General features: G+C 42.8%; 4 protein-coding genes across 4 annotated transcripts; 1 reads left to right on the top strand and 3 right to left on the bottom strand.

The window, feature by feature from the left end:
• Nucleotides 1–214: 214 nt before the first annotated feature.
• On the top strand, nucleotides 215–6,378 carry plk1 (polo-like kinase 1; the record flags this gene model as incomplete). Its single annotated transcript, XM_080721394.1, has 11 exons — nucleotides 215–571; nucleotides 1,188–1,356; nucleotides 1,797–1,941; nucleotides 2,118–2,211; nucleotides 2,453–2,672; nucleotides 2,791–2,833; nucleotides 3,551–3,666; nucleotides 4,223–4,300; nucleotides 4,588–4,742; nucleotides 5,425–5,607; nucleotides 6,184–6,378. The coding sequence occupies 11 exons, from the start codon at nucleotides 215–217 to the stop codon at nucleotides 6,376–6,378; spliced, it is 1,755 nt and encodes a 584-aa protein (XP_080577520.1).
• Nucleotides 6,379–17,105: 10,727 nt separating this feature from the next.
• palb2 (partner and localizer of BRCA2) lies at nucleotides 17,106–37,889 on the bottom strand. Its single transcript, XM_080722451.1, has 20 exons — nucleotides 37,638–37,889; nucleotides 36,949–37,008; nucleotides 36,463–36,598; nucleotides 35,002–35,345; nucleotides 34,337–34,646; nucleotides 33,483–33,908; nucleotides 32,428–32,717; nucleotides 30,716–30,856; nucleotides 29,486–29,618; nucleotides 28,363–28,788; nucleotides 27,605–27,882; nucleotides 26,575–27,195; nucleotides 25,604–25,819; nucleotides 24,017–24,172; nucleotides 23,313–23,395; nucleotides 22,847–22,999; nucleotides 22,638–22,754; nucleotides 20,425–20,512; nucleotides 19,524–19,705; nucleotides 17,106–18,820 (listed from the first exon to the last, which is right to left on the bottom strand). Exons 1-20 carry the CDS (start codon nucleotides 37,740–37,742, stop codon nucleotides 18,559–18,561), a joined length of 4,527 nt encoding a protein of 1,508 aa, XP_080578577.1. The 5' UTR covers nucleotides 37,743–37,889; the 3' UTR covers nucleotides 17,106–18,558.
• Nucleotides 37,890–40,248: 2,359 nt separating this feature from the next.
• On the bottom strand, nucleotides 40,249–42,222 carry LOC308282108 (ATP-binding cassette sub-family F member 1-like; the record flags this gene model as incomplete). The annotated part of the gene is made up of 1 exon (XM_080722452.1): nucleotides 40,249–42,222. One exon carries the CDS (start codon nucleotides 42,220–42,222, stop codon nucleotides 40,249–40,251), a length of 1,974 nt encoding a protein of 657 aa, XP_080578578.1.
• Nucleotides 42,223–44,703: 2,481 nt separating this feature from the next.
• Nucleotides 44,704–59,886, bottom strand: LOC308282109 (retinol dehydrogenase 8-like; the record flags this gene model as incomplete). The annotated part of the gene is made up of 6 exons (XM_080722453.1): nucleotides 44,704–44,931; nucleotides 46,030–46,213; nucleotides 46,520–46,613; nucleotides 48,003–48,182; nucleotides 50,527–50,688; nucleotides 59,781–59,886. The coding sequence occupies 6 exons, from the start codon at nucleotides 59,884–59,886 to the stop codon at nucleotides 44,704–44,706; spliced, it is 954 nt and encodes a 317-aa protein (XP_080578579.1).
• Between the last annotated feature and the right edge of the window lie 9,160 nt (nucleotides 59,887–69,046).

Below are 69,046 nucleotides of genomic sequence, written 5' to 3' on the forward strand. Positions count from 1 at the left end.
TTAGTTCGTACATTTGTATTTGAATCAGGACGACTGCTGCACACAGTGAGAGAGGGGGGAGCAGCACGTTAGCTAGCGTCCACTAGCATTTAAACGTTCGTCGAGGAACCACGGTTGTCGTTATTTACGGTGTTTTTTCGAATTAAAAACGCAATTTAACTACGTTTTCGTGGTTCTACTTGTAACGTGAACTGAACTTCTCAAAACCACAACAATGAGCGCGGCCGTTGCCAAGCCGGCGGCCTACGGCGTCGACCCAAAGTCCGCACCTCTGAAAGAGATCCCCGACATACTGGTCGACCCGCGGACCAAGAAGAGGTACACCCGGGGCCGCTTCCTGGGCAAGGGGGGCTTCGCCAAGTGCTTCGAGATCACGGACATGGAGACCAACCAGGTGTTCGCCGGCAAGATCGTGGCCAAGTCCATGATCCTGAAGCAGCACCAGAGGGAGAAGATGAGCTCCGAGATCGCCATTCACAAGTCTCTCGACAACCCGCACATCGTGGGCTTCCACGGCTTCTTCGAGGACGACGACTTCGTGTATGTCATCCTGGAGATCTGCAGACGGAGAGTATGTGTGCTTTTGTTTACATCTAATAATCACACTGGGAGATTTCCCCCCTATGGGGTTTTAAGGCTATTGCGTTGTCATTTTGTCCCTGCCTTTGTCACCGACCGTTTGCCTGCTTGGCTGACGTTATTGCTCCAATAACACGTTTGCATTATAGTTAGTAAGTTAATCGATGTAAGCCCGGTGACTCTGAATCTGAGAACTTATGCCTAGCTGGGACCCCAGACATCGAAAATGTTAAATATTCAAACATTTTCAAAAATACTCAAGATTTATTTTACAGTGTATGTAATACAGGGGTCCTGTATTGGTCCCTGTGTTGGTCCCACTTTGAGAACCCCAACATTGGGCCGTGGACCACCATAACTTAAGAGTACAGATGGAACCAAATCAAATAGACAGGTAAAGGGTCCATTTGGTTCCATGTGTACAGTACACTTGCAGCCACACGAGGGCCCATTAGCAAATGTCTGGGGGTCCCCGGGCCCAGACCCCACTTTGAAAACCGCTGAGTAAGCCTAGGGTAATCTAGTTTTATTGATTTAAAGCCTGTCTGTTTTCATTGTGATTTTATTAGTTTATAATGATGCCAACATCATCTTGTGTTCTCTTTCAGTCTCTGCTGGAACTACACAAGCGCCGAAAGGCAGTGACTGAACCAGAGGCCCGGTACTTCATGATGCAGCTGCTGAACGGCTGCCGGTATCTGCACAACAACAGAGTCATCCATAGAGATCTAAAACTGGGAAACATCTTCCTCAGCGATGACATGATGGTCAAAATAGGTAAGTTAATTGCAGTGCTGCCGGTGACACATCCAGGGCCAGATGGATTGCTACTAATGACACAACGTGATGTACTGCGATCCCATATTTCATTTAAATGAGAACAGCATTTCAACTATGCAAGGGCTTCCTCAGCTCCCTTGTGTATGGGCAAAACGGTCTTGTTATTTAAACTAAGTATGGGAAAGCATTATATCAGACATTCCCTGGTCCAGCACAGTGTTCAAAGGAATGTGGGGATGCCGTTTTTCTCCCCCCCTCCTCCCCCTTAATGACACAACCACACACTGCAGCAAAACAAATGACACTTGCACAAACCTGTTTGTCTAACAGTCCATGGCGCACACCTCAACTCTCAAAAGGAATTGTTTCCAATACTACTAACAAAGTTGTAAGTGAGGATAAAAAAGCTAACATGAATCTTGATCTCTTTCCATAAGGGGACTTTGGCCTGGCGACTAAGATCGAGTACGATGGCGAGAGGAAGAAGACCTTGTGTGGAACACCTAACTACATCGCCCCTGAAGTGCTTTGCAAGAAGGGCCACAGCTTCGAGGTCGATGTCTGGTCACTCGGGTGCATCCTGTAAGTTGTCAACTTAGTAGTTGCGTCCCCAATCTGTGTGACCTCTGACCTGCACTGCACACTGCATATTTTCAAGTTCAGAAAATGAAACTGGTTTCCCCTTCATGCTTACAAAGTAATGTTGACGATGTCACAATCAGATTATTGACCCCTCGTTCCTCCTGTCTTCTTCCTAGATACACTCTGTTGGTGGGTAAGCCTCCATTTGAGACGTCCTGTCTGAAGGAGACGTACAACCGAATCAAGAAGAACAACTACACTATCCCCTGGGTAGGTTGGCACACCAGTTAACAATTATTTTCTTTAAAGATCTTTCGTGCTTTTCTGCGGCCTTGATTGATAGTACACAGTAGAGACGAGAAACCAGGAGGGAGTGGCACAGCAAAGTCATGGGGCTCGGAAATTAAACACGACTCGCCAGCTACCTCCCATTTTAACCTTTCCTCACTTTATTTTCTGAGGAAAGGTTTGCTCTGCTCCGTCCTCACCTGTAAACTCATCTATTCTGCAGAACGTCAACCCATTGGCAGCCTCGCTGATCAAGCGGATGCTGCACGCGGATCCCACCCAGAGGCCCACTGTTGCACAGCTGCAGACAGACGAGTTCTTCACGCAGGGCTATATCCCCTCACACCTGCCCACCACCTGCCTCACTTTACCCCCACGTTTCTCCATTGCCCCTTCCACAGCTGTGGAGATGAGACGGCCGCTCACAGCACTCAACAACAAAGGTATTTCTTTCCCCTCAATGGTAGAAACTCAACTCAATATGACACTTGGATAAAGTACTGCCTTTGTGTGCTAGAGAAAGGTTGATCCTTTGTCCTGACCAATGTTTTCTTTTTCCAGGAGGGTCGGAAAAGGTGGAGGTGAAAGATGAGCCTGCACCAAGGTGAGACACTGTTCTTTACAACGGCATACATTTAAGCTATATTAGCCAAGAGAAGAAACAAAACAGAAAAGTGACATAACTTGGAAATTCATGTTTTTGCATCTACCAACATACTTTGCAGACTTGCCACCAGGAAAGTAATAAGCTAATTTACTAACTGGTGTGAAACATGTCAAATAAGGATATTTCTTCTACATGAGGGTGTTAACCATTCTAATTATATTGACTAACTCACACAGCAACAGTTGCTTTCAAGCAAAATGTGCTAAATTAGATTGGGCTGGAACTGTTATACATCAGTGTACCGAGTGGTCTCTCAAGTGTATGCCAATATTTCTTCTTTATAACTTGAGTTGTAAACATGGTCCATTTCAGAATATGGCTTTTGTCAGCATAGATGGAGGGTTTTTGCTTTTAATAATGGTCTGTCGGGTGGAAACAATTTGTCCAACTATTCAAAAGTTGCAGAACGTGCCACGTTTCAAGCTTGAATCTGCTACTTTTTATACTTGGCTTATGTGACACTGTAGTATGATCAATAGGGCATTCATTTACGAGAAGAAGAGAAAAAATACCCCACAATAAATTATCTGGTCATGAGCGTTTTCTGCCTTACGGCAACGATATGTTGAGGGGTTTCTTCACTGGTTCTTGAATCTGTGTCCACTGTCCAGTACAGATGCATTTTACAAGTGAGTTCTGGTCCTGTATTCACAGGGAGGTTCCGGGCAGGGATGCACCAGAGGGACCAGACTGCAACCTGACTGACATGTTGCAGCAAATCAATGCTTTCCTTGCAACAAAGCCGTCAGAGAGGCCTCTTATACGCCAAGGTGAGACATTTTGTCATGTCCTCAAATGTCTGTTCTGTGATCACTGAACTTGTGTTTGTGAATTGTAATGACATTGTGAATGCTGACCAGTGGTGGAAAGTAACAGAAGTATATTTACTTGCAGTCTTGAGGTGGTTTTATGTTACTTAAGTACAGTATGTACATTTTCCAATACTTAATATTTCTGCTCCACTGTGTAACCGCAGAGGGAAATATTGAACTTTTTATTCTGCTTACCACTAACACGACTACTATGATTATTTTTAAACTAGGGTGTGAACTTTCATTTAATGACAGATTCTGCAAAATGCTGAATCAATTTGAAAATCGCTCATCTAAAACAATGTACAATTTAAAGTTCACATCGCAGACGTGTTACGTGTTGTGAGTTTGTAGATCAGAACAATTTCAGGGAAATGTTTTCTTTTATTATTTATCTTATTACTTTATGAATGCAGGTCTTTTCCGTTTAATGGACTCCGAGTATATATACATTGTGGTATTGCTACTTTTACTAAAGCAACCTTAATCATTCTGTTTGTATGTGCACTTCCAGATGACGCAGAAGACCCTGCATGTATCCCCATCTTCTGGATCAGCAAATGGGTGGACTATTCTGATAAATACGGGCTAGGTAAGACTCATCTCTTTGGGGAAACTATTTTCTAAATGTTTTATTCTGCTTTCACATGTACATCAGTTTAAGAACAGAATTTGTATGCAACTGTTTGCAGGCCAGGGATGGAATGGTTAGTCACAGTACAGCAATGTATGCAACTGTTTGCAGGGATGGAATGGTTAGTCACAGAACAGCAATAAAGTGCAGTTCTATTTAGAATTGTCTTCTGCCATTTCTTTCTTCCTTGGCGTATTATAAAGAATGTATTGTGTATTTTAAAAGTGTTTTGCTGTTTGTTCCAGGTTACCAGCTGTGCGACAACAGCGTGGGTGTGCTTTTCAATGACTACACGCGGTTGATGATGTACACTGATGGGGAGAGCCTGCAGTACATTGATAAAACCAATGCAGAGAGTTACATCAGTGTACGCTCATACCCTGCTGCGCTCACAAAGAAGGTCAGTGGTGTCTTCTTTTTTTTTAATTGTTTAAGATGTCTACTGCTATTAGTGGGCATGGACTATGGAGCAAAAAAATTGTTTAAGATGTCTACTGCTATTAGTGGGCATGGACTATGGAGCAAAAACGGGGAGCAAGATTGAATGGGTTGTGAAAAGTAATTTGCTGTTGGATCCACAGGAAGTAAAGACTGGATCCAACCTGAGAGACTTGAGTGAGGGGGGGAGAGAGAGGGACTTTCACATATTAAGGATAAACAAATAGTGATTCTCTGGCAAATACATGCACATTGTATTTGAACACATAAGTTATGGTCAAACGATACCATATTGTGTGGTTTGCATATCGATATAGTTGGCTCGTTGAAATTAAATAGATGCAGTTACTGTATTTTTGCACCTCTTAGTCTAGTATGGTGTTATTTCCCCTTACTCGGGCACAAAATTGAGCCACCAGCTGATAATCACCTGTATGTACTAGTCTTTGAGGTGTCACGTGACTTGAGCAACTTTTCTTTTATACATGTGATGAGATCTCATGTTAACCCGATGTGATCTCCTGACGTAGTCACAGCTTGATCTGTGGAGGTTCTTAAACTTTTGTCTCGCTGCCTCTTAAAAAAAAAAAATGTTAAGCCTTATCGCTTTATCAACCCTGTTTGTTTTATCGCCTCTCTTGCAGATAACGTTGCTCAAGTACTTCCGCAGCTACATGAGCGAGCACCTTCTCAAGGCCGGTGCCAACGTGGCACGTAGAGACGGTGACGAGCTGGCACGCCTGCCCTACCTCTCCCACTGGTTCAGGACCAAGAGTGCCATCGTGCTGCACCTGTCTAACGGCACAGTCCAGATCAACTTCTTCCAGGTTGGTAAACCTCAGTGCATCCATAGTGGAAATGACAGATCTACAGGCTCACATTCGTTGTGAGCTTGTAGATCGGCTATTCTTTGTACACCACCATTGTAAAGCGAAGTAAGAAAGAGAAAAATCCCTGTGCGTTTTGTTGAATGGGTCACACTAGGAATGGAATACATGTTCCCATAAAAACAAACTAAACTACTTTCTCAAATATTTCATAAGGTATATAAATTTCAATCTGCAAATTTTTCACCGGTCTGTCTGGATATAAAACAGTAAGAAAATACTTTAGGTTTAGAACGAGTACAAGAACATGGGTTTGGAACTAACAGATTTGGAACAAGATGACCTAAACCTCATATTTCTACATGGTGCTAGATAGTTTAGGAAACAGTGCTAGTGCCAGGGTTAAAGCCTCAATCGGTATGTAAAACAACATCACTAAAGCACCATTTTACATTGTGCTAATTATTTAGGATTTGATTTTGAAAAGTCTTTCATTCGTGACATTATTCTTTTGCGTTAATCTATGCAGCATGCTCTTGGCACGACAAATGACGTTGTTTTCGTCTCTTCCTCCAGGACCACGCCAAGCTGATCCTCTGCCCCCTGATGGCTGCTGTAACGTACATCGATGAGAAGCGAGTCTTCCGCACCTTCAAGCTGTCCTTGCTGGAGGAGTTTGGCTGCAGCAGGGAGCTTGCCACCAGGATGCGCTATGCCAAACAGATGGTGGAGAAACTGCTGTCCTCCAAGGGCTCTGCATCGCAACAATGAGAAGCCACTTTGGTTGTGTTTTTTGTTCGTTTTTCTTTTTCTATGTTTCTATTTTAAATGTATTTTTACATTTTGTATTCTAAATCTCTCCTGTTGATTAAAGAGAATTTTAACTATGTAAATAACTGGTTTTGTTTAGGCATGTTTACGCTTAAGTTAAAGTTTGGAAGTTCATCTGGCGTGGACACATGATAACTTGTGTTTTGTCCTTTAGACTTGATGGTTCTCAACTTTCTTGTCTCAGGGTGCCCATTATAGATAGAATTATTACATTTTGTCTCTGTCGGGTGGAAACCTAATATGCTCTAAACTTTTACTTTTCAGGATTCAAATTTGAAAATGGTAAAAGTAGCAGATCTACAAGCTCAATGTGTCGCTTCACGCCATGTTCCTAGCTTGTCAATCTCTTTTGATGCTTTGTGATGCTGTATGATCAAGTAGGGCATTTATGAAAACACTTAAAATATGGAGATTCTGCCTGACAGCAACAACCTAGTATTACATTCATTTCAGCATGGGCCCTGATCTAGACAAAAGGCTGAGAACCCCTGCTGTGCTGTGTAAGGGAGAGTGAATGTCCAAATGATTACTGTTTGAGGATAAACTTGCAGGTTGAAATGTTAAGACTGCCTGCTAATATTTGTCCCACAATATTAAGCAAGCAAGGTGGATGATGTCTTAATTCTTTTGTAAATACACATTATGCCAAAAGTGCTGTGACTGCTGGACTGAATTTCTTGATTACAGATAATCATGTCTTGAAATAAGTGACACGATGATTCACTAAATGCAGTGACACCAAGTTGGTGTAAGCCCTTTACATTAGGTATCCATATATTGGGAACGATACTGTACAAAGATAAGTTTTGATTTTATATGCACAAGATTGTGACAATAAAATGGAGCCTTGAACCTGTAGCCTTCTGGAAAAATAATCTTTTAATGTTATACTGCAGCCTTTGGCTCCTCCTAGAGGAGACAGGCAGCCATTACAGGTCCTGTACTTAGTCCACTACCATAATTAGAATATTTTTAACAATACAATAAGTCTCCAATCGTGTTCCAGAAAGTGACAGTCAGTTGCCCGCCACGCATTTTATACAACTAATTATTTCGATTTAGAAAAGAAACTTAGGTTGAATACAATACAACATGTGTTACTTTGACATTTTATACAATGTAATGCATATAAGTGGCATGATTTTCCCCTTAAATGTTCACCTATGTATGTTGGTCCTCAATATGGCTGCTGTAGGACTACACAAGCAATGGACTGGAGGAGGCGTCGCTTCGAATACAATTCCACATTTCAAATACACGTTTAAGATTTCCTGCATAGTAGGATAGTCCTTTAAATTCAGCCACACTTTTAAGTAGAGAAGAGGTAGGCCTAAAGCTCAGTCAAAAGAGTCACAATAACTTATAAAACGCACATTAGGCTGCTAGTTAAAGTTTGCAGCTGAGGTCAGAACTTCATCATTGATTCAAACACCGGAACAGAAGCACGCACTGTGTCCGTTCATCACCACCACACCATGAGCACCTGGTAGGTTACACGTTGTGATGGATAAAACAACTTCTGGATATCCTTGATTACGTAGATTGGTCGATTACACAAAACATTTTAATAGTATATAACGTGTTAAATAATCCATGATTGATGAGGTAACAAGGTTTCCGTGTATCCAAACACGTGTGGGCACCTGCAAACATTTCAATAAATAACGAGGAATAATAATTTTCAACAAAATGTGCCATAATGAATCATGTTTTTTGATCATGGTGCTCAGCAACAGGCCTATAATAGGCTACGTGTGATTGCTGGACTCATATATAGGCTTGTTACCTAGCAGCAAACTCGATTAGGGATACATGAAAATATATATTTAGGTATTTGTTTTGAAATTGCCAATGATTATGTGTCTTTATATTTTGACTATCGGCCTGCTCCCTAGTGTTGTTTGCCCCCAGTGATAAACCACTAAAGTGGTTTGGGATGGTAGGCCTACTGTGCAGTAGCCTATATTTAAAGCCTATGTAACTTTGAATGAATAAAATGTAGTTTTGTCCAGTCTTTATGCAGTGTATGGTAACTCACACAATCCGTATGCTAGGCTATGTTAATGCAATGACTGGGGTGGTTGTATTTGGTCTCATGTGATGTCAAAGGTCATGTCTCATGTAGACACAGGATCTTGACACATGCTTTCACCTGAAGGTCAAGATTAAATGATCCCCTGAGCAAGCAAGCAGGATCTAGTTCAATGGTAAACATTGTCATTAATGCAATTCCGATTTCAAACTTTTTCATGTCTAGGAATTGCAATTGGCTGCGGACCCGGTTATAAATGTCAAACATATATAAACTGTATGTAATAAAAATCACACCCAGTGTGGAGAGAGCGGTGCTATTTATGACCAATGACAGTTTGGACAGACAAAGCCAGATGTAGGAGCGGTTAGCACCACTCAAAAGTACAGTCATTTTGCATATATTACACTGTGGGGGTCTCCGGACCCCACTATGAGAACCTCTACTTTACAGATAATTGTATGAGGGATTTCTGGTGCTGTATATTCACAGGAATCTGACAGCCGTTTTGCAGCAAATCACTGCTCTTCTTGCAACCGAGCCGTCAGAGAGGCCGCAAGTACGCCAAGGTGAGAGCAAACACTTTGCCATTAGGGTTGGAATCCAGACAGAGGAACCGAATCCAACTTTGAGGAACCAGAACCGGCAGGGACGTGCTGGCCATTGGGAAAAGCGAGACAACTCCTGAACGGCCGGTTCATTCCCGGCCGGCCATTAGGAAAAAAATAAAATGTCGGCCTTCGTTCCATTTTATGGGCTGGGCTGCCAACAAAGTAAATCATCACTGTCGGGCAGAAACCTTGTATCTCCAAGTTTCTAATTTGTAATTTCTTTCGCAAAGCAAAGCCCTGCTTCATCATACAGGGCCGTTGCACAAAAGTAGTGAAAACAGCAGATCTACAAGCACACAACGCCTCGCGGTACGAGATCGCTTGTAGATCGGCTGTTTTCAATAGTTTAAATCATTTTTAAAATGATAAATACAAAACAAACGGTTTTGGACATACAAGGTTTCCACCCGACAACGACGAAATATAACTCATGTAATTGGCCCACTGGCTTTGTCACTTGTCATGAATGGCAAATCTTTGAGTAGCAATGAGGGCCTCTCCAACTCTTTTTCCCGGGCTGAATCAGGGGCCCAGCATGTCCCTGAGAACCGGTTCCATCACATTTGGAACAGTTTCTGGAACCAACTTTCACATACCTTTGAAAAATCAATCGCTGCATATTCTGCGTTGCTCAGATCCGTGCACGGGAGCATTCAAAAGACACCCATGGGTCTTGTCGACTCGAATACTTGTGGTATTTGAAAGATACAGGCTTCCGAGTCCAGCATGCGCCCAGCCCCTCTTCCAGTTCCAATACACACACATTATGAGGTCCCCCCCCCCAATCTATCCACAACTTTCCAACATCCCATCGTGCATTGCGCAGAAGGCGAGCGGCATTTCCGGCATCGCAGCCGAGTGTGATCTACAAGCTCACAACGGTTGCATCTGCGACGCGACGTGAGCTTGTATGTCTGCTGTTAACCGGAAGTGTCCCGCAGATAATGCTACAGTAAAGTCGGACACAGGTGGATAGGAATCGGACCGTTAAGAGGGAATCGTTAAAGAACCGGAATCCTAAAGGATGCCAACTCTGTTTCCTCTCAGAATGTTTCAGAACCCCCCCAGCTACAAATAGCATTATGCCTAATTTAATCACTGAACCTATCTTTATGTGTGTGTGAACTTTCAGAAGAGGCAGAGGATCCTGCTTGTATCCCCAAATTCTGGATCAGCAAATGGATGAACTACTCAAATAGATACGGGATAGGTAAGGCACACCCTGTCCCCATGCTTACAGTATGCTGTTCAATGTTGATTCATTGTATGTCGTGATGCAAGCCTCACATAATCTTCATAATCTTTAGGTATCTCAGCTCACTTGAAAAAAAGAAGATACTAGGTACAGTAGGTAATAACTAGAAATACTGTTCCTACGAAACGGTGTGGGCTCGCATGGAACACCATGTATGGGCAAAAAGATCTACCCAACATTACTTCTGAGACTCCTACATATACTTTATATACTTTAAGTATCTAAAGATTTGGGAGAATATACTACAAAAGATTTCATGTGTGTGGTGTTGTTATTTATATCCGGTCGCACTTGTTGGTGGTGATGTCACCAAGAACACTGCTCCTCATTGGCTAAGGGCCCTGCCTTTGTACTGTCGGTAATTCTTTTGACGAGAATAACCTTGGTCTATAAAGCTTTGGTATAACATACTGGACTCGCCTTTCAGCGAGCCCACGTTTTCACCTCAGGTGAAAAACTACACATGGTAAATCCGCAAAGGAAGTATGGAACGTAATCTACTGTACATGAGGGAAGGTAATGGAGCATAGGTAGACTAGACCAATAATGGAAGTATTCCAGGTGGCAGGAGCTGTTCAGGCCTTGTTCAACAGTCTGATTGTAGCCCCTGTAGGAACTGTTCAACCGTTGGCAGGTCTACAATGACTAGTCAATTGGCTACAGCACCTTTTAGCACAAGATCCAAAAGAGACATTTGAAGTCCCGCTGCGCTGGGGGGCCCAAAGTATTGAGAATATTGATGTGAGCTCTTAAAAGTTTCTTAGATTGATATTTATTGTGGTTTGCGTTTTTTGGGTGAAAAGTTTTGAAAATCTTTTGAAATAAATAATAATAATAATAAAAGGAAATAAAGAAGGGATATTTAGTTGTGATCCATAAAAATCTGCCCATGACCCACGGATGGTCCCTCCCCACCCTCTGCTTGGGAAACGGTGGGCTACGGTACTGCAATAGTGCTACCGGTATGTGCCATTTCGTCCTTGCTTTAATGTATAAAAAATAAAGCTGTATGGATTGTGTAATTTTCAAAAGAGTTTTGCTGTCTCTTCCAGGCTACCAGCTGTGCGACAACAGCGTGGGTGTGCTCTTTAACGACCACACCCGTTTGATGATGTACGCTGATGGAGACAGCCTGCAGTATGTTGACAACAAGGGCACCAAGACCTTTGTCACTGTACGCTCATACCCTGAATCGCTGCACAAGAAGGTCGGTGAACACACTCGAGTTATGGGGGCCATTAAAAAAAACGTTAACCACTGATCTAGGAATAAATACAAAATTCCATTAATAATTTAATAAAGTTCAGCTAAAGTAAAACAATAAATATTAATAGTACAGTAAAGGTATGAAAATCAACTGAAGAATTCGAAATGCCAAATAATCGATCATCATGTTATTAACACATGCCTTCAACAGGGGGTCCGGGACCCCTTGGGGGTCCTCAGTGTTACTACAGGGGGGCCGCCAAATCTATGTAGATGGGCTATTTTTGGCAAAGAAGAGCAGACTAAAGTATTTGACCGTTCAAGTGGTTAAATGTCTGAAAATACGCATTATTCCAACATGGTGACAGTGCTGTCTAAGAAATCTATGAAAGATTTTCTTCTGCAACACAATTTTATACAATATGTAGTGGGGGTCCCTGCTTTATCTCTCTCTCAGCTAAGGGGTCCCTGGCCTGAAAACGTTGAAGACCCCTGGCATAGATAGACTGGCACACTGGCCAATACCGATACCAGCATGTTAAGCAGCCGTATCGGCAGCTTTTCCGTTACTGGTAACAGAACAACTACTTTTTTAACATATTACTTCTCTTCCTTGTTTGTCGTCTCTCTCCTCTTGCAGATCATTCTGCTCAGATACTTCCACAACTACATGAGCACGCACCTTCACGAGGCTGGTGCCAACGTGGCACATCCGGACAGGGACCTGCTGGTTCGACTGCCATGGCAGCTGCCCTACCTCGCCCGCTGGCTCCTTACTACCAAGGCCATCGTGCTGCACCTCTCTAATGGTGCAGTCCAGATTAACTTCTTCCAGGTTGGTAAACTTCACCACATATTCCGTAGTAACCTCGCATCACCAAGCCTTTCACGAAAGGAAAGCCTGGTATTCGTTTTAAACGGTCCTTGTGATCCGGTCTAGGCATGGCCTCCCAGCAAGCACGGTCAGGTCCTGGACCAATCAGTGACGTCTCAACTTTCAAAGTTGAAATCAGGTGTTTACATCCAGTCTAGGCAGAAACCACAAGCAGAAGAAGCGGCATCGCTTTGTTTTGGTTCCCCCCGTTTGTTTCCCCAATCCCTATTAAAATGCTCGAGTACCTGTGTGGTCTTGCCAGTCGCTATGAGTTGGACTAAAAGATGCATATACCAAACGAATTCTCCAAAAGCAAAACTACACCTCATCAAGGGGTTTATTAGGTAGGCCCTAAAAGTATGTCCTTGAGCACAGGGGAATTATATTTGGGTTAAAACTGTTTCCGGTTTGATAGTTCTGGCCAAAGTCTAGTCCTTTAAGTACTGCACCATGACGTAGACCGCACTCTGACCGTATCAAAGCCCCAAATGTGAAGACATTTCGATCCCAGGCTGCTGTCGTATTAACACTTAGCCTCCTCCTGGAGCAACATTCTATTTGCTCACGAGTAGCACTAGGTAACACTTGCTATGCATCCTATATCTATAATGCGTTATGAACATACATATAATGTATTATAATCTGCTTATAACACTGTATAATTAGTCATAAGAAGCTCATACTCTACAATCTGGAGACTCACATTCAGTAATTGGTACTTGGGATCAAAATAGGAACATTATAATGGTGTGTAAAAACATGATCTAGAACAGGGGTTCCCAAACTTTTTTGTCTCAGGGCACCCCATAATTATTTTTTTAATCCGAGGCACCCCTACATTATAATTTTCACTCCCAGCACTTTATATTTATAGCATATCGTCGTTGTCGGGTGGAAACCTTGTATGTCCAAAACCGTTCATTTTGTATTCATCAACTATAAAATGATCTAAACTAGTGAAAACAGCAGATCACAAGCACACAACGCCTCGCATCGTGTGCTTGTAGATCGGCTGTTTTCACTAGTTTTGTATGACAGTCTTGTATGATGAAGCAGGGCTTTGTTAATAGCCATTTTGGTTAGAACTGACTGAAAATACTAAATATTTTTTCAAGTGTCCAAATGAATTCCAAATATTATCGAATTATCTCGTGGCACCCCTGGACTGCCATCACGGCACCCCAGGGTGCCCCGTCACCCACTTTGAAAACCCCTGATCTAGAATTTGCCACGGACACATTACGGACATATTGATAATGCGTATCTTCCAGGACCATACCAAGCTGATCTTCTGCCCGACGAGGGGTACCGTGACCTACATCGATAGAAGGCGGGTCTTCCGCACGTTCTGTCTCCGCCGGCTGGAGGAGTGTGGCTGCGGTGAGGGGCTGCTCAGTCGAATACGCTACGCCAAGTACTTGGTCACCAAACTGCTGAGAGGCCGCTGACCTGTGGCTACAAGGCAGTGCTTTTCAACCCTTTTCATGTCAAGGCCCAATATTTGTTCGGCATTTGAGCCATTTGAGATTTAGCCTCTCTCACTCTCAACAATAGTGTAACTCAGGGTTCCCTAATTAGTTTTCCCCAAGGTCCGAATTATGTCTAGGGTACCAAGCCGAGGGCTACAACATTGCGGGGGGCGACGGTGGCGTTCCCACTACTCCAGCGACAGTTTTCGTTGTTGTCGGGTGAAAATCTTGTATGACCAAAACCGTTCGTTTTGAATGTATCATTTTAAAAATGTTTAAACTAGTGAAAACAGCCAATCTACAAGCACACAACGCCTCGCGGTGTGATGGCGTTGTGTGCTTGTAGATCTGCTATTTTCACTACTTTTGTTCGACGGCCTTGTATGATTTGCGAAAGAACTTACAAATTTGGAGATACACGATTTCCACCCGACGACGACAATATACTAGTGTTGTTGCTGCTCTTATACCACCATTATTACTGGGGTTGGTGTGGGCCAGACAGTAGCCCCCCGCGGGCCGCAAATGGCCTGCGGGCCGCCTATTGGGGAACCCTGGTGTAACTCTTGAGAACGTAAAATAAAACCAAATGGATCGGGGTCCATTTGGTTTCGTTTCATTTTACACTCTCAAGATCTACCGTATAAGGGTCCATTAGATTACCAACTCTCCATCTTTTAGCGGGAGACCACCTGAAACCCCCTCAAGGACCACTGGTGGTCCCCGAACCACTTGTTGAAAATCACTGCTACAAGGTTTCCAGTCTGCCTATGAAAACAAGTGCACTTCCAACTGCCAAGGCCTGTTTTGTAAAGATGTTTCAATCACTTTCAAATAAAAGAGTTTGAACAATGTAATTAACTGGTTGTTTGTTTATAGGCACATTTCTCAAGGAAGTGATGTTGAAGTTAAACGGTACGGTAAATGTTTTTCTTTAGTTAAAATGTATAGTAGGCTACTCATTGCTATAGCGTGTTTGTTCTATAGTCTCCAGCTCTTTATCAAACGGAAAATGCTTTTTCAGGTGGGTGTATCAATGTTATCCAAACAGGATAGAGAACTCAGGCAGGATAAAGATTGAACAAGTGAAATTGGAAGTGACGACACAAATACATAAATGATCTGGTCCGGTTACTGAACAAACACTATAGCAATGATTACTATCAGAATAGAGTTTTCGCCTTTTAACAAAACAAAACAATATAATTTATTTACCCTACCTAATATACATCTGTAATGCATTTGCTGGGTAGATCACAGTGTACATTAAAATATGCATTTATTGGTATACTACTATCCATACTCAAGTTGACCGAAGAAATCTCAGAAAATGAGCATTCGGCTCCTACAGGACAGTACCCTGTAGTTCACTACTATAGTGGTTTTCAAACTTTCCTGATTGTGGAATCCAAGTACCCCCTTTAATCAACATTGTGATAAAAAAAAATACTGACAAAAAGTCCAGTTTAGATGTCAATATGTTGAAAATAAAAGCAGCCTATTTTCTATTCAGTAACAATTATGCTAGTCAAAATTCTTACTTCATTATTATGGAGCAGCATTTTCACATAGGTCTACATCAGGGCTGCCAACATTGGACTGTCAGAAGAATCCAGGAGATTACAATTTTAACTTTACTAACTGACATAACTTTCAGTGAACATGCATGCTTGAGACTTTTACTTTGAAATGATGTGTAGTTTCTGAAATATTGAGCTTTATGCGCCCAATGCATTGCCAATGGAAAAGTACAAACTTTGGCAGGCTACTAGAGCTACAAACTTACACATAGAAACACCGTTCAAACTTTATCATGTTCAGCTTACTGTGGAAATGTTTGCCTGAAAATGAATATTTGAAATGTTTCATGGTTTTAGAGATATAGTCTTTACAAAATTCAGAAAATTAACATGGGGCTCAATGGCAGATTTGTGCACCTCAAAAAAACATGTTCACCTAGAAACTCCATTCATACTTTTTATAATACACCTAACTGTGGACACACATGCTTGAACGTTTTACTTTGAAATGTTTTGTTGTTTTGGAGATATTTAACTTTTAAAACTTAAATCTGAAAACTTTGGCACCTAGCTGTTCCTACATACTTTAACCGAGCAACTTGATTCACAAATCAAAAATTCCACCTTACCTTGGACATGCCTGCTTGAGATTTTCACTTTGAAACAATTGGTAGTTTTTTAAATATTTAACTTTAAGCGCCCAATGCATTGTCAATGGACATTTAAAAGGAGAGAAAAATCAAACCATCAGTGTCTATTGCTCAAATGCAGAGGTGCTGACGCTGTGATTTGATCCCATGGCCTTTTGTTGATGAGGCAAGAGATTTTCCAACTAAGCCACCTAAACACACGTGCCCAGTGCATTTTCAAAGACATTTTGAGTTACTCATGCATATGTTTACAAAGAACATTCCAAAGTACTCCATCATCAAACTACAGGTAGACTGGGGTTTGAATATGGAACCTCTCTGCTGAAAGTCACATCATTAGACCACTCAGGGACGGATTAACCCCCGCGAGGGCCCCTGGTCGATAATTTAATTGTTTAGAGTTAGATAGGCTATTTTCTGCCAAAGTTCTCAGAATTTGGATGCTAGGGTTCTAATTGTTAATATAAAAACAAAGATTTGGAGGACCCCCTGTTGAAGACCTTTGCTTTAACATTAAGTTAAAGTGTTCTGACCAGGATTTGAACATAGCTTACTGTAGACTTCATTGCTGGTAGTCCATATAGACCACTATACTCTATAATGTCTCTGTCTCAGTCACAGACATGTGTCAATGTTTTATCATTTTCTTTTTCTCTCAAGTTCCCCCTGTAGTATCTCTGCGTAACCTAAGGTCAGGAGCTCGCCAAGCATTTTATATACATTAATTTAGCAAACCATCTTGGGCAGTTACACACGGTTAATTTAATGTGCACGTTGCATCTAAAATATAAATACCGGTAACCGTTTTTGGCTTGTTGTATAATACCCATTGTTAACCTAAGGAGCCAATGCAATAGAAAAACACAACTTCACAGAATGTACAAACATTTAATATTGAGTTCTTTTTTAAAAGATGCAAGATTCCCTGAACAGTAACAAGTAACAGTAGTCAACAAATACAAGTTGTCAAGTAAGTAAACGGTCTATTGCAGTCAAAAGAGCAGCATGTAAAACCCCTCAACCCTCTCCTTCCAAAATAAAAATTGGTATTCAGTCACAAATGCATTGCTGCAAAGAAAGGTTCAGTACATGTATGGTTCACAAGTTCACAACATGTGGGCAGAGTGTCCATATGCAGAGGTCATCAATCGTCGGGCAGAGTTATCCATATTTCTAACCTGTTGACATAAACAGTAGTTTAAACGAGTAGCAGATCTACAGTGACAGTTTTGGTTTCTACCCGACAGAGACGATAAAGTGGGACATGGTCATGGACAAGCACTGCTACTTAAAGCTAACATAAGTGATGTTTCTTTCGAGTTAAAACGTTTTCTTGTTTTGTTAAAAAGGTTAAAAGCTCTATATTCTGTGACACTAATCATTGCTATAGTGTGTTGTTAGTGTGTCTCCAGCTCGTTAATAAACAGAAAAATACATTTTCAGGTGGGCTGACAATTTACCAGCTTAAATTTAAAATGTCCAGTTTCAATTTCGTCTGCCCATTTCTTTGTCTCAATTCATTGTTTTTAATAATCCTGTATGAGTTCACTATCCTGAACGAACACTCTATAGCAATGATTACTATGAGAATATAGAGCTATTTAACACTTATTTTGACAACATAAAAAGTCATGCTCCGTACTCGGAAAAATACATTAACCAAATCTTGTCACTAGTTTCTGCAAATGTTTCCCCCAAGAATAGGGATGTTAGGGTTCAAGTGGTTAGTAGTCCTGCTAATGCAGAACAACGGTTACCAAACCTTTCAGGCTGCGACCCTCCAATATAATCATATAGTTGTCGTGTGGAAACCTTTTGTGTCCAAAACTGTTTGTTTAGTATTTATCATTTTAAAAATGATTTAAAATAGTGAAAATAGCCTTTCACAAGGCCTTGTGGTGCAAGGCGTTGTGTGCTTGTAGATCGTCTATTTTCACTAGTTTTGTACAACAGTCATGTATGATGATAAATTAAGCAAGGCTTTACTTTACGAAAAAACAAACAAATTTGAAACTTTGGAGATATGAGGTTTCCCCCTGACAATGACGATATTTGAACACACCCCCACCCCCACACAAGCATGAATGGTAGGCATTACATCTAGTTGGACTCGGTTCCACAGATAAATAGGGTAAAGGAACCACCGGTGTGGAACTCCGAGGTGTCAACCTCACAGCGCGGCACTGCGAGCTTGTAGATCTGCTATTTTTTGAAAAATCATGACAATTTGTGCAAGTCTTTGAATACATTGACCAGATTTTATGAATGTCTTCTAAGTAAAAAACAAACAAACTCATGTTTCTATCTTCGGTGGTTCTCAAACCTTTTCATGTCAAGGACCCCTAGAATTATATGTATTTGGCCGTGGACCTCCATCTCAAAATATTATGTATCAGGGACCCCCCAGAAGCTAATATTTAAGTTACAAATGTTTGCTTTTAAAAAGATATATTCAAAGAATTCACAATTTTTCAAAAATAGCAGATCTACAAACTCTGAGGTGTCAACAACATGGAGATGCATGGTGGTCTGTAGCGGCGGGGTTGGCGTAGAGATAGCGGTACAGGGTGAGGTCTCCATTGTGGTGTCCGGCGAGCAGCGTGTCCGGCCGCCCCCAGCGAGCCAGCTGCCAGCCCTCCCCCTCAGGAGCCCAGAGAGGGAGACCCCCACCACCACCGCGGCCCCCCGGCAGCTCCCACACACACACAGAGCCGTTCTGGCTCAGGCCCACCACGCCGGAGCCCATGACGTCTGCCTCGCACAGCCTGCACGGGACAGAAGAGGAGACAGTGGTTATTAGTTATGGGTCAATCTGGGAACCCATCGTCATAGAAAAGGGAAAAACCGCGCTCTCTCTGTTTTGTTCCTTTTCATTTGAGAGGCATTTCATCTGTTACCGAGAGATTAGTTATGGGTATCATTAGCTCCTTTCGGAACATCTCCCTCCGCTATATAGCTCTGAGATGAGGCTCCTTGGCGATAGCTGTCCAATTCAGAAATCTCCGGCGAATGTTTGCCACAATACAACCTTACCTTGCCACCTTACCTTTTCTGCACATCATTTCCAAAAAGTAAAGGTCGGCCTCTCTGCTCTGCTCTCAGATGTAAAAATGTTTAGCGCCCAAGAAAATCTAACCGACGGGTTGAAACAAGCGTTTAAATCGCTGTTTTAGTCAGCCTGTGGCCATGTTTTCCCAATGCAATTTTACGGAAGCAGTAATGTGCATGCGGACAGGGCTTGACTGTCTACAGACTGACAAAATAAGCAATTTAACCCATCGGTTAGATTTTCTTGGGCGCTAAAAAATGTAACATCTGAGAGTAGCGGGCCGACCTTTACTTTTTGGATACGATGTGCAGAAAAGGTAAGACTCATGCATCGCCAAGTAACCTCATCTCGAAACTATATCGGATACAGCTATGAACACGCACACGTGTGCACACACGCATGCTTAAACCCAGCCTCACCTCCCAGACCATGCCTCAGGTTGGTACAGCTGCGTGGCCAGCAGTGACTTTCCGCTGAGGGGGTTCACAGCAACGAGAGAGAACAGCACCGTCTTCTTCTCCTCCTCCTCTGCACAGACCACCCCCCCTCTCTCGCTGTCTGACGCCTCCATCGAGTGCTGCAACAAGACAAATAACACTCCCTACACACACACACACACTCCCCTGTAAATAACTTCTTTATTTCTTTCCATCTTTTTATTTTTTCATAAACTGATACATGACTCACATACATCAATCAACAACTTTCACAAATGGACTCAAATATAACTCAAACATACATACATACATCATCTTCTTTTTACACTCATTGCCTTCCAAAAAAATAAAATCTTCGGGAAAGGGGATAGTGTATTCTTCTCCCCTTTCTTGGTTCTCTAATTTGCAAAACCCCTCCATATTATCTCAGAATATTCTTCCCCCAAATATTCCACAACTGGGCCCCATACAATGAAGAACCCACTCAAGTCTCCCTGGAGAACATGTGTGAGTCGTTCTAGTGGCAGCAGTTGCAGAACATTATGGAGCCAATTTGAAACAGAAGGTACATCGTCATCAAGCCACCGTTATAGTATTGTCAACCTTGCACAGTACCATAGAATATTAAAAAGTCTCTTAAACCCCAGCATCCCTATTCTGTTTGGAACATTGACAAAAAATAGCCGATCTACAAGCTGCAACTCAGTTTTGTTTTACTATAAGTGGAAACCCAGCCAGAATCCACATACTGTATGAACAGGACAGTGTAACCATAAAAGGTTCAGGTGTTGCACGATGGTGTCGTGCACCTAATAGAACTGCTCAACACAACTCAAAATCACAGGAGTGGGCAAAACACTAACTAGTGGGAGCACACACTTACGGAGTCGGAGTAGCCATTAAGACAGACTGTGTGTGACAGAGTCTCTTCCAGGGAAATCCGCCGTAATAGCTGACCGCTATGTAGGTTCCTGTGACACACACACACACACACACACACACACACACACACACACACACACACACACACACACACACACACACACACACACACACACACACACACACACACACACACACACACACACACACACACACACACACACACACACAGGAGAGATCTGTTCAACCACACACAGTTCTGATGGGTTGGATTTCATTGCAACTGAAGGGACGACTAGGGTTGGGGACGGTAACCGCCGTACCGCGGTATACCGCGGCCTACCGCGGTGTCAGGGTCCTTACCGCAGTCAAAAAAGACAATAAAGAGGCAATTTTTTATTGAGAACGAGCGAGTTTTAAAACTGGGGAGAAGCAAGGACCGCATGCGCTCCATGGCGCTCTGCTCTGGGCCACGTACCACATGTTTGGAAGCTTAATGGGCCATCAGTTTCCTTTTCATCGAAAATGAAACTAACGCTAGACCCTGCCTATAGGTTTTGCCGTCACACGTCGGAGACAGAGAAATCCCCACTGGACACTGACTGGAGCAGCTGTCTCGTAGCAGGCAGCAGCGTTAAACTTTCTCCATTATCCACACGACACAAGTATGTTTATACATACCTTGTGACAGATTCTTTTTTTATTCATACGGACAGAGCGCGAACCGCGAGGACTAAAACCGAAAATGAAACCAGCTTCTACTTTTTCCAACACGTCGCTGACTCCGTCGGTGATTTTACAACCTTTTGTGTCAAGTCTTTTAACTAAAACCTGTCACTCAATGACAGGAGCAGATCTACAAGCTCACAACGCGTCGCAGATGCGACGTGTTGTGAGCTTGTAGATCTGCTCCTTTCAAAGCCAGACCCGCTGTGCTATACGGGGATGTATACTCGGGCTGTGGAATCCTCGACGCGTTGTGAGCTTGTAGATCTGCTCCTTTCAAAGCCAGACCCGCCGTGCTGTGCGGGGATGTATAACTCGGGCTGTGGAGCGGCAAATTCTGGGCAGATGATTGGAATATTTTGGCTTATCGTCGAACCTTAATTGATAGATACGGGGGTGCGGTAATTACCGCAATACCGGCGGTAAATGGGAAGACGGTGACCGCGATAACAAAATGTCGATACCGCCCCACCCCTAGGGACGACAGCATCAGAGAAAGAACGAGAGAACTTGGGGTTTTCTCTGGAAGGTTCCGGGTTAAATCCCCAGCTCCTCCTGGCTCATTGTCCAGGTGTCCTTGAGCAAGACACTGAACCCCAACTGCTCCCTGGGTGCTGTAAAAAAAAAAAAGAACTACTGTGTTTGTGCAAATGTACGTGAATGCTTTTTTTTGGAATGCTCTCCCCCGAGCTGTCAGAGAAGCCAACACTCTGGCCATCTTTAAATCTAGGCTGAAAACCCATCTTTTTACCTTGCATTATGGTTCTCCCTAGTTGTACTCAATGTGAGTTGACCACCATCCTGGTCCTCCTTACTCTTTACTGATCTGCACAGTTTTGCATGGTTAGTATCTGACCTTGCATGCTAGCACATTTTATTGTATTGTCTTTGTTGTTTTGCTACAGAAAACAAGTGTTGGAGCTATTCATTGCTTTTGAACATTTCATAATTAAACCTATATTTATTTTGTTGCTGTTTTGGTTGGAAGAATTATTTTGAATACATTAGTATGATATTTCTGTTACTTTGTTCTTATTCATTTTGAAAATAATTGGGCACACCAGGTGAAATGTATTTAGGGATAAGCACTATGCAGGGGCAGAGCCCACCGGCACCAGGGTTCAAATCTTTTACTAGGGCAAGACACTTTTTTTTCTTTGTTTGTTCCAAAATGGTAATAAAACTACACATAACATGCTGCCTGTACAATGGACCTAATTTCAGAGGCCGTTAGATTTTGCGTTTGCTTTATTTTTTGATTAGACTGAGGACAAACGTCGCTACGAGACAATAATAAAGGATAAAGAACATACAGAAGTTAGACAACTACATCACTAATCGCTGTGAAATTTAGCCAGCGTGCAATGTGCATCTACGCATAACGCATCAATCGTTTTGTTACATTGACAGATTTCCATAGCAGCTAAAGAGGTGTGAGGGTATCTCTACCCTAGGAAACATGGGGGGGAACATGCACACCTTGCTTACCAGAGAAAAAGATGCCCGCCTTCGGCCGAGCCAATCAGAGCGTCTGAAAGTCCGTCCACTGCAGCCAGGGTCCCAACACACACACCAGGGGGCGCCAGAGACTGAGAGGAAGATGTACTGAGGAAGATGGAGAGAGAGAGACTCTGAACATTTGTCTTCTCCTATTGTGAACAGTGATATCAGAGGTGTGAGTGAGTGTGTTTCAGTACCTGCTGCCATCCTCCGAGAAGTCAAACAGCTTCAGAGTGGAACCTGTGGCGGAGGGGGAGGAGCTAACCACTCTGGAGTTAGCCACGCCCACAACACTGTGGACCACGCCCTCGCACAGCAGCGTCTGGGAAAGGCCGGAGCATGACAGCATCCTGCACGCACACACACACACACACACGCACACACGCACACACACACACACACACACACACACACACACACACACACACACACACACACAGGCGCACACACAAACGTAAGCACTGCCATTGTTGAGAATCCAAAGCTTTGTAGAAGCTGTTTAACCACTTAAGCCAGCTTTCCACTGCACCGACATCGGCCTGAGTCGGTGGTGGAACAAGGCGGAAAGCGTCTGCTGCCGTCGGCAGCTTGTCGGCAAGAGATGCTTGCCGTCGATATCACCGCGCCGTTGGGTCTGAACAAAAGAAATGTATTTCTTCTCACCTGACTTCTCTGATTTCCAGCTGACCCAGAGCCACACAGAGGAGACCCACAGCATCAGGCACGGCAAATACACTGATGACAGGCTGTACCAAAGAAGACAAACAGGCTGATCACAGGCTGTACCAAAGAAGACAAACAGGCTGATCACAGGCTGTACCAAAGAAGACAAGAAACATCTCACAGATTCCTCTTGAGCAGGGTTGGTTCTGACAGCTCATTTTGGTGTAGTTTTAGTCATAGTCTTTTGAATAAAACTTCAGTTAGTTTTAGTTTTTAGTTTTGTCATCTAGTTTTATCGTGAGATTTTAGTAGACTAAATCTACAGTTGATTTTGCCGACTAAAATGGATTTTGGCGGGCCTTGATGGCATCATAATGCCTGTTTTTACACATCGCGACGCGTTGCGAGCTTGTAGATCTGCTATTTCCACTATTTTTGAAAATGTATGAAGATTTTTCAACATGTAAACAATTATGATGATTATGAAAAATAATTGCCATTATGTCAAATAATTGCCATTAGTCACACACGCACGCACGCACGCACACACACACACACACACACACACACACACACACACACACACACACACACACACACACACACACACACACACACACACACACACACACACACACACACACACACACACACACACACACACACACACACACACACACACACACACACGAATGCACACACACCTCACAAAAGGTCCAGGTGTTGAGTAAGCTCCAGCCAGCTGTAGAGGTGTGCTCCCACACGCACACCGCCCACTTCCCTGCCACCGCCACACACTCCTCCAGTCCCGGGGGTCTCCACACACAGCACGCATCCACCAGGGGACCCCCTGCAGGGGTCTGCAAAACACATCACACACAACCTGACATGATGTATATACATTGTGTTGGAACAGATGAACCAGGCATCATTTCGGGCAAAAACCTCTTCCCCCACGTTTTAACTTTTGATTTTCGTAAATTAACACACACACACACACACACACACAGCGTCATGTAAAATCGTCAAAAGTATCAGATCCATAAGCTCAAAACACAGCGCAAACTGCTGTTTCGAGCTTGTAGATCTGGTACTTTGGCGTTTTTGAATTTCAATCCTGAAAAGCAACAGATTTGGACATAATATGAGGTTTCCACCCGAGAGAGGTGATTTCCAACAGCACGTATACCTGCCCTGTCTCATAGTCCTTTTAACTCATTGTATGCCAGGCCTGATAGTCCCGAGATTATTTCCCGTTTTTTCAAAAAAAGAAATTGACCCCAAAAAATGTAGTAGGCATGATAGCAATCGCAAAATTGCATGTTTAACCCCCATAGCAACCCCATCTTTCAAACATGGCAGCCATCTTTGTTTACATTTTAGGAAAACATAATGGCTGCTATCTCATGAATGCCGGATTTCCATTCGGATTTTTTTGTTTGAAAGCTGTGAGCTAACCTGACTTTCGTCAGATGGTGGCAGTAGTGCGTAGGCTACCGCTCTACTTTACCATCTGAGTTCTCTCGGTGAGAGTTGATAACACTCGTAAAGCCCCGGGCCGGACCAATCAGCGGCAGCTACGGGCGGGCTCTGAGCGGCTCTGAGCCAATAGAGTCTGATTGCAGACCACGTGGAAACCCAGGAGGCGGATTCTGGGTGGAACGTCACGCAGACAGGCCAATATGAGTGGTTGGAGTTGGCACTCCCAGACTGTGATAGACAGACGGCCCCATCCAATCACCTGCTAAATAATTTCAAAAAATGGCCCGCCCCTTACATCGAGTCTGCCGGGTTAGCTGTGAGCAATGTGGACACACGTGGTGCATTATCTAGGCATGGGTGTGCATGATCCGTGCACTATAAATTACATGTAAGTCTATGGAGACGAATGGCAAATGGGAGTACGAAGGATTCTTAAAAGACGGTGAATGTGTTAAACACTTACACTGTAAGTCCAATTTCGACAAGCTCACAACACAATCTACATCGTGAGCAATGTATATTTCCAGTAGCTATTTTCACTATTTCTGTTGTTTGTTTGTTTTTGCTCCTATTATCACATGCCCAGAATTGGAATGCTTAAAGTTAGTTAACACAAGCCTTTTTAGCATTACACATTTTTTAACAATTTACTGTCGCAGACGAGATATGACAAGAGTCACTGTTTTGCACAGAGCCCCAGAGAGACAGATTCCCATTTTTGACACTAGAGGTCACTGTTCACTAGCCTATGGAGTCAAAGTCAGAATACACTGTATCTTGTAAGGATATTTTCAGTGTTATCACGTCACCTTCAATGTGTGTGTGCAGGTCATGACGCGGTGCTCCGACGACGATCCCCGGCTTCTCTCGCTGTCGCCGACTGTTCCCAGGTCTGAGGTGACGACAACGGGGGCCGTTCCCATACTGGCCTGTGGTTGGCTGCCGGGCACAGGTGGGCTGCTAGTCGGCACAGCCATCCTCTGGCACTGGTCGGTGACCGCCGGCAGGTGAGACGACACCTGGACCTTGATCGATTGATTTTTGGTTCAGTCAGACATTAACCCATTTAGGCCTAGGATTATTGACCCCTTTAACAATTGAAAAATAGCAGATATACAAGCTCACAGCGCGGCACCGAGTGCCGCGCTGCGAGCTTGTAGATCTGCTATTTTTGAAAAATCATGATATTCTTTGCAAGTCTTTGAATATATCTATTTAAAAGCGAATATTTGTAACTCAAATATTTACTTCTGGGTGGTCCCTGGAACAACATATTTTGAGATGGGGGTCCGCGGCCGAATAAATGTAATTTTGGGGGTCCTTGACATGAAAAAGTTTGAGAACGGCTGATTTAGGGGAAGGATTTAGAAGTCGGGTCAAAGATCGGGTCAAAGATATTCAAAGACTTGCACACATTTTCATGATTTTTCAAAAATAGCAGATCTACAAGCTCGCAGCGCGGCACTCGGTGCCGCGCTGTGAGCTTGTATATCTGCTATTTTTCAATAGTTAAAGCATAAAAATAATGGTTAAAGTGGTTCAAATCTAACGCGACTCGGGCGCGTTCCAGGTATTTGAGAGTTAAAGGCTTATAAGGATAAAACAAAAAAAGTCCTCAGGACATGTGTTCCCATGTATTCAATTAATCAACATAGCATAAAACATTTACACAATAATACATGTAATCAACAAATACAAAACACTATATGTACACTGAAAGAAAAAAAGAAAAAGCGTCGGCAGTGAATGACAACGCCTTTTGATGGGAATTTACACTCACCTCCCCTTGCGGTCTCCCGACAGACAGTTTCTCCTGACGAACAGGAGGGGTGCAGCAGCCGGGAGAGGAGGAGGAGGAGGAGGGACTGCGTCGGGGCAACAGTGGAGTGAAAGGAAGGAGGTGATCTGATGTGGGACCAGGGGCGGAGGAGAGAGGTGGATGAGGAAGGGGGGAGGAGCGCGCCCGGGCGGAGGAGAAGGGGCTGAGCAGGGAGAAAGACGGGGCAGAGGAGGGGGGCGAGGAGGTGAGGAGGAGCGGTGGTGGTGGTGGGGGCAGATCCCTCGTCCTCCCTTGGCCGTCGCCACCAAACTCCCGCTCAGGGGGGAGTTCCGGGGCCAAGGGAGGACTGGTCGGCCCGAGTGACGGTAAGGGGGGACCCGTTCCCCAAGGCGGGGAGGCTAGCGAGGGGCTCAGTAGAAGCTGGGATGGTGCGTGGTCAACGGGACGTCCGCGTAGCGCCGGAGAATCCCCCGACCCGTCCTCTGCCGGACACGGAGAAGAAGAAGAAGAAGTAGTGTCTTTGAGGAGACGGCTGGAGTCCAGGTGCTCGGGTTCGGGAGCCTCCTCCTCACGCGGGAGGTCAGAGTCTTTCCGTGTCTGCGTCGATGGACGGGTGCAGCCCTGGGAAGAGGGCCGTCACAACTATTACGTAATCGTCCAATCGCACTTATTTTTTCATAATCGTCATAATCGTTTCCATGTTGAAAAATGTTTGTATATTTTCAAACATTTTCAAAAATAGTGGAAATAGCAGATCCACAAGCTCACAACGCCTCCTGATGTGACACGTTGTGAGCTTGTAGATCAGCTATTTTCCACTATCAATGTTCTTTTTTAAGTTGTCAAATATGTCAGTCATTACTTTGTGTATTTAGGTTATGAGTCATATCTGCCATGTGCAATTTCAAAGCCTACAAGCCAAACAGATACATGTAATTGTCAATGACAAAAACACAATTAAATCGATATTCGCAATTATTTGAGTGACAATGAATCGTCATGTAACATGTCATAATCGTGACAGGCCTACCTGGGAAGGGTCTTCACAGCGTCTCTGTTGCGGCGGCTGTTCTTCACAATGGGAGAGACTCTTGTTAAGCGGACTTCTGTCTGGTGTCTGGTGCTTTGCGGAGGGACTGTGTCCCTCTGTGTGGACGCCCCCACTGGGAGGACACTCCTTCACTTGCCCCGCTGAGATGAGCAAAGACTGGATCCCTCTGGGAAGTTCTGCTGCCGAGCTGTCAGAAGAATCTCCCGCTGCAACCACGTCGCTGTCTGACGGATTCGCCGTTGTTGGCTGGCGGTGGTCTGTAAAATGAAGCATAGGGTAGGGTGTCACGATTATGACATTTTACACGACAATTAAGTGTCACTCAAATAATTGCGATTAACAATATAATTGTGTTTTTGTTGTTGTTGACAATTACATTTCTGTTTGGCTTTTAGGATTTGAAGTTGCCCATGACAGATATGACACATAACCTAAATATACAAGAAATTACTGACATATTTGATAATGATTTAATTGTGTTTTTGTCGTTGACAATTACATTTCTGTTTGGCTTTTAGGCTTTGAAGTTGCACATGGCATATATGACACATAACCTAAACATACAAAGAAACTACTGACATATTTGACAACTTTAAACTTTAAAAAGAACAGTGATAGTGGAAGAAGCCGATCTACAACTGAGCTTGTACATCTGCTATTTCCACTATTTTTGAAAATGTTTGAAAACATACGTCAAATAATTGCGATTAGACGATTATGAAATAATTTTGACAGGCCTAGTATTGGGGAGAACGAAGGCGAGCTTTGGAGGTCCGCCGCGGACCGCTGCCGCGCCGACCGCCGTCCTCCGTCGGTGGGGTCCGGTCGGGGGTCTGGTCGGGGGTCCGGTCGGGGGTCCGGTCGGGGGTCCGGTGCGACCGGCGGTGTGGAGCTCAGCGGGAGGGCGAGAGGCGTCGGCTGTTGATCGGCACAGTAGCGCCGCCGCCCGCCGCTGCGGGTGTTGTAGGACGGCGAGCAGAAGGTCTCGGTCGCCTGACGCAGCTTGTGCAGCTTGAGGGAGGCGAACTGCTCGTCAGGGAGGTGGAAGTCCTGCTGCAGGTCCAAGGTGGCCAGGTCTCTGAGCCCCGGGCCGACGGGGAGGAGAGGGGAGAGAGGAGGAGGCACGGAGGGTTGGGGAGGCAGGAGCAGAGACCACCAGCTCACTGCATGGGGAAACAAACAGAATACAGTTTATGTTAGGGGCATCCAGAGGTAACTTACACCTGTATGGTCCACAGACACTAGTCTGGGTCCTGGGCAAATAAACATCAAATTTCTCTTTTGTGTCTTGAGCTAAGACGTTTGGGAACCACTGCACAGTCGCAAGCAGGCTCGCACACACACACTTTTTAGCCTGTGACACGTTTGCCCGAGACCAAACTAGTGAAAATAGCCGATCTACTAGCTGGTGCCGCGTTGTGAGCTTGTAGATCGGCTATTTTCACTACTTTTTATACATATATTTTCTAATTCATGCAATTTCTTAGATATTTATTTTATTTATTCATGAAATGACTTATTTTTTTCATCATGAAAAATGATTTTTTTTTTCTTATTTTTTTTTTTTTTTTTTCGTTTTGACATAACAATTCAAAACAAAATGTAGGAAACAAAGAAATTAAGGGACACATAAAAATGTGTCCGCAACCCAGTGTTTGGGGATCAATGGGTTTGTATCCACACGTTTCCAGCGTCCCATCGTGCATTGCGCAGAAGGTGGGCGGCAGTTCCGACTCGCAGCTGCGTCGTGTGTGACGTAGTCGTAATCCCAACCATCATTGACGGCCCCAGAATACCCGAATGTGTCCCACACACATAATTCTACAGTAAATTCCCGTGGAAACAGGTGGATAATCTCACCTCTGTTGAGCTGCCGTGGGGTTTGGTCATTGGCAGGACGGCTCTTTGTGAAGATGGGATAGACCTTCTCCAGCACATGTCCAGAGGCAGCGGGGGGCCCCTGCTGATCGGGCTCGTCGACCCCACGGGGAGGCTGTTGGCAGTGGTAGTGGTGTAAAGTAATTAAGTTACATTTTTACTTAAGTACTGTACTTAAGTACCCTTTTGAGTTATTTGTACTCTATGTGAGTATTTCCAATTTCCAATACTTTTACTTCTACTCCACTACATCTCGGATCCAAAATATTGTACTTTTTACTCCACTACAAATATTTGAAAACTTTAGTTACTAGATACTTTGCAGATACAAATTAAAGTATTATAAAACATACATTAACCACTTTAGCCCTATTTTATACCTTGCCGATCTACAAGCTCAGCTCAAGTTGTGAGCTTGTAGATCTGCTATTTTTTCTTTTTTTTTTAAAGATATGTTTTGTGGCTTTTAAGCCTTTATTAATAGGACAGTATGACTGACAGGAAATGGGGAGAGAGATGGGGAGTGACACACAGCAAAGGTTGGTCGGGATCGGGAATCAAACCAGCGGCAGCAACACGCTGTCAGGCTACACTGAGCCTAAATGGTATGTGCCCAGACCAGTAGGCCAGCGGGCGCCCCCAGATCTGCTATTTTCAAACATTTTGTACTTTTACTTTTGGTACTTTCAGTATATTTTGACACCAACACTTTCGTACTTTTCTAAAGTACATTTTTTCCGGACTTCTACTTGTAACAGAGTAGTTCTATATTACAGTATTGATACTTTTACTTAAAGGATGACTTCACCACTTTTTTTCAACCTCCCTAATGTTCATGAAAAAATTGCATAATATTTTTCTACTCGGTCTATGTCTCAGAGGAGGGCTGTGGGCAGGTCAGTGTGACATCACCGATGGAGAATCCAAGCTAATAGAAAATGCAGGCTTTCTATTCCTGAAAAGTTGCAATGTTAAAGTGGAAGCCATTGTTCTTGCGATAATAAAAATCTAAAAATGCTTTCAAAAATATTGTTTAAAAGAAGATTGTCAAACAATGATGTCACAAGATTATGGCTTTCTGAACTTCCCACAGCTCTTCTAAGAGACTGAACAGAGTAGATTTTATTATGAACATTAGTTAGGACCTATTATATGAAGATAGGTTGAAAAGTGGCAAAGTCATCCTTTAATTAAAGTAGAACATTTGAGTACCTTTTCCACCACTGGCTGCAGGCCAGCCGGGCTCAGGGTGACAGGAGGAGACTGGGAGAGGCAGGGAACCACCGGGGCTGCTGCTGCCTGGGTGACCAGGAGGGGGCGCTCCTCCGCTCCAGCGACTGTGGGTGAGGAAGGCTGGGAGGGAGGAGAGATGATAATAATGATAGTGAATTTATTTATACTGTGTATGTATAGCGCTTTTATAAACAATGTTACAAAGTGCTTTATGTTTACTTTACACATCGACTGCCAGGTATTAATTTGGCCGCCATATACGCTTTTAGGATTTAGAAGACCTTTTTAGGTATTTTTTCAGGTCTTAATGGGTTAAAAAGAATCATTGCATTCTTTTTTTATTCATGAAAATCTTAGCTTTTTGGGGAATGTTTTTTTTTAAATAAGAATAATTAAAAACAAAATGCAGGAAAGCCAAAAAATTAAGGGACCCATGAAAATGTGTCCGCGATCCACAAATGGGTTCCGACCCACTGTTTGGGATGTGGTTCTCAACCTGTGGGTCGGGACCCTGACATTATTTTGGGGGGTCCCCAGATGATTAACTGAAGGTGCAACATTGGCCGAATTGTCAAATATTAGAGGCAGAAATTGTGAAAATAGCTGATCTACATGCTTACAACGCCTCGCAAATCGCAATCTGCTATTTTCACAATAGAACGGTGTTATACAAAATGTAATGCCTCAACTCTTAGTGCTTGTCAGGGTTCCCAGTTAAAATATGATTATTTTGAGGGTCGCGGCCTTTTGATTTGATTTTATTCGATTTTATTTGAAAAGCAGTAAATACAATACAGCAATACAGCAAATCGAGGATTGCGCAGAAAAGTCGCAAGACTTATTTCCGCTGAGGTCCTCATACAATTAACAGTTAATAAGTCTAAAAACAAAACAAATTACAGTACAGACATACGTATACAGTACAAACAAATAATAAAAACATAAACCCATACTCCCTTGTCTTCCTTAGACTATAGTGGTACCCTTTCTAAAAGACCTGCTTTTATCGTCTGTTTAAAAACCCTTACATTGGTTGTCAATTTAACATTTGCTTCTAGTTTGTTCCACTGTGTGGCTCCTAGGTAGGTAAAAGAACCCTTACCTGCTTTCCCTTTAAAAGTTGGGTGGCTCATGTCTGCTATGCTAGCTCTGGTAAAGTGTGTGTGCACATCACTTACTCGCGTAAAACATCTCTTTAGATATTCAGGGACCTCTCCATATTTAATTTTATGAATCATGGTCAGTCTTGACATGGTAACCCTGGATTCTACAGGGAGCCAGTTGATTTCCCTAAATTGATTTCTCCCTATATGGGATCTGGGCTCTAGCCCTAGTATGATCCTGATCAGTCTATTTTGTGCTGACTGTAGCTTTATCTTTTGGGACTTTAATAGGCCCTCGAACCAGGATGTACATGCATAGTCAAAATGGCACAAAATCAATGAGTTTGCCACCGTCAAACTAGTTTCCCTATCTAAATATATTGCTGTCCTTGCTAAGAATCTAGTTAGGCCAGAGACCTTGCTCAAGACCTTGTTTGCCATATTTTGGCTATCTAAGTTACCTTCCAAGATACAACCCAGATATTTCACTGATGTTTTAGCTGCTATAAAATCAGAGTTAAGTTTGACCTTGAAATCGGCCTAAAAACTGTAAGAACCACTGGTATAGAAGGACCGACAGAGCCGTACCTGAGGATCTGAGGCTGCGCTCCGGCTGGCAGGGATGGGGGATGGTGATGGTGGGAGGGGGAGGGGCTGCTGGGGCAGAGGGGTGGCGGCGTCTAGACTGACGGAGCGCCCGAAGGCGGGGGGTCTGCCCCGGCCCCGCCCCCGGCCTCTCCTCCTCCCCCTGCCTCTGCCTCTGGCGCCCGGACCGGCGCTGCTCTGGACGCCAGACGACGAAGACGAGCCGGCTGAGGTCTGACTGGCGCTGGCGTCGCTGGAGCTCCGCCTGATGCCCGCCGGCGCAGGCAGCAGGGCTGTAACGATCACAAGGGAATTTAAAGTTACAATTTACAATTTAGGCATTTAGCAGACGCTTTCAATCCAAAGTGACTTACAATAAGCAGGTAATACATCAATATAATAAGCAAGATAATATGTCAGTACATCAACAACAATACAACAAATGCATAGGAATATCAATCAAGAAAAACAATAACATAGGTAGACCACGCACCTAAAAACTAAAAATGCTATCTAGCTTCATGTGTGGTCATCGAGGGAACAGGAGTGTTACAGTAGTGCTATGGGTTTAGGTGGAGTCTGAAGAGGTGAGTGAGTCTTCTGAGGAAGTCCACGGCGGAAGCTAGGGAGTGAGTCTGTAGTTCTAAGTGCGACGGAGTTTATTCTAGGACAAGTGGATTTTTTGAAAGTTGACAGTTAATTGTCATAATTAACGATGTAATTGTGTTTTTTGGCATAGAACATAATGAATACAATTAAAATTTATGTTGGCCTTATTTATGTGATAGAAAATTGCCCAGGGCAGATATGACAAATAAGTTAAATATACTGGTACAAAGAAATTACAGACATATTTAATAATTGTATAAATAGTGGAAATAGCTGTTCTACAAGCTGACGTGTTGTAAGCTTATAGATCAGCTATTTCTGCTATTTTTGGAAAACGTTCGACAACGTATGAGCATTTCTCAACAAGGAAACGATTATGACGACTACGCAAAAATAATGGCGGCCATCTCAAATAATTGCGATCGTGTAACAGTTGTGACGGGCCTTACCCGCAGCAGCTTCCAGAGGGGGCGATGATGATGAGCGGTCGTCTAACGACGCCGTCAGGCGTTCACCGGCGTCTGCGTGCAACAGGGCGCGCCTGGCCCGTCCTCCTCCTCCTCCTCCTCTGCCCCGGGCCCTCTGGCGCCGCCCTGGGGGGCTGAGCATGTAGTGCAGGACGGCGTGCAGGTCCGGGTGGCTGCGAGAGGACGACATTCGGCGCGTGGTGCGGACGTAGTACTCCACCGGGAACAGCAGGCCCTCCACCAGAGTGCTGGAGAAGTCCGGGAGGAGGAGACCCCGCTGCTCCTGCCGCTCCTCTCCTCCTCCTCCTCCACCCACCTCCCCCTCTCCACAGCTCCTCCCCGGGACGGCGCTGCCGTCGCTCCGCTCGTCTTCCTCAGTTTTTTTCTCCACTTTGCTTCGGTCGATACCTTTACCCAGTGGTGGAAAAAGCATTCACATTTTTTTTACTTTTACTTTTAAAGATTTGTTTGTTTGTTCTTTTTATGCATGAATGGAGAGAGATGGGGAATGACATGTGGCAAAGGTCGTCCGGATCGGGAATCGAACCGGCAACGCCGGCAGGCATCCTCCTAGCCTACTTTTACTTTTAATTCCGCCAATGCATTTCAATGAGAATGGAGCGGTTTCATGCCAGCCTACATATAAAATAGTGGTTTATGTATGTTTTATAATATTATAATTTATAGTAACTAAAGTTTTCAAATAATTGTAGTCTAAATTGACACATACAAGTCTGTAACTCTAACAGCATACAAATGGAACCAAATGTCAGAGATAAGGAGAGACCTTGAAATGGAAAGGTTTGAGAAAGACTGCTTCACACCACTGCCTTTACCTTCGTTCGCCTCCTGCACCCCGACGTTCCACTCTCCTACTCTCCTTCCTCCTCCTCCTCCCGTTCTGTCTTTCCCCCCCGTGCCACTCCGACTTCCTTCGTCTTCATCTTGTCCTCCATGTGTGGCTGGGCTCCAGTGTGTGACCGGCAGAGAGGGTCGGTCCCTCCCTCCTTCTTCTTCCGCAGACTCGGTGGCCGTTACCCTCCCCTCCCTCTCCTCCCCCCCGCCGCCGCGTCCTGTGGCTGTGTTCCAGTGTGTGAGCAGCAGCGAGGGCGACTCGGACTCGGAATCGCCCTGAGTGTTGTAGAGCTGTCACCATTACACATTTAAACTGAGGATTAATTGTGTGTTTTTGGAATTGAAGACTGGAACATATGAATACAAGCTTAGTTTCTGTTTGCCATTTAGGCCTCATAATCACAAACTGCACAGGGCAGGTTACTGAGATATCTTTAAAAACATTTCTTAGAAATAGTGGAAATAGCTGATCTACAAGCTTATAACGCATTCACAAAGTGACAGGTTGTAAGCTTGTAGATCAGCTATTTCTGCTATTTTATCATTTTTTTCAACATGGAAATGATTCTGACGATTATGCAAAATAATCGTGATTATCTAAAATAATTGCGATCAGACGATTATGTAATAATTGTGACAGGCCTACCTGAATGGGCCGTCTGCTAGCGTCCACCGCCTCCTCCGCCTCTCCTCCCGTCCTCCCCGTTCTGTCCTCTTCTCCGTCTGCGGGCGTCCCGGCCGCCAACGCCTTCCCGATGGGATCCGGTCCGTCCTGGCTGTTGTTGTTGTCCTCCCTCCATCTCTTCTCCCAGCGCAGGCGGCTGCTGCGGGACCGGAGACGCAGGGCGGGGCTGGCCCTGTAACCCCCGCCGCCGCCCCTAGCCGCCGGGGCCATGCCGCCGGGGTCAGGGGTCAGGGGGAACGCGGCGGCGTCATCAGACAGGAGTGGAAAGTTCACGGCGGAGATGGTGTGGCTGTTCTGAGACTCCACTGAGAGGGAGAGAGGTCATGGCAGGAATTCACTCAGGGTTCCCACACATCTTTACCAATTAATTTCCAAAACCTTTCCAAGACTTTTCCAGAATATTTAACCCAATTTCCAGGACTATATAACAATAATTCAGCTCAATAAAAGGTCACTTACTCCTATGCGCAGTGCCCAAAGACAGGTAGTGTATGCCAGTGGTTCTCAACCTTTTCAGGCCGTGACCCCCGAAATAATCATGTTTTAACTGGGGACCCGGCACCCTGACGAGCACTAAGAGTTAAGGAATTCATGCTCACAACGCCTCACAACGCGAGGCGTTGTGAGCATGTAGATCGTCTATTTTCACAATTTCTGCCTCTAATTTTTGACAATTTGGCCCAAAGTTTGTCATTTCAGAGGTATTACCAAAATCAATAACCAAAGACAATGCACAGCTATTTTCTTCCAGGACCTTCCAGGACCCTTGATCAATTCCAAAGCTTTTCCAGTACTGGAAAAAATATTTTTCTAATTTCAAAATATTTCCAGGAATTTCATGACCGTGGGAACCCTGTCACTTAACCACTTTGAAAGCTGGCGTCCCTATTTTTGGTCATGTCATTATAGGCTTTTTTTTTGTGAGAGAGGAAATAGCTGATCTACAAGTTCGCAAAGTGTGGCGATGTGATGGGTTGTGAGCTTGTAGATCAGTTATTTTCTCAATTTAAACAATTAAACTATTGTATGAAGTATAAAATAGGGCTTAGCCACTTACTACTCTATACCAGGTCCAGTAGTATTTCCCTCTACCAACATGTATCTTCTATCTAATCATTACGGGGTCTTTTGAAAATCGGTGATCGAAAATTCGGCAAGAGTGTTTTCAAAGCTTGCGTGATTTTTAAGACAATATGCGCATAATGACACCTTTTCTGTTTTTTCAGATTTTCGGGCCTAAAAGTATGGTAATTGTTCGGGCCGGCCTTAATTTAAAAAATATATATATTTGCCAAAGTGTCATAGTAAATCCGTGTCAAACAATATTCTGAAGAAAACCTGCAATCTGACATTTGCCACGGACAAGGACGAGTCTTTGCCACACGGACACATTTGTCCTTATAAGGACATATTGATGAGCACTGGTACCTCCAGTGGGTCCTCGTCCCTGAGGTGTGCATGGGGGGGCCGTCTCGCAGGGCGCCTCCCCGAGGTTCTGCTCTGTGGTTCTGCTGCCCGGTACATGGTGCTTCCTCAGGGCCTCGCTGCGCTCTGCACGCTGTGTGGGAGGAGACGGAACAATGTGGGGAGAAAATGTTGACATCTGGACAAACTACGTAAAGCATACAAGTCTCTTTTTTCTTTAAAAGGTAGGGTAAGTGATTTCACTTATTTCTTACTGGCTTGGCTATCCCTAATACTGTCATATTCCGAATAGGCCTATCACATTCTGATAATTATTTTTTTGTGTAAAAAAACAACAACAAAAAAACAACAACCTCCTCAACCCATTAATTAAAAACGTCGATTGCCAACATAAAGAAACAGAGGTTCGAACCTCCGATTGTTTGCGCTTACAGCCCTAACACACACACACACACACACACACACACACACACACACACATACCTTTAGTCTCTGCACAGTTCTGGAGTACTCTCTCTGCAGCAGAGCCAGCTTCCTGCGCAGCTGTAACGATGTGAGTGCACAATACAATACAGTATGCAGATGTCAGTACAGTACAGCACTACCGTTTGGCTTTAAAAGAATAGAAGACATTATTAGATTGCCGTAAATGCACACCAGTGGTTGTCCCACAAATCCTAAGCAAAACTGAGTTAATATAGCATCAAAATCTGTTTACCCACTCCAAACATTATTGTTTATATAAATAAAACCGGGGTCCTTGAGAGATTTCCAGGGGGTCCCGAGCTAAATGATAGTTAGGAACCAATGGACCCCAATGGGTATGTAACTCTGAGAGTGTACAAAATGGAACCAAATAGACCCATAGGACCATTTGGTTCCATTTACACACTCTCAGAGTTAAATTAACATTCATTTTACAATATAAATTGGGGTCTCAGAGATAGAAATGCCATTCAATGGGGGCCTAGAGCCTAGTGCATGTCAAACTGGGGGTCCTTGAAATTAAAATGGTTATGGAGGTCCATGGCCACATCTTTTCAAATGGGGGCCCACGGGCTAATATGTGTCAATGTTTGAGAACCACTGAAATGAAAGATGTCAAAATGTGCTATTTTGTTTATAAATAAACACTGCATAATAATATAATATAACATAAAATAAGCACCCACCTTCTCCTTGTCATCACAGGGCGGTGTAGTTCTCAGATTGTTCTGCATCCTCTTCTTGTCAGATCCACAAACACAAGTTATAGTTACATTACATATTATACACATCACCTTCTGAAGTTTACACCATGGACACGAAACCTCCTCAATGAGCCATTGTTTATCTATGTATTAAAGCTTGACTTTATCTAACAGTAACACGAGGTGTTACAGTCATCGTTCCCTCGGGGCAGATGAAATAAATAAGTACATATTGTGAGCTTTTAGTCCGTCATGTCCACATGGAAAGTTTGTTGTTGTGACCGATCGATGATGCGACGTTCGATTCAGCTCCAAACTCCCGCGACTTCACTTCTTCTCTGCCAGACGTGAGTAGAAGAATTATGAAAACACGATCGGTTTATTTCTTTTTTTTTATTGGAAAATATTTGTTTTATTGAGCACATTCTGAATGACAATACAATATATCACAATATTGCTCACATTTGCCCATATTTTTTGTTGTTTTTCTTCCTTCTTTCCCATCCCCCCCAATGTTCCATGCTGTCAACACAGATATTCAAAAGTCTTTTCAAGGGTCTGCGGGTATCACTTCTCAATAAGAAAAGAAAAAAGAAAAGCACACATTAAAGAGTTTATTTCTGATGCGTGTGTGTGTGTGTGTGTGTGTGTGTGTGTGTGTGTGTGTGTGTGTGTGTGCGTGTGTGTGCATGCGTGCGTGCGTGTGTGTGTGTGTGTGTGTGTGCGCGCACTGGATCCAGAAGGAGTCTCATTTGACCACTGTTTGTTTCACCAAACAGTGCAGGGTCACGATTCAATAAGTACAAATCCAGATATGGACATGGGACACACATTTTGCTTTTTGAAAAAGCCTATTCATTCTGGACTGATATTTTGCACGTACGGGACAGGAAAAACCTGTTCATTCTGGCCTGGAGTGACCATATATGGACATGAGGTGACATACATTGTGTTTTTGAAAAACCCTGTTCATTCTGGACTGAGATCACCATATATGGTAATTAAACGGACATTCTGTTTTTGAAAAAGCCTGTTCATTCTGGACTAAAATGACCATATATGGGCGTGATACACACAAAGCCACTCATTGGAAGCGGTTTTCACTGCTTCAAAAACAAACATTATCTGGGTTAGGCAGGCAGTGGACCTGAAGCAGAAAAAGCAGAAAAATAATGCTATTCTTTTTAATAATATTGTAATATCGATATTGAGGTATTCAACAACATTATCGAATATCGAAGCTAATATTGCCCAGCCTTACTATCAATGTTCTTTTCTTAAGTAAAATGTTGTCAAATATGTCAGTCATGTCTTCGTATCTTTAGTTTATGTGTCATATCTGCCATGTGCAACTTCAAAGCCTAAAAGTCAAACCGAAATGTAATTGTCAATGACAAAAACACAATTAAATCGTTAATCGCAATGATTTGAGTGACAATTAATCGTCATGTAAAATGTCATAATTGTTGTTTCTTTTCACCTGACAGGGGGATTTACCCAGTATGGACGTAGCGCATGGAAGGAACAACACTAAAAACTCATGGGTCATTTCTTGACCCAAATCATGGGTCATTTGTGTTAGGTCAAATTTCGGGGTAATTTCTCAGAGCCACAACCCTTCCTTGAGTTATTGGGATATTATTTTGACCCAATTCCAGGGTTGTTCGAGTTAGGTAATATTTATCTGGCGGTGACCCGTTTTTTGGGGTTAGTGGTAACCCATATACTTGGGTCAGTGGTCTAGCTTTGGGCCAATCAGGGGACAGGCACCATAAACCTGTTTGCAAAGCATGCTGGGAAAAGCATTTGTCTAGGTTTCCAGAGACATTTTCTAAGCTGTTGGGAGCTAAAAATGCTAAATATGTCATATCCATGTGTCTGTCTCGGCAAGCTGACTGTCATATGTCTGAATTTGATTTGTCAGTATTTGAGCCTAAACCCTAACCGTAAGTGCTTGGCTGCTAGCTTAGGGTTGAGCTCCCTCCCCCAGCTGGTCTGAAAGAGAAGATTATTTTGTTTATCTTCTCTAAACTATTCTGATTATAGTATTATCAACATTGTTGCATATATAATTAACTATGCGCTTTTATGTTGATATTACTAACCTTTGAACAAATCTGACATCTGGCCAGCTTGTTGGTGCTTTGTGCTCCTACGTCTTTCTTGTACATCCACGTATGTTATTGTGGGACGTCCTCGTGACCGGTGCCCATGTGTTGGTTCCCACAGCACCAGTTTGCTGGCAGGAAGCTCCTGATGTCTTTGGCAGAGTCCTGCTAGTCTCATTCTTCTGGCAGCAATTTAGTATTTCTATAGTTCAATATACTTACTGTAAGCTTAGAACTTGCAGGTCGTCTATCTTCGGTGGATATTTGGTGCAGACCCTTGGGGGACCCGACCCTGGTCAACAATGCACATAGGGTGTAAGTGCTTAGGGTAGGGTAATACTGTATATTGTCAGCTCCTAGCTTCTCCTAGTCTTATTTGACCGTGCCCAGTATTGAACGCAGAAGTTGTTAAGTTTAACACTTTGTAGGTTATGTTACGTTGGATTTTGACACAGAGGGCGCCCTGCCGCCCTCTCTCCTGGAGTTCACTCCTCGGCCCTTACTCCTAGTGCCTCCAACACCTCCCGTCTATAGTCCTCGAAGTCACCTTGAATCTGATTGAGCGAGCAGTTCTCAACCACCCACAGTTGACACTGAGTCTCGGTGATAAGCCTGGCATCGTGGCTCACAATGATAACGGCTCCTTTGTACTTGTTGATGGCCTCTGATAAGGCGTCGATTGACTCAATGTCCAGGTTGTTGGTGGGTTCATCCAGGATCAGTACGTCAGGTTGGCGGCAGGCGAGCTCGGCAAACATCACGCGCGCCTTCTGTCCTCCTGAGAGTTTGGAGATCAGAATCTTGTGTGCGTGGCTTTCCAGGCCAAAGCGACCCAGGAACTTCCTGGCGTCCTGTTCGACCAGGTTGAAGTTCCTCATGAGATACTCCGTGGGTGCTTCGTCCATGTTCAGTTGGTCCGCGTACTCCTGGCAGAAGAAGCCTACTTTCACCCGATCATTCTGCCTCATCTCGCCTCTGGATGGGGTCAGTTTTCCTGTGAGAAGCAGTAATAGGGTACTCTTTCCAACGCCATTGGGTCCAACAATGCAAATCTTGGACTCCCTGTCAATTCCAAAGTCCACATTCTTAAAAAGGGTCAGGCCATCATAGCCAAAGTCAACACTATGCAGTCCCATGGGTGTCCACTCATCTTGGAGTGAATGTGGCTCAGGGAAGGTAAAGTTGACGGTGTATTCTCTAGGTCTCTTCAGGAGCTCTGTGCTCTCCTGGCTCTCCTCGTCCATGCCTCCTCCCTTCTTCTTACCCTTCTGCTGTTTTCTGGTCAGCTCCTCCTTTGTCTGCTTTTCAGCCTGTTTGGTTGACTTGCCACGTTTCTTGAGATCCTTCAACTTCTTCTCCTGCTTCTCGTACTGCTTCTGGTGCTCCGTGAACCTCTGCTTGTACATCTGCTTAAAGGTCTGGTAATTTCCTCTGTAATAGTACAGTTTCTGGTTGTCCAAGTGAATGATGTCTGTGCAAACATCGAGGAAACTCTGATCATGGGAAACGACAAGGAGTGTCTTCTTCCAGCCTTGAAGGTATTTGTTAAGCCATATAGCGGCGTTCAGGTCCAGGTGGTTGGTGGGCTCATCCAGCATCAGGAGTGTGGGCTCCATGAACAGAGCTCTGGCAAGGGTCACTCTCATTCTCCAACCTCCTGAGAACTTGTTGGTGGGTCTGTTCTGCATCTCAGGGCTGAAAGAGAGGCCAGCCAAGATACTTCGTGCTTTGTGCTCAGCGGCTGCGGCTCGAATGGCATTCAGCTCTTCATACAACTTCTCTCTCTCTGACACACCGTCATCTCCTTCATCTCCCTTCTCCAGCTGGGCCAGTAGCATTCTCTCCTCTTCCAAGAGCTTCAGACGCTGAGTGTCTGCATTCAGTACTGCCTGGAATGCAGGGGTGTCATCCACCTGAACTTCTTGTTCACACAGCAGCAGATCAATGTTGGGGGGAACACTTAGTGCTCTGTTGGCGATGTGTTTCAGTAATGTGGTCTTTCCTTTGCCATTTGGTCCAACCAAGCCATATCGCCTGCCCGCCACAATCAGAAGGTCAGCGTTGATGAAGAGATCCTTTCCATGAGCTGATATGCTGAACCTCTCCAGTTTGATATCAGAGGCATTCTCCAGCATGGCCTGTCTAGAGGACATCTCAGCTTGGGACAAAGAGAAGTCCCCTTCAGCAGCATCCTGGGCAACCTGCTTATCCTGCCCCATCTGTTTCTTTTTCTTCTTTTTCTCCTTCCTGCTGAGGTTTGCAAATGGGTCGTCATCCTGCTTCTTGGCCTGCTCTGCTATCATGTCCCCAGCACACATCATGGTGTCATCCGTATCACTGTGGTCTTTCTCCTTGACCTCATCTTTGCTGCATGGCGGTTGAGACGGTTCTCCCATCTTCTGTTGTGTTTGGTCCTTTGACGGGTTGGGTTTTGTCTTAAGCCATGGTAACAGCCGCATGCTGAAACGATGGCTGACATCACTGACTGACATCACTGACTGACATCACTGACTGACATCACTGAACACCATATATGTGCATAAACGGGTGAAACCCTGATATTAAATAGTATCGCCACCATGCTAACAGGCGCATGCTGAAACAATGCCCAAATAATGTCTGTCTGACATGATGAAACAAGTGACCAAATTTGGAGATGACTGACATCACTACAGTGCCAAAATGTGGAGATGCCATCACAGACTGGCCTGGATGCGGAACACAATATGGGCTTAAAAGAGAGACAGACAGACAGAGATAAGAGATAGAGATAAGGCAAGTGGATATTTTGACTTGAAGTTTTATATTGTAATCAGCTAAATAATTCAGTATTTTTAATGGCACCTGCATGTCTTTTAAACATCTGTGATCATGCTGAAAGTTCAATGAACATAAACCTAAGAGATCTCCATATAAAGTATGGGCATGAAAGGGACACAGACAGGCGGATACAACGGGTATTGCACAACTGGACGTCAACGGTGACTATTCTGCCCAACGGGCACCGGTCTGGGTTCTCCAACATTACTTCTGAGACTCCTCAGGGACATTCAATCACTCATATACTATGTGCACTCATATAGCCTACTGTGCACACCCCCGGACTACTCTGGGTTAAATCAGCATTTTCCCATTCAAGTCAATGGAGAAATTTAATTGTGGGCTCGTCTGAAATGCGAGACCAGTATATTATCTTCATTATTTATCTATCAAGGTTTTAAAAGGATTCCTGGCTAATATGACAAATATGCCTTAATACATTATAATTGTCCTCTATAAATAAATTAAAAACACCTTGAATATTTTATTTCTTCTAGAAATAGCAAATTCTTTACTCAATAGGGGAAATGCCTGTCGCAAGTTGATGGTGTCATAAATGTCATGTGTGATCTATCCCTATGGAAAGGTTTGGGAACCACAGCTGTAGCCTATCTGTACCCCCGGGGGACCAACCACATACACACATTCACTCGCAAAGAACACACTTCCCAGTGGTATGAATAATATTCATTTTTAATGACAAAATAGTCACTTAATTACATTCTTTAGTATTAAAAAACAACTCACATACAGTAAATAGATACAGATATAGGCTACAAACAGACACGGGTGTAGGTAGGACTGATAGATAATTTTAGTTGTAGTTAATATATCGTTTGAATTCAATAAATATAGGCCTATATTGTGCCATGCTAATTCCATGTGCAGATTACAACCTTGTCTCTGTGAAATTCTGTGCACAGCACCCACACGGTCAGGTCACTGTCTGGCCTTATCAACTGTGGCCTCAAAACGAGTCTAACTGCTTTTGTGGAAATCTACTAGTACGACCCCCACGTGTTTGCCAGACCCATGAAATGGGTAGGCCTACATAAGCAAATGTCGGTCTGTCCGGGTTTTCTATATAAAGGGTATATATGATGATGACATGATGATGACATGCCTACAAAAGGCATGATGTCATAAATGATGATGACAGACAGGGGGTCTGGCACAACCAGGTTGACCTGGTCTAGTTTTTGATGGATGTGGCAACCTCGTCATATTAGCAGGAACCTACAGTATGAACTTGTCCCACGCCTAACTGTCATATACTGTATTTATATATACTGTATAACAGTATATGATGTCTTACCTCCATTTTGGAGAGAGAGAGAAAGCTGCCACTATGGAATGGTATGCACTATGCAGACAGTTTTTGTCCTCTTGTCTGCTCTCTCAAATACAACAAATTATGATTATGAGTCTTATTTCGGTGTGAAATAATTCTTCTGGTTATGGATTTATTCATCCATATTTATTTTATTTAACAAGGACGTGTCTTTCAGACTTGAGCCAGGCAGTAATAAGACCTGGAACCACTTTAACCATTATATTATGCTTTAACTATTAAAAAATAGCAAAGTCCCGCGCTGCGAGCTTGTAGATCTGCAATTTTTGAAAAGTCGTGAACATTTGTGCAAATCTTTGAATATATGTATTTTTAAAGCGAACATTTGTAACTCAAATTTTGCTTCTGGGGGGTCCCTGGAACTGGGAGTCCTTGACAAGAAACAGTTTGAGCAACATTGACATAGAAACATAGGGTTTTCAAAAACCTTAGAAGGATTTAGAAGACATTTTGTAGAATCGGGTAAAAAATATTCAGACGTGCAGAAACTTTCACGGTTAAAAAAAAAATAGCAGATCTACAACCTTGCAGTGCAGCACTCGGTGCTGCGTTGTGAGCTTGTACATCTGCTATTTGTTTATAGTTTAGCATAAAATAATGTTTAAATTAATAATGCGTTCCAGTTCTAAATGGGTTAAATCTTCCACCCCAGATTTCAACCACAGTTTCCTGCCTATATAATAAGTGCAGAACGTTTAACCATGTTGAACTGCTTGCTCTGGGGAATAACTCGGCTCTTGACCCTCGGGGATCGGTCAATCCTTTTGGCCTAGTGGGGGGAGATGGTCCTGCTCCTCAGACATCCACAGGTGAGGTACTTCATGGCGGTCATGCTGACGTGCATGAGCGTGCCCATGTTGAACAGCATGTGGTAGAAGGCGTGCACGGACAGGCCGCCCGTCTCATCCGCGTACTTCATCGCCACGATGGGTGTGTAGAGCGGGTTGGTCAGGTTGCGGAAGCGCGGGCTGCTTGCCTCGATCACCTTCTTGGTGCACTGCGGGCAGAGGGAAGAGGGAGATGGAACATGGGTCAGTGGTAGGGCAGGAATTTCATGGAGGCCATGAAGGCCATGGCCGCCGTTGCCCCTCAGTTTGGTCTTGTGCCCCTCAAACGAAAGGCATGACTTGAGGCCACAGTGGCCTTAATGCCCCAGCCGACTGTACCACCTTCTCCTCTGTCTCTTTCTTGTCAATATGTAGACACCAGTGTCTCTTTCTTGTCATGTAGACACCAGTGTCTTTTGTTGAGATTGTGAAATCTTAACTCCCTAGAGTCCCTATCTTTAAACCAATCCAGTGACTTGAATTGGTGCTGGGCTGAGCATGGATTAGTAAATACCATAATTTATCTATTTCACTGCAGATTAGGTTATCATCCCTAACCCTTAAATTCAACAAATTCTTTCTGGACTAAAATCGTGTTTTATTTGATGTCCTTCCTGCCCTGGCATTTGGCCTTTGTGCCCTCTAAAAATGGACAACCCCAAAGGCCAAGTGGCCTTGCCCCTAAAATGACAACATTCCAGGCCTGTGTGGAAAGAAACTAAGATAGGCTACGGTGAGGCTGAATTGCACCAACTATACTGTGAAGTCTTTAAATATACTAACCTGTTGCACATAGAACACACTGTGAAGTTGTTTACAAAAAGTTAAAGTATAGTAGCTACTACGGGAAAATAATCCCATTGGTGTATACAATATACCAAACTTTTTGCATATGTACAGCTGAGGATGCTTTTTTCATTCTATTTGCTCTTTGACTTTTGTACTCTTTCTTTCCTACTCCATTACTTATTATTACTTATTATTTTATCTTTAGAAGTGTTGTCTTTGTTGTTTTGCTGTTATTTAATATATATACCACTGCATTGTCTGAAGGAAGCCGAACAAAAATACGTTTTACTCTTACAGTATGTACTGCAACTGTGCAAAAGACGTAACAATAAAGTACAACCTTGAATCTTGAACCTTTAGTACATGAATTTAGCATTACGGGAGATGTTTTTACTGTACACGGCGGCGAAATTGGGGCGAACGGGAACGTCCGAAGCAGTAAAAGAGTTAAACACACACACTGCTTGTTGTGAACTCACTCTGGCGATGTCGTCTGGGGTCTGGCCCAGTGCGTTGAAGATGTCGACGGAGGAGGGGAGGTAGACGTTCTTGAAGTAGTGCACGGTGTCGGCGTCCGTTCCGGGCCAGTCCCTCTTCCTCACCTCCTCCACCATCTTGGCCTCGAACTCTGTGTGCACTGGACCCGGCTCAATCAGAGACATACTGAGGAGAGAGAGAGAGAGAGAGAGACTCTGACCTGTCGGGTGGAAACCTTGCATGTCCTAATTGTAAGCCAGGGGTCTTCAACAGGGGGTCCGGGACCCCTAGTGGGTCCTCAGAGTTACTACTGGGGGTCCTCCAAATCTTTGTGCGATAGAAACATTTTTATATTAACCATCTGAACCCTAGTCCATATTCTGAGAACTGTAGTCATAAATAGCAGATCTATATACAAGCTCACAACGCTTATTTCTCTCTTGGGTCTTGAGCTAAAACGTTTGAGCACCATTGTCACACAGGGACACTCACGTGACGTTGAACTTCAACAGCTGCACGGCCAGACACTCACTGAAGCCTTCCATTGCAAACTTAGACGCCGCATAAACGTCATTGAACACCACACCTGGAAGACACATATATATCATTCATGCGTCTGATTGGCACCTGTGCATTAGAAAAACATTCAAAACTTCTTCAATCACAAATTTCTTTCAATCTGAAGTTTGACAGTGATGAAACCTGGCCACTACCGCTTCAGTGGCCTATTTAAGAACAAAATAGGGAAACACAGTACATTTTGAAATAAACCTGTACAGATATTGACTACATAAAGGTAATATCTATGATATCGGCCCTGTGCCCGTCTTCTCTTTCAGAACTACTGCAGCCTGTCAGAGCTCTGAGGTCTGCTGACAAGCTGTTACTCGTTGTGCCCAATACTAGACTAAAATAGGGGCTTTTGCTGCTGCTGCCCCCCAGGCTCTGGATAATAGTCTGCCCCTCCCAATTAGATCAGTGCAGTCCATTGAGCTTTTCAAATCCCGGCTCAAAACCGACTTTTTTAAACCATTATGATCTGGGGCCGATCTACAAAATGTCTTCTAAATCCTGACAGTTTTTGAAAAAAACGCATGTTGCGTTAATATCAGTGGTTCTCAAAACTTTTCATGTCAAGGCCGCCAATCCCATTTCAAAATATTTTGTTCCAGGGACCCCCAGAAGCAAAAATTTTAGTAAAAACAAAGCCAACGTATAGAATAATGCTTTTTAGCTCAAATCTAAAATGACACCTGTTAAAATCCCGGTTTTAATGGGTTAATCGTATGTGAGCATGTTTGCTAATGTTTATTTATTTATTTATTTCCCCCTGTTGTCATGTATGTCTGGTGCCTTCGAAGGCTCATACTAGTCATAGGCACATGTACGTATATTGATTCTTTTGATGTTCTGATGTTTTATTCTTTCTGGCAATCTTCCCCCCTGGTCGTATGTAAATGTGCCATGTGCTTAACTATTGAAAAATAACAGATACTGTATCCAAGCTCACAGCGTGGCACAGAGTGCCGCGCTGCGAGCTTGTAGATCTGCTATTTTTGAAAAATCATGATTTTCGTGAAGTCTTTGAATATATCTTTTTAAAAGCAAACATTTGTATCTCAAATATTTGCTTCTGGGGGTCCCTGGAACAACGTATTTTGAGATGGGGTCCAGGGCCAAATACATGTAATTATGTCAGTTCTTGACATGAAAAGTTTCAGAACCACTGATTTAGGAAGAAGGATATAGAAGACATTTATAGAATCGGGTAAAAAATATTCAAAGACGTGCACACATTTTCAGAAAAAAAAAAAAAAAAAAATCTACAAGCTCGCAGCGTGGCACTCAGTGCCACACTGTGAGCTTGTATATCTGCTATTTTTTAACAGTTAAAGCATAAAATAATGGTTAAAGTGGTTCAAATCTAAAGTGACACAGATTTGCTCGTTCAGGTCTAAATGGGTTGTAAATATACCTTGCAGTCCCATGACACTGCTGACCACTATGATGTGGCCCCCTCTCCTCTTCTTCATGTCGGGCATCACCTCCTTGATCATGCGGATCACGCCGAAGAAGTTGGTCTCGAACACGCTCTTCATCTCCGCTATGGGGATGCTCTCCAGCGGACCCACCAGACCGATGCCTGCGTTGTTGACTGGTTCAGAAACAGAGGAGAGGACCATGTTGAGAAGGGAGACATTTTTCAAGGAAGTGGAGGACGAGGATTCAACATTGATTCCAAAGTAAGCTATAAACCAGGGGTCTTCAACGTTTTCAGGCCATGGAACCCTTAGTTGAGAGAGATGAAGCAGGGACCCCCACAACCTGTTCCTAGATTCCATATAGTTTCTTCGTTTGACAGTACAATAATCAGTGTATTTTGGATTCATGTCAATTTGTGTTTTCAGATATTTAACCACTTGAACCCTCGATACTTAATAAACTTGATCTTTCACTCTGTAATTAGTTCACAACGCCTCGCAACTGTGAGCTTGTAGATCTGCTATTGTTGTCTTAAGTTCTCCAAATATGGACACTAGGGTTAAATCGGTTCATATAAAAAAAGGTTTCTATCACACAACAATTTGGAGGACCCCCTGTAGTAACTCTGAAGACCCCTGCTATAATGACTTTAAAATTGTTTAAATTTTTATTTAGCAAGTTTTCAAAATTACTGTATGTTGTCAATCCTAATCCCTGCTGGGAGGGTGTAGACCAGGGGTCAGAAACCTTTTTGAAATTAAGTGCCTTGTTTTTATTTTCTAGATCAGTGTGTCATGTGAACATCATTTCTAATGACACCCCGTCAAAAATTCAGACATATTCTGATTGTCGGGACATTGTTAAAACGGTTCATTAGAATCAGAGAAATAACCCACCTATCTCCCCGACTCCCTCCCCACAGTCAAAGTTCAGAATTTTAATGAATGTAGAATTATGTGCAGGATTTTTGCAATTTTCTGCAAATTAGGTGACTTAATTTCATTGACCACGTTTAAATGTATTTAAAAATAAAAATCTTCTGTCCCACACTTCCGCCAGTGTGCCAGTCATCACCCTCCCCTGGTGTAGACCAGTGGTTCTCAACCTTTTCAGGCCGCGACCCCCAAAATAATCATATTTGAACGGGGGACCCCCTCACTCTACGAGCACTAAGAGTTGAGGCATTACATTTTGTATAACTGGGTTCTATTGTGAAAATAGCCGTTCTACATGTGAGCATGTAGATCTGCATGTAGATCTGCTATTTTCACAATTGCCAGCCAAATTAAAATATGAATTTGCGCTAATAACGCCAGGAAATAGCTATCATGATGCATTCAAATTCAAAGCCATGATGATATACCATACCACAAAATGACCACTAGAGTGAGCCATCGTAACACTAAAACCATAGAATGTAGAAGAAGTCATGTAAAAACCAAGAGTCAAGGGTGGGATAGTGACGTTGCTCCATTGACTCACAATGGGATCTCCGCGGGCCGCCATCTGAGCTCAATACTGTTCAATTCATGCTTGATCGTCTAAAACCACCATCGGTATGGGCACCGGAACGTATACAGACGCCACACAGAAAGTTTCCGAATCAAAATCCGACCTAGTGAAGCTGCGTAAGGGTCGGATGGTTTGCATTGAGCCTAGCGGCTAACAGAAGCTAATGTAAACAGGAAGGCCTGGTTTAGCAGTGACGTCATAATCGTATCCTTTTTTTTCACGGTTTACGTGTTGTTACTAGCCGAAGGTAAGCTAACCATTTCGCTCCGTCTATTAACCCAAATAAAAGCTTAAACAATGCTTTTATATAAAAGTCGATTAAATTCGCTTGGCAGGGAAGTCCATAGTGACATAGTCGACCTCAAAGTCGACTGGCGCTGATCTTGTTAATATTTGAGAATTTGGCCAATATTTAATTTGTCATTTTAGAGATATTAAAAAGTCCTTAAATTGTCACTTTAGAAATGTGTAGATAACCTCACCCGGAAAGAAACACACCCGGTGTGAGCCAGATGTAGGAGCGGTTAGCACTGCTCAAAAATAAAGTAATGAGACCATTACTATGTAAAAAGACGTAAAAATAATCACACCCAGTGTGAAGTGAGCAGTGCTATTTATGAGTTGATGTCATTAAGCGTCCCGCAAAGCTTGGCCAATGGCAAGCTTTGTGGACATAGCAGTACAGTCCCCACTCCCCAGTTAAAATATAATTATTTTGGGGGGGGGGTCATAGCACTGAAAGAGTGGATGGAGAACCCTTGTGGTAGTATAGGCCAGTGGTTCTGGTAGTATAGGCCAGTGGTTCTCAAAGTGGATTCCAGGGACTCTGTGGGTTCCTTTAGGGGGGACTAAATTGAACAATACATGTACTGTGTATGTAACTCTGACAGTATACAAATGAACCAAATTAATATGCTTCCATGTGTACACTGTCAGACCGTGACATTTGAAAGTTTGAGAAACACTGGTATAGGCCACTGACTGCATTGACATGGGTGTCTTACTGAGGACGTCCACGTGTCTGTCCTTGATGCCGTCGATGCACTGCTTGACGGACTCGTCGCTGCAGACGTCCAGCGTGGCCAGGGAGAGGGTCTTCCCGTACGTGTCCCCCGCCGCCTCCACCAGCTTGTCCTTACGCTTCAGGTCCCGCATGGTGGCTATGACTGGAGAAACCAGGGGAGAGGACATATGGACATGGCTCCCAGTAAAACACTGACTGAATCAATTTCAACATACTGATCACCACCTACAAGGCCCTTAAAGGAGTCATTCAGACCAAAACACATATAGGGTTAAATCTGCCTTTTATCATACCCCTTCATACCTGCTTTAGTCGATTTTTTTCATAGCTGCCCCTGTTGCTAGATTTCGGCTGCCCCTGTTGCTAGATTTCGTGGGCTCTCTCATAACTAACACAGTGGATTGTCCTTAGGCTAGTGCGTTTATTTCTTTAGCTTCAAAGTTAGTATTTTTTTATGTTATGTTTGTTTACACAACATCCTGAGACCAACCACACCGCTGTTTTGACCTCACAGGCACCCTTACTTGTCAAACAGACGAGAAGATCCTCTGCTCCTCCCCTCCCTTTCTAGGCTCTCCTCTCCCTGCCCTGGTGCCAAAGAGATTCTATAATAAGAGACGGCACTCCCTATACATCCCATTACAACAAGCAGAGCCCATGTTGCTCCGCCATCTTGGAATGATGACGACTTCCGGTGGTTAAAAAAAACATAATAAAGTCATGCTGTACAATCAAAAACTTGCTTTTATTCTGTTCTACTATGATATATTTAATGATTCTATATAACTGGTCTGTGTTGAACAGCAAAAAAGGTATTATAGCCTATATATGCATACTACTATAATGATTTACTATTTTATTTATAATATTTATATTTATCAATGGATCAAAACAGAAATGACTTACTAATAATAACATTTCAGGGTGCATGTGTGCACATGCGTGTGTATGCTAATGCATGTTTGCTTGCAGGCACACATGTTAAATATGATGTGTTAATACCAAATAGAAATGATTAAAACACATCATTATAAAAGGGGGGGGGAACTCTGCTCTCTGCTGCTTTTTTGGCAGCACTGAATCTGTTCCTAAGAGATTATGAATGAAAAAACCATAAAACATTATATAGACCTAATGTAGGCCCACATGATAAATTATTGTCCACAAAAGCCAGACTAATGTCAAACAGATAAAATAAATTAACATTAGACCAATTAGAACAATCCGAAATGTATTATTCATACCAAATTATTACTATTTCTTATAACTGAAAAAAATACTATTCTATGCTTCTATTGATCTGTTTAGCAGTCTATGATAATATGTAATATCAATGGTGATTTTCATTTTGTTGGGTGACCAAGACAGCTTTGGAAAACGTTATTCACACCCAATTTAATTGTTTTGATTAATTTAAGAGAAGAGCCATCATTCCAAGATGGCGGCAGCACTACAGCTGCGCCATCTAGTGGTGATTCCATATATTTAAGGACTGCCGTCTCTTATTATAGAATCTCTTTGCTGGTGCAGAGCAGAAGCTGTTTGACAAGTAAGGGTGCCTGTGAGGTCAAAACAGCGGCTTGGTTGGTCTCAGGACGTTGTGTAAACACAATCCAATAAAAAAATACTAACTTTGAAGCTAAAGAAATAACCGCACTAGCCTAAGGACAATCCACTGTGTTAGTTATGAGAGAGCCCGCGAAATCTAGCAACAGGGGCAGCCGAAATCTAGCAACAGGGGCAGCTATGAAAAAAATCGACTAAAGCGGTATGATAAAAGGCAGATTTAACCCTACAGTATATGTGTTTTGGTCTGAATGACTCCTTTAACAACCTCGTCAAACGCCCCCCTCAGGTCTGGTAATGCCAACCTCCTGGAATTCACCCATAAAACAAACAAACGCACCTGGGGTGACAGGGCTTTTTCAGTTGCACCCCCGCCCTTTCAAACTCACTCCCTCCTCACATAAAAGCCGCCCCACCCTTGCCATGTTCAAAGCCTCCCTCAAAACCCACCTCTTTAGACTCCACTCTCCCTTTCTGCTCTTTAAATCTTAGCTTTGTTTTGTGTCCTTGCAATTTTTAGCCTTTCAACTTTTCTCTCCAATAAATTTGTTTTTTAAAGCCACTTTGGGTATGATGGAAGATTTTCTCCCTATTCTTGTGTGCGAGTACTTTAATATCTTGGGGAAACTGGTTCTTTTCTTGGTCCAAATAATATTTAAGGTAAATAGGGAGAAAATCTTCCATCAGGGTACCATGAAAATCACTATATAAGTTTGATGTATTATGGAGACATGATAGCTACATGGTGGCTATGACTGGAGAGTGGAGACAGGGGAGAGGACATGGACACATTATAGAGCAGTGATTTTCTAACTTTTTCCGCCCAAAGCACACCAATGGTCAAGTCAAAATCTCAAGATACACATATGAGTACTATTCATGGAGGAAAATATATAATTATATTGTGAATTGAATGAGAAGAAGAGTAGGAGGCAAGAGAGGGAGAGAGACAGAGAAGGTGAAGAAAGACATTGAAAGACGAAGGGCAGAGACAGACGGAGTGAAAAGGAGACAAAACAGTAGACGATAGACAGGCCATGACTCACAGTGGAGACCTTGGTGGACTTACTTTTTCATAACTAACTGTGCGTGCGTGCGTGCGTGCGTGTGTGTGTGTTTTGGACATAATGAGGTTTCCACCCGACAGACGATATACAGTATTGCAATAACAATGAGTGGTGGTTGGTCGTCACAAAATATCGAGGCACACCTGGACTTGCACGCACGTAGGAAGACAGTGAAAGCTGTGTTATCTGTGTTGATTAGTGTGTGCTGTGGCAACAGAGCCTCTTCTCCAGGCATGAGCACACATAGACATCAAAGGGGGCTTGAGCCCCTGCCCTTTTATCCATCTGTAAAAAGTGCCCTCTCCAGACCATGCGGTCTGTGGTCTTTACTATGGTGGAAAAAATACAAATGCCATCTTTCCATGCCATACCTGAAGGCAGCATTCAAGAGAATTGCCTCGTCCAAACTCTCCTGAACTTGAATGCAGCATCTTATGTTGAAAGAATTTCCCTCTCTGTGTAGACATCACGTATCGAAAATAGCCGACTGCCAAGCTCACAACGCGCCGCAGTGCGACGCGTTGTGAGCTTGGAGGTCTGCTATTTACGATATTTTCACCACAAGGCCCTTTTTAGAAATGTCAGCTCCTGCCTCTCTAACATTCTCTGCACGTCCCTGCTCTTCTCTGTACAGACTCAACCTGTAGAGACAGGCTGAGATGAAGGGCTTTGAGACAACGAAGCTGAAAAACTGTCTTTTCATGTTTTACTGTTCTGAGCCTCGCCGTATAGAGCATCGCAGTTGAAGCCCCACCCCGTCCTCACTCTGGTGTCGGAAGCGTTTTCCGCATTCATTTCTTCCATAGACATTTCATAAAGTATTTATTTAAACGTTTTTAAGCCTTGGACAAAGCCACCTCGGCTGGAGAGGGATCATGTCAATATTCACATTTTTTTTTAATGCAAAGATTAATTAGAAAGCTGAAAAAAAGGACAGGGTACAAGACTGTGTACATCATTATTTTTAAAATCGCGGAAACTACACTCCCAGAATGCCTTGCGAATGTTGTTGTTGTTTCCTGAAATACAGCCCTTAAATCACGCTCAGTTTAGTTGTCCAGGCCAGCATATGGCCTGAAATGTAGTGATTGTCATCTCTGTGGACTCTCTTATCGTCATCTTTAACACAGTGCATCATATTTGTAAAAGAAAGTATTCGCTCACGCAGTTCTGCTGATGTGCAATAATCTGCCGGGCAGACAGGGGGCAGTAAGCTACTTCCGCGGTAACCGCAAGATATGTGAAAGAAGAAGAAGCTAGACCAATCACAGACGTCGTTTTTACGTTTAGCAGCATGGGAAATGCAGTTCTTCTCCGTGCGATCTTGATTAAAACGTGTTTTTAATAAAACTAGAGTGATTGCATACATACTCGGGGGTTCTACAGGAGCATATGGAACCATTTTACAACCACCAGCCTAGTGGTAAGTGTACATTGAATTGCTACGACTTTGTGGCTGATAATGAAAAATCCTATGGTAAATATGAATGGCCAGCTTGCTTCCGACACCTCACTGCGATGCTCTATAAAGGGAGTGGGGGAAAAAAAAATGTTGAAAAACATAAAAGGAAGTAGGCAAGAAAAATCGGATCCTATACTCCAGGGGTTTTCAAAGTGGGTGACGGGGCACCCTGGGGTGGCTATTATCTCAACGTTTTCCTCGCAACATTGTCGGGCAGAAACCTTGTATCTCCAAGTTTCAAATGTGTACGTCTTTTGGTAAAGCAAAGCCCTGCTTCATCATACAAGACTGTCGCACAAAACTAGTGAAAACAGCCGATCTACAAGCACACAACGCCTCGTGATGCGAGGCGTTGTGTGCTTGTAGATCTGCTGTTTTCACTAGTTTAGTACATTTTCTAATCTAGATGATAAATAGAAAACAAAAGGTTTTGGACATAGAAGGTTTCCACGCGACAACGACGATATGCTATAAATATAAGGTGCTGGGAGTGAAATTATAATGTAGGGGTGTCTCGGATTAAAAAAATATTTATGGGGTGCCCTGAGACAAAAAAGTTTGGGAAGCCTTGCTATACTCATGATAGAAAGTTGTCATTACATTTGTAACTGAATAGGCCTGAATTGTCTATGCAGATGTGACTGATTGTATACCTATACTTCCAATAAAAATATGAATGAAAAGATAAATAAAGGGAGTGGAGTAACAGCCTAGCCCTAGCTCATCCAAAACCCTATGTTATGGATGTCATTTAGACTAGTAGACCTATGACATATTAAAATGATACAACAAAGACATTTCAAACTACACCTAATCTCTTCGACAAAAATAGACGATCTACATTTTGGCCAATCGGCATGAAAAGCTAATCAGCTCCTCCTTGGCCCAGAGCCAACCTTGCCATCAAGGTTTATGCATTTCCCTTCATAACAGCCTGTGATATCATGCCAAACAGACAGACAGACAAAAAGCCATTACATTTTTGGCTCACATAAAAACTGCTCTTGCACAAAATATAACACACTATAAAAGCAAATGTGCATATAGCCATCCATTCCCTTGCAACGGTTAGCTAAGGGTTAAAAAAAGACAGATATCACCATCTGTAGTGTACCAGGGTCAAACAGAGTTCACAGGCTCTCACTGCCTGTGGGTGGGTGCGCTCAATACACGCGGGCGTGCGCACATACATACATACATACATACATACATACATGCATGCATACTCTACATACATACTGTGTACATACATACATACGTACTGTAGGCTACATACATACATACATACATACATACATACATACATACATACATACATACCGGTACATGTACTGTACATAGACATACAGTACAGTACAGTACACACACACACACACACACACACACACACACACACACACACACACACACACACACACACACACTAAAAAACACATCATGTTGTTGCTGTCGGGCAGAAACCTCTTATCTCCATATTCTAACTTCTTGTGTTACACTAGTACTTGATTACACTACAGCGTTACACAAAAGCGTCACAAGTAGCAGATCTACAAGCTTGACACTCGTTTTTTTTTAGCTGCTACTACTGCATTAGAATCCTGGACCATTTTGGACATATGAGGTTTTTCCACCCGACAGAGACGACGTATGGTGTGGTGCCTCTTTATGTTTGTATATTTTCCAACGTATCTGTAGAATGTCCCTCTGGTGGGGTTGAGGTGGGAATTTCCTTCCTGAACCATACGTAGTTTAGTGTGTGTGTGTGTGTGTGTGTGTGTGTGTGTGTGTGTGTGTGTGTGTGTGCGTGTGTGTGTGTGTGTGTGTGTGTGTGTGTGTGTGTGTGTGTGTGTACTCGCTGTTCTGTAGGAGGAAATGGGTAAGAGGTCAGGGAGAAGAACAGCAGAGCAGAACGAAAAGAACCGCAAAGATGGAAGTGTGGGAGTACAGTATAGAGACAGAAGCTGTGAGATTTATAGATAGATAGATAGATAGATAGATAGATAGATAGATAGATTTCACAATCCTTGGCATGCTTTACCTATTTTCAGATGATGGTGGTAAAGCAAGTCTAATTATTAAAATAGTGAAAATGCATTTTAGAGGGCCAACAGTGTTACCATTGATTAATAGAGCCTGCCTGCTTGATACATTTAATCTTGACCATCAGGTCAAACTTTGTGTCCAGGTGAGACATGCCCTTGGACACAATCTAAATGTCTCATGGGATCCCCAGGCATCAAACCCAGGCCCTAACTCGCCAAGGCCCCACTTGGCTTTACTAATTAACATACGTTTTATGCCCATATATGGAGATCCCTGTCCCAATGTCATCAATATTAAGGACATATCTGGGAATGCCCATATTTGGTAATTCCCACATATGGGTATGTTTTGACATAACATTGTTGACCATCATGCAGGGGTCTCCATGGGTAACTGGTCCAATATACATCACTGGCCAGATGGCCAAGAATTGGTGCGCGAGGTCGCATGTCGCCCTGAGGCGTCTTACTAGTACATATTCTACCATACCGATTGTATGTTATATTGTGTTAAAATACTCTACCATACAGATTATATAAATGATATTGTATTAACATACTCTACTGTACAGATTGGACCAAATCAATGTTATTCACTGAAAAAAAGAGCTGCTTACGTCCATTCTTCTAAACAGTACAGTTTCCAGTGCCCCCCAAAGTTTTCTGAATGCCCCCTGGGGTGGTGGTGGTAGGCTGCTGCCTTCATTGAGAAATGCCCCGTTAAACATAACCCTAAATATAAACCTAAGTGGCTTTAAGGTGCTCTCTGGTCTTAAAATAAGCCCTACTACAAGAAATCAGCCTCTTTTAGCATTAGCTCTGCGCTCCACAGCCTCCACTACTCACCTGACTCAACTCATCCAAGAATAGCCATCCCTCCCTAGACTCCCCATCCAACTCTCTGTACGATCACCAGGCCATTCTGCCATCCAGGGCAGGGCCTGCTTGGTAAGGCAGGTATAAGCAGCCTCCTCCAGAGCTTTAAGTTAGTTATTGCCTGCTGTTACATAGCGACGGGGTCTGTGTAACACTGCAGGTTAAGCTGGGATGACAACCATATTATACCATTGTGTACTTACAGTATGTGTGTTACAGCTGCTGCCGGTGGATTCGACACGTTTTGCATAGATCACACGCTGTGTTGGGCGTTATATTACATACAGTACTACAGCACTGGTTCCCAAGCTTTTGAGGTCGAGACCCGAAAGAGAGATTAGACGTTTGCCCAGGGCCCAAACTAGTGAAAATAGCAGATCTGCAAGTGCACAGCGCGAGTCGTGACCCATACAAATTGGTCCGACCCAGTGTTTGGGAAGCAGTGCACTACAGCATGTAATGCACCTTAATGTCCTACATTTACATGCACTGGCAACGTTATGTAAATAGACAGACCATAAACAACAACCACTGAAAAATTAACATTGATACTCTGGATGCAAAAACATTGTCCTTTACTTATAATACAAAAGTGAAAAAAGGTACATGATGTGTCACTTTATTTCACCATGTCACTTTTTGCACTTTTGTAAGTAAATTGTAAAGGAATACTTTTGCATCCAAACCTCAATGTTAATGTCTTTTTGTTGCTCATGGACCTTCATGCTGGCCTCTCGCACCTGTCTTCTGCCCTATAAGCCTTGAGTTGAAGCCCAAACTTCCCCTATAAACAGACAGAAACATGCATTTTTTATGGGATTTTCTGACCATGACGTTCATACTATATATAGGTAGAGGACTCTTGTGTGCAAACTAAGAAAGGAGCTGGTTTCCTGTGCAAATTGCGCAAGTGCTGACATTTTACCATTGAGCCTGCCTGCTTGCTCAGGGGATAAATTGAATCTTGGCCATCAGATCAAAATGTAATACATAGGAAACAAGTCCCCAGGACTTATTTGTGTTATTGCGACCGAAGGTCACAGTTTAGTATGTGAAACGGCACATGCTGAGTTGCTGACTCTGTCTGGACATCTGGACATGTACACTTTCGTACAGTATATGGGTTTGCCGCTCTGACATCATGCTCTGACATCACTGTGATGTAAGGGGAACCACTCTAACAGAATGGGTTTGCTGCTCTGACAGCTTCAACAGGGGGTCTGGGACCCTATAGAGCAGTGTTTCTCAACCTTTTTTCTGCATGGGCACACTTTTCATGTCCCAAGAATCCATGGGCACACCAACATAATACGCGGGTGTAAATATCGTCACTGTCAGGAAGAAACATTGTATCTCCAAGTTTCAAATTGGTAAGTTTCTTCGCAAAGTAAAGCCCTGCTTCATCATACAAGGCTGTTGCACAACAGTAGTGAAAACAGCAGATCTACAAGCACACCGCCTCGCTGTGCAAGGCGCTGTGTGCTTGTAGATCGGCTGTTTTCACTAGTTTAAATCATTTTTAAAATGATAAATACAATACTGGCTTTCAAGCAGTTTCAAGGGGCACCGCCCGGCAAACTTGACCCTTCTCAGGGGCACAACAAAGGTCCCCAGGCACAGTCCTAGGCCTAGGCCAAGAGGCTAACACAGAGATAGGCCTACTAAGGTGTGGGACGGGCGCAAAATCTTTGTATGATAGGAACTTTACTTATTTATTTTTACATTAAGCTCTAGAACCCTCGCATCCCTATATTCTGGGGTAGGCCTACATTCAGCTACATTTCTAGCTCATCATTGTGTGTGCTTGCAGATCGGCTATTCTCAGAGCTGACCAAGTAAGCCAAAAGGTCAGTTTTAAGTTGTTAAGTGTCTGAAAACAAATAATTAACATGAATACAATATGTAGTGGCTTCATCTCTCTCTCTCTCAGTCAATAGAGAGAGACGAAGAGATGAAACAGCATGTCCCTCTCCCTCTGTCTGTCATTCTCTCTCTCTCTCTCTCTCTCTCTCTCTCTCTCTCTCTCTCACACACACACACACACACACACACACACACACACACACACGTGTCTCTCTCTCACACACACACACACACACACACACACACGCACGCACACACACACACACACACACACACACACACACACACACACACACACACACACACACACACACACACACACACACATATCAAGACTCTTCTTGTCTTCTTGTCTTACCATGGTAGCGCTTCTGTTCGTCCTTGGCCAGCATCACGGCCATCCTCAGACCGATGCCTGAAGAGCAACCGGTGATCAGCACCACTTTCTGCCCTGGGCTCGCCATGGTTCCTCTCTGGGCTGCTGGCTGCTCTCTGCTCTGCTATCTGTTCTGCTATGGTCCACTCTGTCTTGTGTCTGCCTGCAGGAGAGTCTCTCTCCCGTTTCTCTTCTCCCTCTCTCTCTCTCTCTCTCTCTCTCTCTCTGAACACGCGCAGCTGACTAATGCCGCGGATGGATGAGAGGGGCTTTGAGTTGCTACTGTAAGAGGATAAGAGAGAGAGAGAGAGAGAGAGAGAGAGAGAGAGAGAGAGAGAGAGAGAGAGAGAGAGAGAGAGAGAGTCAGTCACATGGACGGTACATGGCCAGCGTGCGTCCAGATTATCGGTAGCCTCCACAACCATGCAGCGTTGTTTATGTAACGGACCGTATAGAATCCCAATAACATCTGGTAAAGTTTGCATAACCTCCTAGATGGGACTATTATATTAGGGGGTTTTAACAAACCATGCAGACGTTGGTTAAAAGGCGTGCGTAATTGAATAATTAACAATTAATTGCATTAGGCTATTATGCTCTTTTTTTATTTAACACATGCATGACAAATATGATAGTCTTGATCCAAAGCTATAGTCTTCCATCCTGACTGGGTTGCGTAGCTACCTTCACGTCGTGTCCTCCCCTCCCCAGCAAGCATGTATATGAGACTGTTTTATTAGCCTTTGTGCCATCACATCATCATCACATGCCATGTGACATGTGAAATGTGTAATGGTAATATTATTATTTTTTGTTGTTCGGGTGATGACTCATGCCCTGAGCTGAGCAGCTGAGCTCGAGCCCCCCTCATGATAGTCTAAAGCAGCTAGTGGTGTAGGCCTACTGTAAAGTAAGCATATTAGTACATTACTCGGTAACACTTTACAATAAGGTAATACACTTAGTTAATGCTTAACTTCTTCTACTCCACTACAAATTTTAGGAAAATATTAATCATTTTATTCCACTAGGCTACAATTATTTAAACTGTAGTTACTTTGCCTACATACATTAACCACTTCAGCCCTATATTTTATACATAGGAGGCTATTTTGAAAATAGACGATTTACAAGCTCACAACAAGGCATCGCCACTTGTGAGCTTGTAGATCTGCTATTTTCAAACATTTTTAGTAGGCTACTTTTAGTAGGCCTACTTTAATTATATTTTCACAACAATACTTTTGGTACTTATACTCAAGTAACATTTTGAACACAATACTTTAGTCTTTTAGGCTACTTGTAATGTGACTATTTTATATTGCTACTTTTACGTGACTCCTGACTATCCTGAACAGCAGACGTGTCTGTCGGGGAGTAATAAGTCACTTGGCGCCCCTTAGCGGTCAATGGTCAGATTGCACATCCAAAATGGAAGTGAATAATGTCCAAAAGTGCAAGCCAAGATACATTGGTCTGTCATATGTTGAGAAAGTAATCTCGTTTAATGTCTCAGAATAAGGTATGACACACACACACACACACGCGCACGCACGCACGCACGCGCACACACATGCACAAGCACACACACACACACACACACACACACACACACACACACACACACACACACACACACACACACACACTCTCAGACACTGCCACTCATCATTTTAAAACGTCCCACCTGAGGGAGGAGTTGAGACCTTTGTAAGAATGCATGGAATTTGCTTAGGCCTACTGTAGAAAAAAATGAAAAAGAGGAAAGTGCTTGTGGGTCAGTGACGTGACGCCCCAAAAAATGTGTTTTTAAAAAAACTTTAAATTGCAGGCATAAAAGTTATTTACTTTTGTTCTACTCACTCTCAACCTTATGGAAATACGTTTTGTTTTTAGATATTTTATTGGAATCAGACTTTATTCAGCAGTTTGTTGTACTTGTGCCTAAAATCGTCATATGGTGTGACATGAAAATAATTGTTCATAAAATGAAAATGGAGTACATCTTTCTTAAGTTACTCACTTTATCAAAGTCCTTTATCATAACTAACCAGTGATCCACTATAGTTTTTTGAAAATTAATTATATCTGTATATTTTTTTCATAATCGACACTCTGTGTGAGGCCCATGTTCATGATCTTACAACATATTTTAAATGTATTCTGTCAAAACTTTCTCTAAAATTACACAAATATTTGTGACTCTTCCTGATAATATTCTCTATGTAATCCATAAACATTTTTTTGGTTTAATCATTAATAAAGGTATGATTTCTCACTATTTGGAATGTCACACCAAATGATTTAGTGTCACACCGTATGATCATATCTTCATGTGTCAAAGCAAACTGTGTTTTAACCTACCTATTAGTGAGTACTGAACTTTACTGATTGATTAAACAATTACCCAGGATAACATGGCCTTAATATTTCTGAACAGGATATTATTGTAGGGCTTTAACATGGGATAAGAAAGAATTGTAGTAGTAGATGGATGATGAGGATGTGCACAGGAATGCTACGCACACCTAAGTCTTCTGCCGGCCCACGGCAGAAGGATCCTAAAGGGACAATAAGGCGCATAGCCACACTTGGAGCCAAGGCATTGAAGGCAACATTTTATTAACACCAATTAGTGGAAACAGAACTCAGCATTCAGGTAAATTGCTTTTTTCCGAAGTCTCCTGAACTTGAACACAGCATTTTGTGTTGAACAAATGTAATTAGGAATCATGACATTACACCACATCTCCACTAGCTAAAGAGTGCTGGGTTGCGCAACTCTGAAAATAGCTGATCTACAAGCTCTCGCAGCACAACGTGTTGAGAGCTTGTAGATCAGCTATTTTCGCTAGTTTTGTCTCGGGTCCTACCTTAACACTGTCCACTGTCCAGTCCAGTGAGTCAAAGTACAAAAGTATTAGATCAGATTAGATTATACATTTAGACTGTATTGTACATCAGCCAGTCGTATTTGGTGAGGGTAGCAAACCGGCTGCCTTGTTGCGGTTCTGCTATGCCACAGACAACCTCCTGCTCTTCGTAGAAAATGCAGTCTCGCCCCTTTGGCTCTCCTTGCTGGGTCATTGTTTAGTTTCTCCCTGTACTTTCTCGTTCTCTCAGCACTTGTCATTTTCCAGCTGACAAAAGAAAATGGAATGTATAGTTTAAGACAAAGAGAAAATATTGTTTAGATTGAAACAATATGTTAAGGTTTCTGTGAAGGGGTTTCTGCTCTGTCTGATGAATTTGAAGTATCACTGAATGAAGCTAAATTACATTTTATGTAAAAATGTTTAAAACAAATGTTTAAATGTACAAAAGAAACATGGAACTTTGTTATTTGTTGTTATATCTGTAGTTAAATACAGTATAAATCATATGGTGTGACAGTCAAGTCATATGGTGTGACAAGCAGACATGTCACACCATATGATTAAGTGTCACACCATATTACTGTTTTCTCCATTTAGGTTTACCTTGAGGCTACTATGTACACATTAGCATGCTAACAGCATGCTAGCTATAACAAAGCAGCCTAGATCTACATGGAAATATGACCAAAACTTCAAATAACTTAAGCTTTTTTTTAAGAAAAGGTGTCACACCAAAAGACATCCAGAATGGTGAGTTTGTCAACGTTTCAACAAGATGGCATTTCATGAAAATGTTAAAATCATAACTCACCTCAGACACCTGTCTTGCAGTTGTGCTGGGAGTGCTGAATAGCCTTACAGAAGAAGGACCTCTCTAGCCAATAGGTGTCCAAATAATTGCCTGTTTAATTTTTCCAAACTAGTGTCACACCAAATGATTTTGGGTTGGGGGACAAAATGTTTTTGATCAGAAATGACTGAAAACATTATGCTTTGACTTTGAAAAGATATAGGCTCAAAATAGACATTTTTTTAGCCTAAATTCATTCTCAAATGATTTTTAGCAATGATTTTTCTTAGTTTTATTCAAGTTCCCACTTTGAGAAACAAGGTCAGGACAGTCACACCATATGAGTTTTGCCATGTTTGGTTGAAGATTCTGAAGAAATGAGGAATGAAATGTTTTAATCTTGAGTAAGTTCACATAAAGCTTAATGTCCTGCACAATATTCAGAAGGTTTTTGACAAATATATTTTTTATTTATACATGTTTGACACCGAGGACAGCGAAAACGTTACGTCACGTCACCCACCCTTGTGTAGTTAGTGACTGTGTGTGTGCGTGTGCGTGCGCGTGCGTGTGCATGTGTGTGTGTGTGTGACACAAGGACCCTTTTCTAGGCCATGGTTCTCTCACCACTACCCTAGGGATTTCCCAGCACCTAGCCCTAAACCTACTCGGTGAGCTTCTCCCTCCTCAAACCCAAACATCTGCACTGTCAACTCCTGATCAATAAAAAAATTAGTGCTGTTCAACGATTAAATATTTTAATCTTGATTAATCGCATGATTTAGCTAGTTAATCACGCGATTAATCGCAAATAAGTCATAAGCTTTTATCAGTTCACAATGTAACTTAGAGGGATATCTTTCAAGTCTTTCGTGGCCCTATTAACTTGGGAGTAGAAAAATATGCTGGCTTTATGCGAAAGTATGTTAATATTTTATTCAAAATCAATTAAAAACCCAAATAAATCATAATGGTATTGCATTAAACAGACTGCAGCTGATGTGTATAAGGATCTGCTAAATGTACTTAATCTGATTACTGTTGTGTCCACATTTATGCTTTAATTATATTTTATATCAAGAGGGATGGACCTTGTAGCCAAAATAACCAATATTGTAGCCAATGTTTGACCATTTTAGTTAATTACTTGTGAGACAATTAGAGATATTAATAAAATAATTAAATTGTCACTTTATAAATGTGCAGATACCCAGTATATACAGGGTATCTGTATGTTGGATTGTTTACTGTTGAGTGAGAAAACAATATTGCACATTAAGCTAATCATCTGGAGACCTCCCCAAATAATATTGAGATAATAATGTTGAGAAACAGTGTCCAAAGGCCAAATGGCTATGATAATATAAATATGCGATTAACTGCGATTAAAATAATTAATCGCGATTAACATAACGGTGAGTTAATCGCGATTAATTTAGTTAACTCGAACAGCACTAAAAAAATATATATATATATATATATATATATATATATATATATATATATATATATATATATATATATTGTAACCAGTGCCTTACAAAGTCCTTCCTTCTTGTCCCTTTCCCCTCAATTTCAAACTTCAACATGGGTTGAACATGCATATTCACCAGTTAATGGAAAAAAGATCTGGTACTGAGCACCAAGATTAATACAGATGGTGCCAAATTAACCCAGTGGCGTCAGACAGTTCAGAAAAAGCTAAGGTATGGCAACATGACTGGTGTCTTGCACGCGCGAAGACAGGCATGATACATTTATTTTAAGAAGTACATTTAATTTCCCCCCCCGTTTCTATGGTTTCTTGGGCTGGATATGGCAGCCTGGAACGGTTGTTCTGTTCAAGTGCATTGCACCTGTGCAGCTGACCTGCGGAACCTGGTATATACCATCTTGTCAAAATGGGGAGAATATAATTGCGACCGTCAGGGAGCAGTTTACTATGAAAACCTCCACTGGCCGTCCGTCCGTCCGTCGGTCACACGTCACACCTTTGCCCTGCTCATATCTCCGCATCAGTATATAGGGCTTGTTTGTTTATTGTATGACATCACGCCACATCATCAGCTGTGGACTCTGTGATGTCATCGTATCGCATCAGTATATAGGGCTTGTTTGTTTATTGTATGACATCACGCCACATCATCAGCTGTGGACTCTGTGATGTCATCGTATCTCCATATATGGCCATCCCTGTATATGGAGATATAAGTCGTCCATGCCCAAGTATGGGCTGGTGAGGTCAGACTTTGTGTGATGCGTAGGTTATCTCCATATATGGAGATTCAACATTCCAGGCAATGCTCTCTTCCCTGGTGAGAATTGCCCCTTTATATAGGGCTTGTTTGTGTATTGTATGACATCACGCCACATCATCAGCTGTGGACTCTGTGATGTCATCGTATCTCCATATATGGCCATCTCCGTATATGGAGATATAAGTCGTCCATGCCCAAGTATGGGCTGGTGAGGCCAGACTTTGTGTGATGCGTAGGTTATCTCCATATATGGAGATTCAACATTCCAGGTGTAACTATGGCTACCCGTATGACGTGAGAGGTGGAGGTTGTGATATTTGTGGAGATAAGCGACCAACGGTCGCTTATCTCCTGATTAGTGAGTCTTACTGGTTATAATACCTTGTTAAAGTGAACATTTTGTAACATTTTGCATTTGTAGTTATTTTACTGTAATTTAACAACATAATAACCAGCACAGATAGACAAAGAGACATTCATGGATTTATATTTAAAAGTAACTTTTATTTTCCTCCCTGGACCCAGGGTGTGGCAGCTGGATACCCCTGCCATACCCAGTTGACACCCCTGAATTAACCCTTCATGGCTGAGAGTCCTCTTTCACTTTCTCCCAGACGTTTGATGCCCCCCACCCAGCTTGATGCCTTGTGCTGCAGCACCTAAAGCCCTTCCATTAAGCCCTGAATACAGACAGCCTAACAGGACTGAGACATTTGGTGGTCAGGGAGGGGGACAGTGCAAAGCATATTTCACACACTCAATAGCAGAATCTAAGAAAACAGTACAGCACTTGGAAACACTAAAACAATGTAAAATTAGGCCCAGCCAACTAAAATCAATGATGGGATTTAGAAATAGAGGGACTAGCACAGACCGCGTGTTCAAATTGCTAAATAATTTAATCCTTATCTCACTAAATTTCTTTTCAACAAATCAAATTGACACATGGCATTGATAGAACTGTTTCTTTCTTAGGAAAGTTGACAAAGAGAAAGTGGGTAAAATTAACGAAGTAGCCCAACTCAAGGCAATTTTGAGCATAAAGCATTTTGAACTGACAGACATGTTTTCAAATAAATTACGGAAAAAATGAACTCTGAGAAAAAGCTTTTTTTACAGACTTTTACTTTTAAGTGCAGTTGACATCCAACAGTACAGTAAAGAGCAAGGTGCATCAAAGAAAGGGAACAAATAATATATACATAAAGTGTCAGAAACAGTAATGCTCAAAGTGAAACAGCCAACTTAAACAAAAAAAGCAAAATAGCAATCCTTAAGCACAACAATCAATACAGTGCCAAACAAATGTATCATCCATAACAGTCAATGCTAGTCAGTGCTACAAGTATCTCACCACCATGTCAAACACAATCAAAATATAGGATATAGGACTTTATGCCATATTTCACAGGCTTCTGGGGATTGTACTGTACACCTTAAAATCTAGGCGCCCATGCACGAAACAGAAGCGTAGCTTCAATGGAGGCGATGTTTTTCTTTGGTTGGTACTGTTCACGAAATTTGGAGACTAAGGAAAACTGTGTGGAATTTGTACAGCCCGTCAGTACCGGCTTGATACCACACTGAATGCCATGCTGAATGCCATGTCAGTATTAAAGGGACAATCTAAAAAATAAACAAGACTCAAAATCTGAGCTGCGTTTATACACAATGCCACGATTCTAAACTTGAAATTCTGCCAAATATTTGTAAGCATAATCAAGTCAATACTGAGGATGTGGTGTACGGCATGGATTTCTACACAGAGAGGGCAATTCTTTCAACATAAGATGCTGCATTCACGTTCAGGAGAATTTGGACAAGGCAATTCTCTTGAATGCTGCATTCAGGTATGGCATGGAAAGAGGGCATTCGCTTTTCTTTCACCATAGTGAAAACTGCATTCATGGTCTGGAGAGGGCACTTTTTACAGACGGATAAAAGGGCACAGGCTCAAGCCCCCTTTGATGTCCAAGTTTGCACATGCCTGCTGCTCTGCATACAGACTGGTCTGAACAACAAGCTCCCTCCAGCAGCTCATCAGACAGGAACAGTTCAAGAAAGTCCACTGAAGAAGAAAAAATAAAAAACATTTGAATTATATAAAAAAAAAAGAAAAAGAAAGTCCACTGGAGCTTCGGACTGGAGAGCAGCATCAGCAGCATTGAGAGGTCCAGGGTCTGCAGTGAACCGAATCGTCTTTTGGCTGCCAGTACATCTCATTCCACCCAGGATCTGCCGGAAGGCTTCCACCAGGCCTGCCACTTTCTGCAGCACTGCTACATCCACGCTTTCAACCTGTAAATTATAGAAATACATAATTACTATAATATATATATATTTTTTGTTTTATGTGTGGGATCAACGGAAAATTTGACAGCAAGAACTTGTTTTCCTTTTAGACCGGCTTTCAACTGTTTTCACATCAAGGTACATTATATATCCTGCATTTGCACTACGGACCAACATTTGATGAAACATAGAATATTTTGTTGTCGTTGGACAGGATTTTGAATTCCATGCTGTATTGATGTTGGTACCAGAGGAGACATAACAGGCAAACGTCGGATCAAAATAACAAATCTTCTGCATTCTCCAATTGTGTGGACATCTTGTAAATTAAGTAATGCAGATGTTTAACAATCATATACCTCTTGAGCTTAAAATTAAACCTAATGGACCAGTTGGTTTCATTTTACGCTCTCAAGAGTTAAAGATCTATAATAAGGAAGGATCCAATTTGGTTACCAACTGGAACCCCCTAAACGGACCACTGGTTGAGAACCACCGTTTTAGACCAAGTGGTGGCTGTACTTTTACTGTTTATACATTTCCTGTCTTATAAAATATTCAATCAAAAGTGTGATGTGCAGAAAAATACGTTTTTGTTCTTACCTCTTTGTACTGCCAACAGGTTGCAAAGAACTAGTTAAGGGCTGTGCCTCCTTGACTCTGAAATCACAGTAGATATAAAATAGTTGGTAGGCCTACATGTGATATATGTGCACAAAATCATTTACACACCCAGCACGTCTCAGGCAGGTCTATTAACTTAATTATGTAAACGATAAAACATTGAATAAACATCTTTTTGTATCTATGCTACAATGCAGGCTGGCTTCTGTTGTGAAAATACTTTTTTTCAAGTGATAAAAGTGGCACTAGACGTTGGCTAGCCTCGTCCTCCGTGTCTACATCACATACCCGTAGGTATTAGTCAAATCAATCGTCATGCATCAGTGGTGCATTGCATTCCACTGCACAGTGGTGTGTTCTACTGTGTTACGTACTGTAATATGACAATGCAGAATGTTTTGAACCGGA

Source organism: Nannobrachium achirus (genome assembly GCF_963921795.1).
Source record: "Nannobrachium achirus genome assembly, chromosome: 3".
Lineage (NCBI taxonomy): Eukaryota > Metazoa > Chordata > Actinopteri > Myctophiformes > Myctophidae > Nannobrachium > Nannobrachium achirus.

Bases quoted from the DNA above. Each gene is read 5' to 3' on its own strand.
- palb2 (XM_080722451.1), bottom strand. From the start codon at position 37,742: ATGTGTATAATATGTAATGTAACTATAACTTGTGTTTGTGGATCTGAC. The intron at 34,647-35,001 runs GTAGGCCTGTCA...TAATGGTGACAG, and splicing joins CTAGCAGACGGCCCATTCAG to CTCTACAACACTCAGGGCGA. The intron at 25,820-26,574 runs GTGAGTGTAAAT...CAATCGATCAAG, and splicing joins TCGGGAGACCGCAAGGGGAG to GTCCAGGTGTCGTCTCACCT.